The sequence below is a fragment of the Drosophila yakuba genome, unplaced genomic scaffold (assembly GCF_016746365.2).
Source record: "Drosophila yakuba strain Tai18E2 unplaced genomic scaffold, Prin_Dyak_Tai18E2_2.1 Segkk52_quiver_pilon_scaf, whole genome shotgun sequence".
NCBI lineage: Eukaryota > Metazoa > Arthropoda > Insecta > Diptera > Drosophilidae > Drosophila > Drosophila yakuba.
In genome coordinates, this window is record NW_025048819.1 from 5,307 (window position 1) to 72,436 (window position 67,130).

General features: G+C 36.6%; 14 non-coding genes and 1 pseudogene across 14 annotated transcripts; all 15 read right to left on the bottom strand.

The window, feature by feature from the left end:
- Nucleotides 1-1,543: 1,543 nt before the first annotated feature.
- Nucleotides 1,544-5,504, bottom strand: LOC120322312. The gene has a single exon (XR_005562088.1). It is a non-coding gene; the product is annotated as a large subunit ribosomal RNA (ribosomal RNA).
- A 387-nt stretch (nt 5,505-5,891) lies between these two features.
- Nucleotides 5,892-6,070, bottom strand: LOC120322305. Its single transcript, XR_005562081.1, has one exon. It is a non-coding gene; the product is annotated as a 5.8S ribosomal RNA (ribosomal RNA).
- Nucleotides 6,071-6,889: 819 nt separating this feature from the next.
- Nucleotides 6,890-8,884, bottom strand: LOC120322307. Its single transcript, XR_005562083.1, has one exon. It is a non-coding gene; the product is annotated as a small subunit ribosomal RNA (ribosomal RNA).
- A 4,122-nt stretch (nt 8,885-13,006) lies between these two features.
- Nucleotides 13,007-16,967, bottom strand: LOC120322313. Its single transcript, XR_005562089.1, has one exon. It is a non-coding gene; the product is annotated as a large subunit ribosomal RNA (ribosomal RNA).
- Nucleotides 16,968-17,354: 387 nt separating this feature from the next.
- Nucleotides 17,355-17,533, bottom strand: LOC120322316. Its single transcript, XR_005562092.1, has one exon. It is a non-coding gene; the product is annotated as a 5.8S ribosomal RNA (ribosomal RNA).
- An 819-nt stretch (nt 17,534-18,352) lies between these two features.
- Nucleotides 18,353-20,347, bottom strand: LOC120322308. Its single transcript, XR_005562084.1, has one exon. It is a non-coding gene; the product is annotated as a small subunit ribosomal RNA (ribosomal RNA).
- A 4,125-nt stretch (nt 20,348-24,472) lies between these two features.
- LOC120322314 lies at nt 24,473-28,433 on the bottom strand. Its single transcript, XR_005562090.1, has one exon. It is a non-coding gene; the product is annotated as a large subunit ribosomal RNA (ribosomal RNA).
- A 387-nt stretch (nt 28,434-28,820) lies between these two features.
- On the bottom strand, nt 28,821-28,999 carry LOC120322318. Its single transcript, XR_005562093.1, has one exon. It is a non-coding gene; the product is annotated as a 5.8S ribosomal RNA (ribosomal RNA).
- An 819-nt stretch (nt 29,000-29,818) lies between these two features.
- LOC120322309 lies at nt 29,819-31,813 on the bottom strand. Its single transcript, XR_005562085.1, has one exon. It is a non-coding gene; the product is annotated as a small subunit ribosomal RNA (ribosomal RNA).
- Nucleotides 31,814-35,938: 4,125 nt separating this feature from the next.
- On the bottom strand, nt 35,939-39,898 carry LOC120322315. Its single transcript, XR_005562091.1, has one exon. It is a non-coding gene; the product is annotated as a large subunit ribosomal RNA (ribosomal RNA).
- Nucleotides 39,899-40,285: 387 nt separating this feature from the next.
- LOC120322319 lies at nt 40,286-40,464 on the bottom strand. Its single transcript, XR_005562094.1, has one exon. It is a non-coding gene; the product is annotated as a 5.8S ribosomal RNA (ribosomal RNA).
- An 819-nt stretch (nt 40,465-41,283) lies between these two features.
- LOC120322310 lies at nt 41,284-43,278 on the bottom strand. The gene has a single exon (XR_005562086.1). It is a non-coding gene; the product is annotated as a small subunit ribosomal RNA (ribosomal RNA).
- Nucleotides 43,279-47,884: 4,606 nt separating this feature from the next.
- On the bottom strand, nt 47,885-57,338 carry LOC120322317 (annotated as a pseudogene).
- A 387-nt stretch (nt 57,339-57,725) lies between these two features.
- LOC120322320 lies at nt 57,726-57,904 on the bottom strand. The gene has a single exon (XR_005562095.1). It is a non-coding gene; the product is annotated as a 5.8S ribosomal RNA (ribosomal RNA).
- Nucleotides 57,905-58,723: 819 nt separating this feature from the next.
- Nucleotides 58,724-60,718, bottom strand: LOC120322311. Its single transcript, XR_005562087.1, has one exon. It is a non-coding gene; the product is annotated as a small subunit ribosomal RNA (ribosomal RNA).
- Nucleotides 60,719-67,130: the final 6,412 nt, after the last annotated feature.

Genomic DNA, 67,130 nt, shown 5'->3' on the forward strand with positions numbered 1-67,130 from the left:
TCCTATAATTCTAAGAGAATATAGGAATATTTGATCATTTTTTCATTTATACATACGATAAATATTTATTTCCATATGATTAATATTTAATTTCCATATAATATTGTCGAAATCATATAAATACATAAATTTCGAACAATACGAGAGGCAACCACTGCCTACCCTATGGTCGGCAACCACTGCCTACCTATAGTAATATGGTATAGTATAGTAGTACTATAACCTTTCACATGTATGGGTTTTTTTTATATCATACTAATAGAAAATAGAAATATTCCATCATTTTTTCCTTTATATGTATATATAATTATATTAATTTATATATACTTATATATTTTTTCCTGTATTCATATAATATATATATTTTTTTAAATATGTATATTATTTAATTTAATATACCATTATATTGTCTGTATTCATATGATAAATATTTATTATTTTCATATGTTTTATATTTAATATACCTATAGTATTGGGTTTTTTTTCTAATACTATAAGAATATACGAATATTTCATATATTCCTTTAGTCATAATAAAGTTATAATTTCTATTATAAGAGAAGGACACCACCACTTTCATTAGCGTCACTAAATTGATGACAAGCTATTTGGCAACCTGATAGAATTTTGTAAAGTCTTTATTTCTATCATTAGTAGATAGTAGATAGATGGGGACAATTTCATTAGCGTCACTAAATCGATGACGAGCCATTTGGCAACCTGATAGAATTTTGTAAAGTCTTTATTTCTATCATTAGTAGATAGTAGATAGATGGGGACAATTTCATTAGCGTCACTAAATCGATGACGAGCCATTTGGCAACCTGATAGAATTTTATAAAGTCTTTATTTCTATCATTAGTAGATAGTAGATAGATGGGGACAATTTCATTAGCGTCACTAAATCGATGACGAGCCATTTGGCAACCTGATAGAATTTTGTAAAGTCTTTATTTCTATCATTAGTAGATAGTAGATAGATGGGGACAATTTCATTAGCGTCACTAAATCGATGACGAGCCATTTGGCAACCTGATAGAATTTTGTAAAGTCTTTATTTCTATCATTAGTAGATAGTAGATAGATGGGGACAATTTCATTAGCGTCACTAAATCGATGACGAGCCATTTGGCAACCTGATAGAATTTTGTAAAGTCTTTATTTCTATCATTAGTAGATAGTAGATAGATGGGGACAATTTCATTAGCGTCACTAAATCGATGACGAGCCATTTGGCAACCTGATAGAATTTTGTAAAGTCTTTATTTCTATCATTAGTAGATAGTAGATAGATGGGGACAATTTCATTAGCGTCACTAAATCGATGACAAGCTATTTGGCAACCAGATAGAATTTTTTAGTCTTTCTTTCTATCATATGATATATAATATTATATATCGCGCGTCCAGTCGGTCGGTCGGTCAGTCAGTCGTCAGTCGCGTCCAGTCGGGGTGGTCGGCTCTCGAGGGCACTGGCGCTTGCGCGCTAACCCTCAAAAACCAACAAACAAGTACCACACGAGTACTCAATGGTCTTATTTATTTCGAATCATCAAGCAAAGGATAAGCTTCAGTGGATCGCAGTATGGCAGCTGCTCAACCACTTACAACACCTTGCCTGTTACAAAAGTCGTTTACAATTGATTCTAGGCTTTGTCATTGTATTAAATAATGCTTTTATATGTAACTAGCGCGGCATCAGGTGATCGAAGATCCTCCCAATTTACTATGTTACAAATTACATTGGCATCACATCCATTGTCGTTTATAAAGTAAATTATAAACTTTAAATGGTTTAGAAGCCATACAATGCAAATTGCCCCTTATTTATCATTGCAGTCCAGCACGGATACGACCTTAGAGGCGTTCAGGCATAATCCAACGGACGTAGCGTCATACCACTGTTCGCTCGAACAAGTATTGTGCCATTGGTCCGTACCTGCGGTTCCTCTCGTACTACGCAGGAATGCTGTCGCAACAACGTTTTGTCATTAGTAGGGTAAAACTAACCTGTCTCACGACGGTCTAAACCCAGCTCACGTTCCCTTGCATGGGTGAACAATCCAACGCTTGGTGAATTTTGCTTCACAATGATAGGAAGAGCCGACATCGAAGGATCAAAAAGCGACGTCGCTATGAACGCTTGGCCGCCACAAGCCAGTTATCCCTATGGTAACTTTTCTGACACCTCTTGTTAAAAACTCTTTAAACCAAAAGGATCGATAGGCCGAGCTTTTGCTGTCCCTGTGTGTACTGAACACCGAGATCAAGTCAGCATTTGCCCTTTTGCTCTATGTGTGGTTTCTGTCCGCACTGAGCTGGCCTTGGGACACCTCCGTTATTATTTGAGAGATGTACCGCCCCAGTCAAACTCCCTACCTGGCAATGTCCTTGAATTGGATCATACCTGAGTAATTGGAGTTATACCAAATTTTCAAATCAAAAATACATAAATGCATCGTTTTATTAAAGAATTTGTTTGCGATTATATAACAAACTCGTGATACTTTGATCAAGAAGCTTGCATCAAAACCCAATACCATAAGATATAATAAATATATCCGTATAATGGCTAGGAAATGATACACGTTCCATTTAATCAAGTAAGTAAGGAAACAATAAGAGTAGTGGTATTTCATTGACGATACCAAACCGAGGTCTAATATCTCCCACTTATTCTACACCTCTTATGTCTCCTTACACTGCCAGATTAGAGTCAAGCTCAAAAGGGTCTTCTTTCCCCGCTAATTATTCCAAGCCCGTTCCCTTGGCTGTGGTTTCGCTAGATAGTAGATAGGGACAGTAGGAATCTCGTTAATCCATTCATGCGCGTCACTAATTAGATGACGAGGCATTTGGCTACCTTAAGAGAGTCATAGTTACTCCCGCCGTTGACCCGCGCTTACTTGAATTTCTTCACTTTGACATTCAGAGCACTGGGCAGAAATCACATTGTGTCAACACCCGCTAGGGCCATCACAATGCTTTGTTTTAATTAGACAGTCGGATTCCCCAAGTCCGTGCCAGTTCTGAATTGATTGTTAATTGATAATCGTTATAATTAATAAGAACTAATTGGTTTAACCCAAATAGTATTCTTAAAAATTTTAGCAAGAAAGTTCCACAATTGGCTACGTAACTAAACTATCCGGGGAACAAGAAACTAACATAAATGCTAGAAACTCTATTTACCCAGAACGAGCACATAAACCATGTTATTGTTTCCCAATCAAGCCCGACTATCTCAATCTTCAGAGCCAATCCTTATCCCGAAGTTACGGATCTAATTTGCCGACTTCCCTTACCTACATTATTCTATCGACTAGAGACTCTTCACCTTGGAGACCAGCTGCGGATATTGGTACGGCCTGTTGAGAAGTTTGCGTGTCCCCACCATAAATTTTCAAGGTCCGAGGAGAAAATATCGACACAACAGTATATGTCATGCTCTTCTAGCCCATCTACCATATCTCTCTGCGAAAGACTTCCATGGTAGTACGGCTATAAAACAGAAAAGAAAACTCTTCCGATATCTCTCGACGGCTTCTTTATGGTCGTTCCTGTTGCCAGGATGAGCACGAGGCCCATATTTAATAACAAACGGATACTCAACAGGTTACGGAATTGGAACCGTATTCCCTTTCGTTCAAAATTATTCAAGTGTATTATAATTCGCTTTTTTATGTAGTTTGGCATTTTTGTTTTACTTGAAAATTTTCGGCTTTCGCCTTGAACTTAGGACCGACTAACTCGTGATCAACCACTGTTCACACGAAACCCTTCTCCACTTCAGTCCTCCAAGGTCTCATTCGATTATTTGCTACTACCACCAAGATCTGTACCAATGGCAGCTCCATGCAGGCTTACGCCAAACACTTCTACGCATACCATTGTACCTTCCTACTCACTAAAGTTTCAAAATTTATATCACAAGTAATATAAATCATCTACTTTAGCGGTAATGTATAGGTATACAACTTAAGCGCCATCCATTTTAAGGGCTAGTTGCTTCGGCAGGTGAGTTGTTACACACTCCTTAGCGGATTTCGACTTCCATGATCACCGTCCTGCTGTTTTAAGCAACCAACGCCTTTCATGGTATCTGCATGAGTTGTTAATTTGGGCACCGTAACATTACGTTTGGTTCATCCCACAGCGCCAGTTCTGCTTACCAAAAGTGGCCCACTGGGCACATTATATCATAACCTTGAACTTCATATCAAGAAAGTTAAGGTTCTTACCCATTTAAAGTTTGAGAATAGGTTAAGATCGTTTCGACCCTAAGGCCTCTAATCATTCGCTTTACCAGATAAGATTATTTTATATAATATTAAAATGCACCAGCTATCCTGAGGGAAACTTCGGAAGGAACCAGCTACTAGATGGTTCGATTGGTCTTTCGCCCCTATACTCAATTCTGACAATCGATTTGCACGTCAGAACTGTTTCGGTCTTCCATCAGGGTTTCCCCTGACTTCAACCTGATCAAGTATAGTTCACCATCTTTCGGGTCACAGCATATATGCTCAAGGTACGTTCCAGTTAGAGGCATAAATAATATAAATATACATTATACATAACTATATAGAACGCCCCGGGATTGTGTTAATTAGCTATAAATAGTTAAAAAACTAATCCCATTAGTAGTCAAGTTAATTACGCTATTAGGTTTATATCCCAATAACTTGCACATATGTTAGACTCCTTGGTCCGTGTTTCAAGACGGGTCCCGAAGGTATCCTGAATCTTTCGCATTGTTAATCATACAAGTGCATATAATAAACATAAAAATCAATGATAATTATGCCATTATATAATTCCGAAAAATTAACGCACTGTAATCATATAAATCTATCAGCACTTTATCAAATTAATAACATTTATTCTGTTTTAAAATGCAAGCACTTTAATTTGAATAAACTATAAGTTATATTTTATGATAAATTTGGGATATGCTAATAGATTACAATGTCCTTATATGGAAAAAATGCACACTATCCTTATAATATTATTTAAATATTACAATTTTAATGATGAATTTTCCATAACGGATATTCAGGTTCATCGGGCTTAACCTCTAAGCAGTTTCACGTACTGTTTAACTCTCTATTCAGAGTTCTTTTCAACTTTCCCTCACGGTACTTGTTTACTATCGGTCTCATGGTTATATTTAGTTTTAGATGGAGTTTACCACCCACTTAGTGCTGCACTATCAAGCAACACGACTCTTTGGAAACATCATCTAGTAATCATTAACGTTATACGGGCCTGGCACCCTCTGTGGGTAAATGGCCTCATTTAAGAAGGACTTAAATCGTTAATTTCTCATACTAGAATATTGACGCTCCATACACTGCATCTCACATTTGCCATATAGACAAAGTGACTTAGTGCTGAACTGTTTTCTTTTCGCTCGCCGCTACTAAGAAAATCCTTGTTAGTTTCTTTTCCTCCCCTAATTAATATGCTTAAATTCAGGGGGTAGTCCCATATGAGTTGAGGTTGTATATAACTTTTTATTGCCATTAATTCTTAATATATAATGATAAAACATTTTAATAAATTCGTTGTAATATATCCATTATTTCTTGTAGCATAGTATTATCCATTAACGAACCAACGAAGAATAATAATATAACCAAGTTTTTTTCTATTTTCGAATCATTAATAAGAGACAATCCTAGATGAAAAATAATTCAATTTTTTATGCTAGACATTTCTCAGTATTATTTGATTGAAAAAGAAAATATTTCTCTTCGTTTTTCACATCCAAATGTGAGGATAATGTTTTTCATATATAGTTTTTAATATTATGAATAAAATTATTATTTTATCCAATAATATACCATATGCTTATAAAAATTTATAAACAACTTAATTAGCATAGTCTTACAACCCTCAACCATATGTAGTCCAAGCAGCACTATAAAATTAATTAAAGTACATAACAGCATGGACTGCGATATGCGTTCAAAATGTCGATGTTCATGTGTCCTGCAGTTCACACGATGACGCACAGTTTGCTGCGTTCTTCATCGACCCATGAGCCGAGTGATCCACCGCTTAGAGTTTTATAATTTATTTCTATATATTGTCAATAATTTTTTTATTGAAAGAAATTAAAAATACACCATTTTACTGGCATATATCAATTCCTTCAATAAATGTATTTTTATACCTAAAATAAATGCTGCGAAATGTCTTAGTTTCATATAAGCATTATGTATCATGTAATTATATTTTATTTGTAATTAACCAATATGGGCGATACATACTGCAATTTATATAAAACATTAACCTGATGGATGCCAGGTACAACATTGTATATTTTAGGTTGTTGCATTAGCCAATGTATGCTCATAACTTAGATGAACAATACATATTCGCAACGCGTGTATATTATGGTCCATATACACACAATTTTTTTGTTACCATTTTTATTTGATTTCGAATGTTCGAATTATTAGGAAATGCATTGTTTATTTTTATTTGAATGCCGTTTATTTAATTTAATGTTTTGAGCCAACACTACCCACAACATCAAATTTTAATAGAAATGTTAAAATGTGGTCACCAGTCACTTTTAACATACATATGTGGTAAATGTGGTCCCCAATCACATTACCTTTGTGGTTGCCAGCCACATTTATTTATTATATAAATATATCAGAATTTTGTTTGATTCCATTGAGAAATCTATCAATTGAATATTATTGTGTTAGATAATATTCATATATAAACGCATTTGCAAATAATCATAATAAATCATGTGCATTTCTAAAGTAAATCTCATCATTCATATATCATATGCTTTTGTAATTTGGTATTTTGGTAAATTCAATTTATTTGTATTATAACAAATGTTTATTAACGGTAAGGATATTATACAATAATGATCCTTCCGCAGGTTCACCTACGGAAACCTTGTTACGACTTTTACTTCCTCTAAATAATCAAGTTCGGTCAACTTTTGCGAAACAACCGTAACACGCAAGGCGTCACAGTGATCACGTCCGGAGACCTCACTAAATAATTCAATCGGTAGTAGCGACGGGCGGTGTGTACAAAGGGCAGGGACGTAATCAATGCGAGTTAATGACTCACACTTACTGGGAATTCCAAGTTCATGTGAACAGTTTCAGTTCACAATCCCAAGCATGAAAGTGGTTCAGCGGTTTACCCGGACCTCTCGGTCTAGGAAATACACGTTGATACTTTCATTGTAGCGCGCGTGCAGCCCAGGACATCTAAGGGCATCACAGACCTGTTATTGCTCAATCTCATTATTGCTAGACGCAATTTGTCCATTTAAGAAGCTAGTGTCCTTATAATGGGACAAACCAACAGGTACGGCTCCACTTACATAAACACATTCAAACACAATAAACATTTTACTGCCACCATGAATGAAGGCTATATAAGCTTCAGCACCATAATCCTGAAGATATCTATTTAATATATTTGAGTCTCGTTCGTTATCGGAATTAACCAGACAAATCACTCCACGAACTAAGAACGGCCATGCACCACCACCCATAGATTCGAGAAAGAGCTATCAATCTGTCTTACACACTTATGTTCGGACCTGGTAAGTTTTCCCGTGTTGAGTCAAATTAAGCCGCAGGCTCCACTCCTGGTGGTGCCCTTCCGTCAATTCCTTTAAGTTTCAGCTTTGCAACCATACTTCCCCCGGAGCCCAAAAGCTTTGGTTTCCCGGGAAGCGACTGAGAGAGCCATAAAAGTAGCTACACCCAATTGCTAGCTGGCATCGTTTATGGTTAGAACTAGGGCGGTATCTGATCGCCTTCGAACCTCTAACTTTCGTTCTTGATTAATGAAAACATCTTTGGCAAATGCTTTCGCTTAAGTTAGTCTTACGACGGTCCAAGAATTTCACCTCTCGCGTCGTAATACTAATGCCCCCAAACTGCTTCTATTAATCATTACCTCTTGATCTGAAAACCAATGAAAGCAGAACAGAGGTCTTATTTCATTATCCCATGCACAGAATATTCAGGCATTTGAAGCCTGCTTTAAGCACTCTAATTTGTTCAAAGTAATAGTACCGGCCCACAATAACACTCGTTTAAGAGCACTAATGCAGGTTTTTAAATAGGAGGAACATATGAAAAAATACAAGTATTTAATCACATGTAAGAACTCCACCGGTAATACGCTTACATACATAAAGGTATAGTACTAACCACAATTGTAAGTTGTACTACCCGTATGAAGCACAAGTTCAACTACGAACGTTTTAACCGCAACAACTTTAATATACGCTATTGGAGCTGGAATTACCGCGGCTGCTGGCACCAGACTTGCCCTCCAATTGGTCCTTGTTAAAGGATTTAAAGTGTACTCATTCCAATTACAGGGCCTCGGATATGAGTCCTGTATTGTTATTTTTCGTCACTACCTCCCCGAGCTGGGAGTGGGTAATTTACGCGCCTGCTGCCTTCCTTAGATGTGGTAGCCGTTTCTCAGGCTCCCTCTCCGGAATCGAACCCTGATTCCCCGTTACCCGTTGCAACCATGGTAGTCCTAGATACTACCATCAAAAGTTGATAGGGCAGACATTTGAAAGATCTGTCGTCGGTACAAGACCATACGATCTGCATGTTATCTAGAGTTCAACCAATAAAACGATCTTGCGATCGCTTGGTTTTAGCCTAATAAAAGCACATGTCCCATAAGGTTCATGTTTTAATTGCATGTATTAGCTCTAGAATTACCACAGTTATCCAAGTAACTGTTAACGATCTAAGGAACCATAACTGATATAATGAGCCTTTTGCGGTTTCACTTTTAATTCGTGTGTACTTAGACATGCATGGCTTAATCTTTGAGACAAGCATATAACTACTGGCAGGATCAACCAGAATAATGTTTCTTTCTTCATATTTCATTCATATTTTTTGAATTGAAATAAGTAATATAAATATTATAGATTTCCATTTTATATAAATTTCCGTTTTTTATTAAATCTATTTTAAATCGATTACGGCCATTTTTATATAGCATTCGTATTCGTAAATTCCATTAATGTTTTATACCATTATATATATATATATTTCCATAATATTGTATTTATATTATACATATTTCATTCTAAAATATTATTTTGTTTCCAACATACATAAGTATTGTATCCACACATGTACAATTTTTGTTTAACCAATATAAATATTGAGTTAAATCATTTGCATTTTGATGATAAATTTAAAATTTATCTTTTTCCATATAACTCTCTGGTAATATATAACATAAAACCGAGCGCATATGATATTCATATATAAAATTTGGTAATTTTTCCAATATCAATATATTTATTATACCGGGGTAACGATATAATATTTCCTTTTATGGCGTGGTAATAAATTATTAGTTTATTATCTTCATTATTATTAATAAATAATAATGCCTGCCGTCAAAAATTAACGATAATATATGGAAACGATTTGTTATTCTATGTATAATAGAAACTTGACTTTTGTTTCAACGATATTATCTAAGGGCGTATATTCTTATTAACCGCGGAGCCAAGTCCCAAATGTTCATAAGAACCTGAGAAACAAATTTGTACGGAAAATAATATACTATATTTGTAAGTAACCAATATAATGAGATAGGTCGGCAACCAGTGCCTTCCTACCTAATAGTAGTTTTGAAACCCGCTGTCATTAAAAATTAACGATGTTATATGGAAACGATTTGTTATTCTATTAATAATAGAATACTTGACTGTTGTTTCAACGATAACATCTAAGGGCGTATATTTTTATTAACCGCGTAGCCAAGTTCCCAAATGTTCATTAGAACCTGAGAAACAAATTTGTACGGAAAATAATATACTTTATTTGTAAGTAACCAATATAATATATAAAGCGGGAGGTCAGCAACCACTGCTTACCTATAGTAGTTTTTGAACCCGCTGTCCTCAAAACGGGTATTTTCAATTCTGTTTGGTATCCAACATACAGGATATTCTCTTATATATCAAGAGAATACAGTAATATTATATTAATATTTCCTTTATTCATATATAATTAAATATATTTTTCCATTATTCATACGATAAATATTCATTTCCATATGATTAATATTTAATTTCCATATAATATTGTCGAAATCATATAAATATATAAGTTTCGAACAATACGAGAGGTCGGCAACCACTGCCTACCTATAGTAGTTTTTGAACCCTCTGTCGGTACCAGCCTTGTTTACACTACTATAACCTTTCACGTATATGGGCTATTCCTATAATTCTAAGAGAATATAGGAATATTTTATCATTTTTTCATTTATACATACGATAAATATTCATTTCCATATGATTAATATTTAATTTCCATATAATATTGTCGAAATCATATAAATATATAAGTTTCGAACAATACGAGAGGTCGGCAACCACTGCCTACCTATAGTAGTTTTTGAACCCTCTGTCGGTACCAGCCTTGTTTACACTACTATAACCTTTCACGTATATGGCTATTCCTATAATTCTAAGAGAATATAGGAATATTTATCATTTTTTCATTTATACATACGATAAATATTCATTTCCATATGATTAATATTTAATTTCCATATAATATTGTCGAAATCATATAAATATATAAGTTTCGAACAATACGAGAGGTCGGCAACCACTGCCTACCTATAGTAGTTTTTGAACCCTCTGTCGGTACCAGCCTTGTTTACACTACTATAACCTTTCACGTATATGGGCTATTCCTATAATTCTAAGAGAATATAGGAATATTTGATCATTTTTTCATTTATACATACGATAAATATTCATTTCCATATGATTAATATTTAATTTCCATATAATATTGTCGAAATCATATAAATATATAAGTTTCGAACAATACGAGAGGTCGGCAACCACTGCCTACCTATAGTAGTTTTTGAACCCTCTGTCGGTACCAGCCTTGTTTACACTACTATAACCTTTCACGTATATGGGCTATTCCTATAATTCTAAGAGAATATAGGAATATTTTATCATTTTTTCATTTATACATACGATAAATATTCATTTCCATATGATTAATATTTAATTTCCATATAATATTGTCGAAATCATATAAATATATAAGTTTCGAACAATACGAGAGGTCGGCAACCACTGCCTACCTATAGTAGTTTTTGAACCCTCTGTCGGTACCAGCCTTGTTTACACTACTATAACCTTTCACGTATATGGTCTATTCCTATAATTCTAAGAGAATATAGGAATATTTGATCATTTTTTCATTTATACATACGATAAATATTCATTTCCATATGATTAATATTTAATTTCCATATAATATTGTCGAAATCATATAAATACAGAAGTTTCGAACAATACGAGAGGTCGGCAACCACTGCCTACCTATAGTAGTTTTTGAACCCTCTGTCGGTACCAGCCTTGCTTACACTACTATAACCTTTCACGTATATGGGTTATTCCTATAATTCTAAGAGAATATAGGAATATTTGATCATTTTTTCATTTATACATACGATAAATATTTATTTCCATATGATTAATATTTAATTTCCATATAATATTGTCGAAATCATATAAATACATAAATTTCGAACAATACGAGAGGCAACCACTGCCTACCCTATGGTCGGCAACCACTGCCTACCTATAGTAATATGGTATAGTATAGTAGTACTATAACCTTTCACATGTATGGGTTTTTTTTATATCATACTAATAGAAAATAGAAATATTCCATCATTTTTTCCTTTATATGTATATATAATTATATTAATTTATATATACTTATATATTTTTTCCTGTATTCATATAATATATATATTTTTTTAAATATGTATATTATTTAATTTAATATACCATTATATTGTCTGTATTCATATGATAAATATTTATTATTTTCATATGTTTTATATTTAATATACCTATAGTATTGGGTTTTTTTTCTAATACTATAAGAATATACGAATATTTCATATATTCCTTTAGTCATAATAAAGTTATAATTTCTATTATAAGAGAAGGACACCACCACTTTCATTAGCGTCACTAAATTGATGACAAGCTATTTGGCAACCTGATAGAATTTTGTAAAGTCTTTATTTCTATCATTAGTAGATAGTAGATAGATGGGGACAATTTCATTAGCGTCACTAAATCGATGACGAGCCATTTGGCAACCTGATAGAATTTTGTAAAGTCTTTATTTCTATCATTAGTAGATAGTAGATAGATGGGGACAATTTCATTAGCGTCACTAAATCGATGACGAGCCATTTGGCAACCTGATAGAATTTTATAAAGTCTTTATTTCTATCATTAGTAGATAGTAGATAGATGGGGACAATTTCATTAGCGTCACTAAATCGATGACGAGCCATTTGGCAACCTGATAGAATTTTGTAAAGTCTTTATTTCTATCATTAGTAGATAGTAGATAGATGGGGACAATTTCATTAGCGTCACTAAATCGATGACGAGCCATTTGGCAACCTGATAGAATTTTGTAAAGTCTTTATTTCTATCATTAGTAGATAGTAGATAGATGGGGACAATTTCATTAGCGTCACTAAATCGATGACGAGCCATTTGGCAACCTGATAGAATTTTGTAAAGTCTTTATTTCTATCATTAGTAGATAGTAGATAGATGGGGACAATTTCATTAGCGTCACTAAATCGATGACGAGCCATTTGGCAACCTGATAGAATTTTGTAAAGTCTTTATTTCTATCATTAGTAGATAGTAGATAGATGGGGACAATTTCATTAGCGTCACTAAATCGATGACAAGCTATTTGGCAACCAGATAGAATTTTTTAGTCTTTCTTTCTATCATATGATATATAATATTATATATCGCGCGTCCAGTCGGTCGGTCGGTCAGTCAGTCGTCAGTCGCGTCCAGTCGGGGTGGTCGGCTCTCGAGGGCACTGGCGCTTGCGCGCTAACCCTCAAAAACCAACAAACAAGTACCACACGAGTACTCAATGGTCTTATTTATTTCGAATCATCAAGCAAAGGATAAGCTTCAGTGGATCGCAGTATGGCAGCTGCTCAACCACTTACAACACCTTGCCTGTTACAAAAGTCGTTTACAATTGATTCTAGGCTTTGTCATTGTATTAAATAATGCTTTTATATGTAACTAGCGCGGCATCAGGTGATCGAAGATCCTCCCAATTTACTATGTTACAAATTACATTGGCATCACATCCATTGTCGTTTATAAAGTAAATTATAAACTTTAAATGGTTTAGAAGCCATACAATGCAAATTGCCCCTTATTTATCATTGCAGTCCAGCACGGATACGACCTTAGAGGCGTTCAGGCATAATCCAACGGACGTAGCGTCATACCACTGTTCGCTCGAACAAGTATTGTGCCATTGGTCCGTACCTGCGGTTCCTCTCGTACTACGCAGGAATGCTGTCGCAACAACGTTTTGTCATTAGTAGGGTAAAACTAACCTGTCTCACGACGGTCTAAACCCAGCTCACGTTCCCTTGCATGGGTGAACAATCCAACGCTTGGTGAATTTTGCTTCACAATGATAGGAAGAGCCGACATCGAAGGATCAAAAAGCGACGTCGCTATGAACGCTTGGCCGCCACAAGCCAGTTATCCCTATGGTAACTTTTCTGACACCTCTTGTTAAAAACTCTTTAAACCAAAAGGATCGATAGGCCGAGCTTTTGCTGTCCCTGTGTGTACTGAACACCGAGATCAAGTCAGCATTTGCCCTTTTGCTCTATGTGTGGTTTCTGTCCGCACTGAGCTGGCCTTGGGACACCTCCGTTATTATTTGAGAGATGTACCGCCCCAGTCAAACTCCCTACCTGGCAATGTCCTTGAATTGGATCATACCTGAGTAATTGGAGTTATACCAAATTTTCAAATCAAAAATACATAAATGCATCGTTTTATTAAAGAATTTGTTTGCGATTATATAACAAACTCGTGATACTTTGATCAAGAAGCTTGCATCAAAACCCAATACCATAAGATATAATAAATATATCCGTATAATGGCTAGGAAATGATACACGTTCCATTTAATCAAGTAAGTAAGGAAACAATAAGAGTAGTGGTATTTCATTGACGATACCAAACCGAGGTCTAATATCTCCCACTTATTCTACACCTCTTATGTCTCCTTACACTGCCAGATTAGAGTCAAGCTCAAAAGGGTCTTCTTTCCCCGCTAATTATTCCAAGCCCGTTCCCTTGGCTGTGGTTTCGCTAGATAGTAGATAGGGACAGTAGGAATCTCGTTAATCCATTCATGCGCGTCACTAATTAGATGACGAGGCATTTGGCTACCTTAAGAGAGTCATAGTTACTCCCGCCGTTGACCCGCGCTTACTTGAATTTCTTCACTTTGACATTCAGAGCACTGGGCAGAAATCACATTGTGTCAACACCCGCTAGGGCCATCACAATGCTTTGTTTTAATTAGACAGTCGGATTCCCCAAGTCCGTGCCAGTTCTGAATTGATTGTTAATTGATAATCGTTATAATTAATAAGAACTAATTGGTTTAACCCAAATAGTATTCTTAAAAATTTTAGCAAGAAAGTTCCACAATTGGCTACGTAACTAAACTATCCGGGGAACAAGAAACTAACATAAATGCTAGAAACTCTATTTACCCAGAACGAGCACATAAACCATGTTATTGTTTCCCAATCAAGCCCGACTATCTCAATCTTCAGAGCCAATCCTTATCCCGAAGTTACGGATCTAATTTGCCGACTTCCCTTACCTACATTATTCTATCGACTAGAGACTCTTCACCTTGGAGACCAGCTGCGGATATTGGTACGGCCTGTTGAGAAGTTTGCGTGTCCCCACCATAAATTTTCAAGGTCCGAGGAGAAAATATCGACACAACAGTATATGTCATGCTCTTCTAGCCCATCTACCATATCTCTCTGCGAAAGACTTCCATGGTAGTACGGCTATAAAACAGAAAAGAAAACTCTTCCGATATCTCTCGACGGCTTCTTTATGGTCGTTCCTGTTGCCAGGATGAGCACGAGGCCCATATTTAATAACAAACGGATACTCAACAGGTTACGGAATTGGAACCGTATTCCCTTTCGTTCAAAATTATTCAAGTGTATTATAATTCGCTTTTTTATGTAGTTTGGCATTTTTGTTTTACTTGAAAATTTTCGGCTTTCGCCTTGAACTTAGGACCGACTAACTCGTGATCAACCACTGTTCACACGAAACCCTTCTCCACTTCAGTCCTCCAAGGTCTCATTCGATTATTTGCTACTACCACCAAGATCTGTACCAATGGCAGCTCCATGCAGGCTTACGCCAAACACTTCTACGCATACCATTGTACCTTCCTACTCACTAAAGTTTCAAAATTTATATCACAAGTAATATAAATCATCTACTTTAGCGGTAATGTATAGGTATACAACTTAAGCGCCATCCATTTTAAGGGCTAGTTGCTTCGGCAGGTGAGTTGTTACACACTCCTTAGCGGATTTCGACTTCCATGATCACCGTCCTGCTGTTTTAAGCAACCAACGCCTTTCATGGTATCTGCATGAGTTGTTAATTTGGGCACCGTAACATTACGTTTGGTTCATCCCACAGCGCCAGTTCTGCTTACCAAAAGTGGCCCACTGGGCACATTATATCATAACCTTGAACTTCATATCAAGAAAGTTAAGGTTCTTACCCATTTAAAGTTTGAGAATAGGTTAAGATCGTTTCGACCCTAAGGCCTCTAATCATTCGCTTTACCAGATAAGATTATTTTATATAATATTAAAATGCACCAGCTATCCTGAGGGAAACTTCGGAAGGAACCAGCTACTAGATGGTTCGATTGGTCTTTCGCCCCTATACTCAATTCTGACAATCGATTTGCACGTCAGAACTGTTTCGGTCTTCCATCAGGGTTTCCCCTGACTTCAACCTGATCAAGTATAGTTCACCATCTTTCGGGTCACAGCATATATGCTCAAGGTACGTTCCAGTTAGAGGCATAAATAATATAAATATACATTATACATAACTATATAGAACGCCCCGGGATTGTGTTAATTAGCTATAAATAGTTAAAAAACTAATCCCATTAGTAGTCAAGTTAATTACGCTATTAGGTTTATATCCCAATAACTTGCACATATGTTAGACTCCTTGGTCCGTGTTTCAAGACGGGTCCCGAAGGTATCCTGAATCTTTCGCATTGTTAATCATACAAGTGCATATAATAAACATAAAAATCAATGATAATTATGCCATTATATAATTCCGAAAAATTAACGCACTGTAATCATATAAATCTATCAGCACTTTATCAAATTAATAACATTTATTCTGTTTTAAAATGCAAGCACTTTAATTTGAATAAACTATAAGTTATATTTTATGATAAATTTGGGATATGCTAATAGATTACAATGTCCTTATATGGAAAAAATGCACACTATCCTTATAATATTATTTAAATATTACAATTTTAATGATGAATTTTCCATAACGGATATTCAGGTTCATCGGGCTTAACCTCTAAGCAGTTTCACGTACTGTTTAACTCTCTATTCAGAGTTCTTTTCAACTTTCCCTCACGGTACTTGTTTACTATCGGTCTCATGGTTATATTTAGTTTTAGATGGAGTTTACCACCCACTTAGTGCTGCACTATCAAGCAACACGACTCTTTGGAAACATCATCTAGTAATCATTAACGTTATACGGGCCTGGCACCCTCTGTGGGTAAATGGCCTCATTTAAGAAGGACTTAAATCGTTAATTTCTCATACTAGAATATTGACGCTCCATACACTGCATCTCACATTTGCCATATAGACAAAGTGACTTAGTGCTGAACTGTTTTCTTTTCGCTCGCCGCTACTAAGAAAATCCTTGTTAGTTTCTTTTCCTCCCCTAATTAATATGCTTAAATTCAGGGGGTAGTCCCATATGAGTTGAGGTTGTATATAACTTTTTATTGCCATTAATTCTTAATATATAATGATAAAACATTTTAATAAATTCGTTGTAATATATCCATTATTTCTTGTAGCATAGTATTATCCATTAACGAACCAACGAAGAATAATAATATAACCAAGTTTTTTTCTATTTTCGAATCATTAATAAGAGACAATCCTAGATGAAAAATAATTCAATTTTTTATGCTAGACATTTCTCAGTATTATTTGATTGAAAAAGAAAATATTTCTCTTCGTTTTTCACATCCAAATGTGAGGATAATGTTTTTCATATATAGTTTTTAATATTATGAATAAAATTATTATTTTATCCAATAATATACCATATGCTTATAAAAATTTATAAACAACTTAATTAGCATAGTCTTACAACCCTCAACCATATGTAGTCCAAGCAGCACTATAAAATTAATTAAAGTACATAACAGCATGGACTGCGATATGCGTTCAAAATGTCGATGTTCATGTGTCCTGCAGTTCACACGATGACGCACAGTTTGCTGCGTTCTTCATCGACCCATGAGCCGAGTGATCCACCGCTTAGAGTTTTATAATTTATTTCTATATATTGTCAATAATTTTTTTATTGAAAGAAATTAAAAATACACCATTTTACTGGCATATATCAATTCCTTCAATAAATGTATTTTTATACCTAAAATAAATGCTGCGAAATGTCTTAGTTTCATATAAGCATTATGTATCATGTAATTATATTTTATTTGTAATTAACCAATATGGGCGATACATACTGCAATTTATATAAAACATTAACCTGATGGATGCCAGGTACAACATTGTATATTTTAGGTTGTTGCATTAGCCAATGTATGCTCATAACTTAGATGAACAATACATATTCGCAACGCGTGTATATTATGGTCCATATACACACAATTTTTTTGTTACCATTTTTATTTGATTTCGAATGTTCGAATTATTAGGAAATGCATTGTTTATTTTTATTTGAATGCCGTTTATTTAATTTAATGTTTTGAGCCAACACTACCCACAACATCAAATTTTAATAGAAATGTTAAAATGTGGTCACCAGTCACTTTTAACATACATATGTGGTAAATGTGGTCCCCAATCACATTACCTTTGTGGTTGCCAGCCACATTTATTTATTATATAAATATATCAGAATTTTGTTTGATTCCATTGAGAAATCTATCAATTGAATATTATTGTGTTAGATAATATTCATATATAAACGCATTTGCAAATAATCATAATAAATCATGTGCATTTCTAAAGTAAATCTCATCATTCATATATCATATGCTTTTGTAATTTGGTATTTTGGTAAATTCAATTTATTTGTATTATAACAAATGTTTATTAACGGTAAGGATATTATACAATAATGATCCTTCCGCAGGTTCACCTACGGAAACCTTGTTACGACTTTTACTTCCTCTAAATAATCAAGTTCGGTCAACTTTTGCGAAACAACCGTAACACGCAAGGCGTCACAGTGATCACGTCCGGAGACCTCACTAAATAATTCAATCGGTAGTAGCGACGGGCGGTGTGTACAAAGGGCAGGGACGTAATCAATGCGAGTTAATGACTCACACTTACTGGGAATTCCAAGTTCATGTGAACAGTTTCAGTTCACAATCCCAAGCATGAAAGTGGTTCAGCGGTTTACCCGGACCTCTCGGTCTAGGAAATACACGTTGATACTTTCATTGTAGCGCGCGTGCAGCCCAGGACATCTAAGGGCATCACAGACCTGTTATTGCTCAATCTCATTATTGCTAGACGCAATTTGTCCATTTAAGAAGCTAGTGTCCTTATAATGGGACAAACCAACAGGTACGGCTCCACTTACATAAACACATTCAAACACAATAAACATTTTACTGCCACCATGAATGAAGGCTATATAAGCTTCAGCACCATAATCCTGAAGATATCTATTTAATATATTTGAGTCTCGTTCGTTATCGGAATTAACCAGACAAATCACTCCACGAACTAAGAACGGCCATGCACCACCACCCATAGATTCGAGAAAGAGCTATCAATCTGTCTTACACACTTATGTTCGGACCTGGTAAGTTTTCCCGTGTTGAGTCAAATTAAGCCGCAGGCTCCACTCCTGGTGGTGCCCTTCCGTCAATTCCTTTAAGTTTCAGCTTTGCAACCATACTTCCCCCGGAGCCCAAAAGCTTTGGTTTCCCGGGAAGCGACTGAGAGAGCCATAAAAGTAGCTACACCCAATTGCTAGCTGGCATCGTTTATGGTTAGAACTAGGGCGGTATCTGATCGCCTTCGAACCTCTAACTTTCGTTCTTGATTAATGAAAACATCTTTGGCAAATGCTTTCGCTTAAGTTAGTCTTACGACGGTCCAAGAATTTCACCTCTCGCGTCGTAATACTAATGCCCCCAAACTGCTTCTATTAATCATTACCTCTTGATCTGAAAACCAATGAAAGCAGAACAGAGGTCTTATTTCATTATCCCATGCACAGAATATTCAGGCATTTGAAGCCTGCTTTAAGCACTCTAATTTGTTCAAAGTAATAGTACCGGCCCACAATAACACTCGTTTAAGAGCACTAATGCAGGTTTTTAAATAGGAGGAACATATGAAAAAATACAAGTATTTAATCACATGTAAGAACTCCACCGGTAATACGCTTACATACATAAAGGTATAGTACTAACCACAATTGTAAGTTGTACTACCCGTATGAAGCACAAGTTCAACTACGAACGTTTTAACCGCAACAACTTTAATATACGCTATTGGAGCTGGAATTACCGCGGCTGCTGGCACCAGACTTGCCCTCCAATTGGTCCTTGTTAAAGGATTTAAAGTGTACTCATTCCAATTACAGGGCCTCGGATATGAGTCCTGTATTGTTATTTTTCGTCACTACCTCCCCGAGCTGGGAGTGGGTAATTTACGCGCCTGCTGCCTTCCTTAGATGTGGTAGCCGTTTCTCAGGCTCCCTCTCCGGAATCGAACCCTGATTCCCCGTTACCCGTTGCAACCATGGTAGTCCTAGATACTACCATCAAAAGTTGATAGGGCAGACATTTGAAAGATCTGTCGTCGGTACAAGACCATACGATCTGCATGTTATCTAGAGTTCAACCAATAAAACGATCTTGCGATCGCTTGGTTTTAGCCTAATAAAAGCACATGTCCCATAAGGTTCATGTTTTAATTGCATGTATTAGCTCTAGAATTACCACAGTTATCCAAGTAACTGTTAACGATCTAAGGAACCATAACTGATATAATGAGCCTTTTGCGGTTTCACTTTTAATTCGTGTGTACTTAGACATGCATGGCTTAATCTTTGAGACAAGCATATAACTACTGGCAGGATCAACCAGAATAATGTTTCTTTCTTCATATTTCATTCATATTTTTTGAATTGAAATAAGTAATATAAATATTATAGATTTCCATTTTATATAAATTTCCGTTTTTTATTAAATCTATTTTAAATCGATTACGGCCATTTTTATATAGCATTCGTATTCGTAAATTCCATTAATGTTTTATAACCATTATATATATATATATTTCCATAATATTGTATTTATATTATACATATTTCATTCTAAAATATTATTTTGTTTCCAACATACATAAGTATTGTATCCACACATGTACAATTTTTGTTTAACCAATATAAATATTGAGTTAAATCATTTGCATTTTGATGATAAATTTAAAATTTATCTTTTTCCATATAACTCTCTGGTAATATATAACATAAAACCGAGCGCATATGATATTCATATATAAAATTTGGTAATTTTTCCAATATCAATATATTTATTATACCGGGGTAACGATATAATATTTCCTTTTATGGCGTGGTAATAAATTATTAGTTTATTATCTTCATTATTATTAATAAATAATAATGCCTGCCGTCAAAAATTAACGATAATATATGGAAACGATTTGTTATTCTATGTATAATAGAAACTTGACTTTTGTTTCAACGATATTATCTAAGGGCGTATATTCTTATTAACCGCGGAGCCAAGTCCCAAATGTTCATAAGAACCTGAGAAACAAATTTGTACGGAAAATAATATACTATATTTGTAAGTAACCAATATAATGAGATAGGTCGGCAACCAGTGCCTTCCTACCTAATAGTAGTTTTGAAACCCGCTGTCATTAAAAATTAACGATGTTATATGGAAACGATTTGTTATTCTATTAATAATAGAATACTTGACTGTTGTTTCAACGATAACATCTAAGGGCGTATATTTTTATTAACCGCGTAGCCAAGTTCCCAAATGTTCATTAGAACCTGAGAAACAAATTTGTACGGAAAATAATATACTTTATTTGTAAGTAACCAATATAATATATAAAGCGGGAGGTCAGCAACCACTGCTTACCTATAGTAGTTTTTGAACCCGCTGTCCTCAAAACGGGTATTTTCAATTCTGTTTGGTATCCAACATACAGGATATTCTCTTATATATCAAGAGAATACAGTAATATTATATTAATATTTCCTTTATTCATATATAATTAAATATATTTTTCCATTATTCATACGATAAATATTCATTTCCATATGATTAATATTTAATTTCCATATAATATTGTCGAAATCATATAAATATATAAGTTTCGAACAATACGAGAGGTCGGCAACCACTGCCTACCTATAGTAGTTTTTGAACCCTCTGTCGGTACCAGCCTTGTTTACACTACTATAACCTTTCACGTATATGGGCTATTCCTATAATTCTAAGAGAATATAGGAATATTTTATCATTTTTTCATTTATACATACGATAAATATTCATTTCCATATGATTAATATTTAATTTCCATATAATATTGTCGAAATCATATAAATATATAAGTTTCGAACAATACGAGAGGTCGGCAACCACTGCCTACCTATAGTAGTTTTTGAACCCTCTGTCGGTACCAGCCTTGTTTACACTACTATAACCTTTCACGTATATGGTCTATTCCTATAATTCTAAGAGAATATAGGAATATTTGATCATTTTTTCATTTATACATACGATAAATATTCATTTCCATATGATTAATATTTAATTTCCATATAATATTGTCGAAATCATATAAATATATAAGTTTCGAACAATACGAGAGGTCGGCAACCACTGCCTACCTATAGTAGTTTTTGAACCCTCTGTCGGTACCAGCCTTGTTTACACTACTATAACCTTTCACGTATATGGGCTATTCCTATAATTCTAAGAGAATATAGGAATATTTGATCATTTTTTCATTTATACATACGATAAATATTCATTTCCATATGATTAATATTTAATTTCCATATAATATTGTCGAAATCATATAAATATATAAGTTTCGAACAATACGAGAGGTCGGCAACCACTGCCTACCTATAGTAGTTTTTGAACCCTCTGTCGGTACCAGCCTTGTTTACACTACTATAACCTTTCACGTATATGGGCTATTCCTATAATTCTAAGAGAATATAGGAATATTTTATCATTTTTTCATTTATACATACGATAAATATTCATTTCCATATGATTAATATTTAATTTCCATATAATATTGTCGAAATCATATAAATATATAAGTTTCGAACAATACGAGAGGTCGGCAACCACTGCCTACCTATAGTAGTTTTTGAACCCTCTGTCGGTACCAGCCTTGTTTACACTACTATAACCTTTCACGTATATGGTCTATTCCTATAATTCTAAGAGAATATAGGAATATTTGATCATTTTTTCATTTATACATACGATAAATATTCATTTCCATATGATTAATATTTAATTTCCATATAATATTGTCGAAATCATATAAATACAGAAGTTTCGAACAATACGAGAGGTCGGCAACCACTGCCTACCTATAGTAGTTTTTGAACCCTCTGTCGGTACCAGCCTTGCTTACACTACTATAACCTTTCACGTATATGGGTTATTCCTATAATTCTAAGAGAATATAGGAATATTTGATCATTTTTTCATTTATACATACGATAAATATTTATTTCCATATGATTAATATTTAATTTCCATATAATATTGTCGAAATCATATAAATACATAAATTTCGAACAATACGAGAGGCAACCACTGCCTACCCTATGGTCGGCAACCACTGCCTACCTATAGTAATATGGTATAGTATAGTAGTACTATAACCTTTCACATGTATGGGTTTTTTTTATATCATACTAATAGAAAATAGAAATATTCCATCATTTTTTCCTTTATATGTATATATAATTATATTAATTTATATATACTTATATATTTTTTCCTGTATTCATATAATATATATATTTTTTTAAATATGTATATTATTTAATTTAATATACCATTATATTGTCTGTATTCATATGATAAATATTTATTATTTTCATATGTTTTATATTTAATATACCTATAGTATTGGGTTTTTTTTCTAATACTATAAGAATATACGAATATTTCATATATTCCTTTAGTCATAATAAAGTTATAATTTCTATTATAAGAGAAGGACACCACCACTTTCATTAGCGTCACTAAATTGATGACAAGCTATTTGGCAACCTGATAGAATTTTGTAAAGTCTTTATTTCTATCATTAGTAGATAGTAGATAGATGGGGACAATTTCATTAGCGTCACTAAATCGATGACGAGCCATTTGGCAACCTGATAGAATTTTGTAAAGTCTTTATTTCTATCATTAGTAGATAGTAGATAGATGGGGACAATTTCATTAGCGTCACTAAATCGATGACGAGCCATTTGGCAACCTGATAGAATTTTATAAAGTCTTTATTTCTATCATTAGTAGATAGTAGATAGATGGGGACAATTTCATTAGCGTCACTAAATCGATGACGAGCCATTTGGCAACCTGATAGAATTTTGTAAAGTCTTTATTTCTATCATTAGTAGATAGTAGATAGATGGGGACAATTTCATTAGCGTCACTAAATCGATGACGAGCCATTTGGCAACCTGATAGAATTTTGTAAAGTCTTTATTTCTATCATTAGTAGATAGTAGATAGATGGGGACAATTTCATTAGCGTCACTAAATCGATGACGAGCCATTTGGCAACCTGATAGAATTTTGTAAAGTCTTTATTTCTATCATTAGTAGATAGTAGATAGATGGGGACAATTTCATTAGCGTCACTAAATCGATGACGAGCCATTTGGCAACCTGATAGAATTTTGTAAAGTCTTTATTTCTATCATTAGTAGATAGTAGATAGATGGGGACAATTTCATTAGCGTCACTAAATCGATGACAAGCTATTTGGCAACCAGATAGAATTTTTTAGTCTTTCTTTCTATCATATGATATATAATATTATATATCGCGCGTCCAGTCGGTCGGTCGGTCAGTCAGTCGTCAGTCGCGTCCAGTCGGGGTGGTCGGCTCTCGAGGGCACTGGCGCTTGCGCGCTAACCCTCAAAAACCAACAAACAAGTACCACACGAGTACTCAATGGTCTTATTTATTTCGAATCATCAAGCAAAGGATAAGCTTCAGTGGATCGCAGTATGGCAGCTGCTCAACCACTTACAACACCTTGCCTGTTACAAAAGTCGTTTACAATTGATTCTAGGCTTTGTCATTGTATTAAATAATGCTTTTATATGTAACTAGCGCGGCATCAGGTGATCGAAGATCCTCCCAATTTACTATGTTACAAATTACATTGGCATCACATCCATTGTCGTTTATAAAGTAAATTATAAACTTTAAATGGTTTAGAAGCCATACAATGCAAATTGCCCCTTATTTATCATTGCAGTCCAGCACGGATACGACCTTAGAGGCGTTCAGGCATAATCCAACGGACGTAGCGTCATACCACTGTTCGCTCGAACAAGTATTGTGCCATTGGTCCGTACCTGCGGTTCCTCTCGTACTACGCAGGAATGCTGTCGCAACAACGTTTTGTCATTAGTAGGGTAAAACTAACCTGTCTCACGACGGTCTAAACCCAGCTCACGTTCCCTTGCATGGGTGAACAATCCAACGCTTGGTGAATTTTGCTTCACAATGATAGGAAGAGCCGACATCGAAGGATCAAAAAGCGACGTCGCTATGAACGCTTGGCCGCCACAAGCCAGTTATCCCTATGGTAACTTTTCTGACACCTCTTGTTAAAAACTCTTTAAACCAAAAGGATCGATAGGCCGAGCTTTTGCTGTCCCTGTGTGTACTGAACACCGAGATCAAGTCAGCATTTGCCCTTTTGCTCTATGTGTGGTTTCTGTCCGCACTGAGCTGGCCTTGGGACACCTCCGTTATTATTTGAGAGATGTACCGCCCCAGTCAAACTCCCTACCTGGCAATGTCCTTGAATTGGATCATACCTGAGTAATTGGAGTTATACCAAATTTTCAAATCAAAAATACATAAATGCATCGTTTTATTAAAGAATTTGTTTGCGATTATATAACAAACTCGTGATACTTTGATCAAGAAGCTTGCATCAAAACCCAATACCATAAGATATAATAAATATATCCGTATAATGGCTAGGAAATGATACACGTTCCATTTAATCAAGTAAGTAAGGAAACAATAAGAGTAGTGGTATTTCATTGACGATACCAAACCGAGGTCTAATATCTCCCACTTATTCTACACCTCTTATGTCTCCTTACACTGCCAGATTAGAGTCAAGCTCAAAAGGGTCTTCTTTCCCCGCTAATTATTCCAAGCCCGTTCCCTTGGCTGTGGTTTCGCTAGATAGTAGATAGGGACAGTAGGAATCTCGTTAATCCATTCATGCGCGTCACTAATTAGATGACGAGGCATTTGGCTACCTTAAGAGAGTCATAGTTACTCCCGCCGTTGACCCGCGCTTACTTGAATTTCTTCACTTTGACATTCAGAGCACTGGGCAGAAATCACATTGTGTCAACACCCGCTAGGGCCATCACAATGCTTTGTTTTAATTAGACAGTCGGATTCCCCAAGTCCGTGCCAGTTCTGAATTGATTGTTAATTGATAATCGTTATAATTAATAAGAACTAATTGGTTTAACCCAAATAGTATTCTTAAAAATTTTAGCAAGAAAGTTCCACAATTGGCTACGTAACTAAACTATCCGGGGAACAAGAAACTAACATAAATGCTAGAAACTCTATTTACCCAGAACGAGCACATAAACCATGTTATTGTTTCCCAATCAAGCCCGACTATCTCAATCTTCAGAGCCAATCCTTATCCCGAAGTTACGGATCTAATTTGCCGACTTCCCTTACCTACATTATTCTATCGACTAGAGACTCTTCACCTTGGAGACCAGCTGCGGATATTGGTACGGCCTGTTGAGAAGTTTGCGTGTCCCCACCATAAATTTTCAAGGTCCGAGGAGAAAATATCGACACAACAGTATATGTCATGCTCTTCTAGCCCATCTACCATATCTCTCTGCGAAAGACTTCCATGGTAGTACGGCTATAAAACAGAAAAGAAAACTCTTCCGATATCTCTCGACGGCTTCTTTATGGTCGTTCCTGTTGCCAGGATGAGCACGAGGCCCATATTTAATAACAAACGGATACTCAACAGGTTACGGAATTGGAACCGTATTCCCTTTCGTTCAAAATTATTCAAGTGTATTATAATTCGCTTTTTTATGTAGTTTGGCATTTTTGTTTTACTTGAAAATTTTCGGCTTTCGCCTTGAACTTAGGACCGACTAACTCGTGATCAACCACTGTTCACACGAAACCCTTCTCCACTTCAGTCCTCCAAGGTCTCATTCGATTATTTGCTACTACCACCAAGATCTGTACCAATGGCAGCTCCATGCAGGCTTACGCCAAACACTTCTACGCATACCATTGTACCTTCCTACTCACTAAAGTTTCAAAATTTATATCACAAGTAATATAAATCATCTACTTTAGCGGTAATGTATAGGTATACAACTTAAGCGCCATCCATTTTAAGGGCTAGTTGCTTCGGCAGGTGAGTTGTTACACACTCCTTAGCGGATTTCGACTTCCATGATCACCGTCCTGCTGTTTTAAGCAACCAACGCCTTTCATGGTATCTGCATGAGTTGTTAATTTGGGCACCGTAACATTACGTTTGGTTCATCCCACAGCGCCAGTTCTGCTTACCAAAAGTGGCCCACTGGGCACATTATATCATAACCTTGAACTTCATATCAAGAAAGTTAAGGTTCTTACCCATTTAAAGTTTGAGAATAGGTTAAGATCGTTTCGACCCTAAGGCCTCTAATCATTCGCTTTACCAGATAAGATTATTTTATATAATATTAAAATGCACCAGCTATCCTGAGGGAAACTTCGGAAGGAACCAGCTACTAGATGGTTCGATTGGTCTTTCGCCCCTATACTCAATTCTGACAATCGATTTGCACGTCAGAACTGTTTCGGTCTTCCATCAGGGTTTCCCCTGACTTCAACCTGATCAAGTATAGTTCACCATCTTTCGGGTCACAGCATATATGCTCAAGGTACGTTCCAGTTAGAGGCATAAATAATATAAATATACATTATACATAACTATATAGAACGCCCCGGGATTGTGTTAATTAGCTATAAATAGTTAAAAAACTAATCCCATTAGTAGTCAAGTTAATTACGCTATTAGGTTTATATCCCAATAACTTGCACATATGTTAGACTCCTTGGTCCGTGTTTCAAGACGGGTCCCGAAGGTATCCTGAATCTTTCGCATTGTTAATCATACAAGTGCATATAATAAACATAAAAATCAATGATAATTATGCCATTATATAATTCCGAAAAATTAACGCACTGTAATCATATAAATCTATCAGCACTTTATCAAATTAATAACATTTATTCTGTTTTAAAATGCAAGCACTTTAATTTGAATAAACTATAAGTTATATTTTATGATAAATTTGGGATATGCTAATAGATTACAATGTCCTTATATGGAAAAAATGCACACTATCCTTATAATATTATTTAAATATTACAATTTTAATGATGAATTTTCCATAACGGATATTCAGGTTCATCGGGCTTAACCTCTAAGCAGTTTCACGTACTGTTTAACTCTCTATTCAGAGTTCTTTTCAACTTTCCCTCACGGTACTTGTTTACTATCGGTCTCATGGTTATATTTAGTTTTAGATGGAGTTTACCACCCACTTAGTGCTGCACTATCAAGCAACACGACTCTTTGGAAACATCATCTAGTAATCATTAACGTTATACGGGCCTGGCACCCTCTGTGGGTAAATGGCCTCATTTAAGAAGGACTTAAATCGTTAATTTCTCATACTAGAATATTGACGCTCCATACACTGCATCTCACATTTGCCATATAGACAAAGTGACTTAGTGCTGAACTGTTTTCTTTTCGCTCGCCGCTACTAAGAAAATCCTTGTTAGTTTCTTTTCCTCCCCTAATTAATATGCTTAAATTCAGGGGGTAGTCCCATATGAGTTGAGGTTGTATATAACTTTTTATTGCCATTAATTCTTAATATATAATGATAAAACATTTTAATAAATTCGTTGTAATATATCCATTATTTCTTGTAGCATAGTATTATCCATTAACGAACCAACGAAGAATAATAATATAACCAAGTTTTTTTCTATTTTCGAATCATTAATAAGAGACAATCCTAGATGAAAAATAATTCAATTTTTTATGCTAGACATTTCTCAGTATTATTTGATTGAAAAAGAAAATATTTCTCTTCGTTTTTCACATCCAAATGTGAGGATAATGTTTTTCATATATAGTTTTTAATATTATGAATAAAATTATTATTTTATCCAATAATATACCATATGCTTATAAAAATTTATAAACAACTTAATTAGCATAGTCTTACAACCCTCAACCATATGTAGTCCAAGCAGCACTATAAAATTAATTAAAGTACATAACAGCATGGACTGCGATATGCGTTCAAAATGTCGATGTTCATGTGTCCTGCAGTTCACACGATGACGCACAGTTTGCTGCGTTCTTCATCGACCCATGAGCCGAGTGATCCACCGCTTAGAGTTTTATAATTTATTTCTATATATTGTCAATAATTTTTTTATTGAAAGAAATTAAAAATACACCATTTTACTGGCATATATCAATTCCTTCAATAAATGTATTTTTATACCTAAAATAAATGCTGCGAAATGTCTTAGTTTCATATAAGCATTATGTATCATGTAATTATATTTTATTTGTAATTAACCAATATGGGCGATACATACTGCAATTTATATAAAACATTAACCTGATGGATGCCAGGTACAACATTGTATATTTTAGGTTGTTGCATTAGCCAATGTATGCTCATAACTTAGATGAACAATACATATTCGCAACGCGTGTATATTATGGTCCATATACACACAATTTTTTTGTTACCATTTTTATTTGATTTCGAATGTTCGAATTATTAGGAAATGCATTGTTTATTTTTATTTGAATGCCGTTTATTTAATTTAATGTTTTGAGCCAACACTACCCACAACATCAAATTTTAATAGAAATGTTAAAATGTGGTCACCAGTCACTTTTAACATACATATGTGGTAAATGTGGTCCCCAATCACATTACCTTTGTGGTTGCCAGCCACATTTATTTATTATATAAATATATCAGAATTTTGTTTGATTCCATTGAGAAATCTATCAATTGAATATTATTGTGTTAGATAATATTCATATATAAACGCATTTGCAAATAATCATAATAAATCATGTGCATTTCTAAAGTAAATCTCATCATTCATATATCATATGCTTTTGTAATTTGGTATTTTGGTAAATTCAATTTATTTGTATTATAACAAATGTTTATTAACGGTAAGGATATTATACAATAATGATCCTTCCGCAGGTTCACCTACGGAAACCTTGTTACGACTTTTACTTCCTCTAAATAATCAAGTTCGGTCAACTTTTGCGAAACAACCGTAACACGCAAGGCGTCACAGTGATCACGTCCGGAGACCTCACTAAATAATTCAATCGGTAGTAGCGACGGGCGGTGTGTACAAAGGGCAGGGACGTAATCAATGCGAGTTAATGACTCACACTTACTGGGAATTCCAAGTTCATGTGAACAGTTTCAGTTCACAATCCCAAGCATGAAAGTGGTTCAGCGGTTTACCCGGACCTCTCGGTCTAGGAAATACACGTTGATACTTTCATTGTAGCGCGCGTGCAGCCCAGGACATCTAAGGGCATCACAGACCTGTTATTGCTCAATCTCATTATTGCTAGACGCAATTTGTCCATTTAAGAAGCTAGTGTCCTTATAATGGGACAAACCAACAGGTACGGCTCCACTTACATAAACACATTCAAACACAATAAACATTTTACTGCCACCATGAATGAAGGCTATATAAGCTTCAGCACCATAATCCTGAAGATATCTATTTAATATATTTGAGTCTCGTTCGTTATCGGAATTAACCAGACAAATCACTCCACGAACTAAGAACGGCCATGCACCACCACCCATAGATTCGAGAAAGAGCTATCAATCTGTCTTACACACTTATGTTCGGACCTGGTAAGTTTTCCCGTGTTGAGTCAAATTAAGCCGCAGGCTCCACTCCTGGTGGTGCCCTTCCGTCAATTCCTTTAAGTTTCAGCTTTGCAACCATACTTCCCCCGGAGCCCAAAAGCTTTGGTTTCCCGGGAAGCGACTGAGAGAGCCATAAAAGTAGCTACACCCAATTGCTAGCTGGCATCGTTTATGGTTAGAACTAGGGCGGTATCTGATCGCCTTCGAACCTCTAACTTTCGTTCTTGATTAATGAAAACATCTTTGGCAAATGCTTTCGCTTAAGTTAGTCTTACGACGGTCCAAGAATTTCACCTCTCGCGTCGTAATACTAATGCCCCCAAACTGCTTCTATTAATCATTACCTCTTGATCTGAAAACCAATGAAAGCAGAACAGAGGTCTTATTTCATTATCCCATGCACAGAATATTCAGGCATTTGAAGCCTGCTTTAAGCACTCTAATTTGTTCAAAGTAATAGTACCGGCCCACAATAACACTCGTTTAAGAGCACTAATGCAGGTTTTTAAATAGGAGGAACATATGAAAAAATACAAGTATTTAATCACATGTAAGAACTCCACCGGTAATACGCTTACATACATAAAGGTATAGTACTAACCACAATTGTAAGTTGTACTACCCGTATGAAGCACAAGTTCAACTACGAACGTTTTAACCGCAACAACTTTAATATACGCTATTGGAGCTGGAATTACCGCGGCTGCTGGCACCAGACTTGCCCTCCAATTGGTCCTTGTTAAAGGATTTAAAGTGTACTCATTCCAATTACAGGGCCTCGGATATGAGTCCTGTATTGTTATTTTTCGTCACTACCTCCCCGAGCTGGGAGTGGGTAATTTACGCGCCTGCTGCCTTCCTTAGATGTGGTAGCCGTTTCTCAGGCTCCCTCTCCGGAATCGAACCCTGATTCCCCGTTACCCGTTGCAACCATGGTAGTCCTAGATACTACCATCAAAAGTTGATAGGGCAGACATTTGAAAGATCTGTCGTCGGTACAAGACCATACGATCTGCATGTTATCTAGAGTTCAACCAATAAAACGATCTTGCGATCGCTTGGTTTTAGCCTAATAAAAGCACATGTCCCATAAGGTTCATGTTTTAATTGCATGTATTAGCTCTAGAATTACCACAGTTATCCAAGTAACTGTTAACGATCTAAGGAACCATAACTGATATAATGAGCCTTTTGCGGTTTCACTTTTAATTCGTGTGTACTTAGACATGCATGGCTTAATCTTTGAGACAAGCATATAACTACTGGCAGGATCAACCAGAATAATGTTTCTTTCTTCATATTTCATTCATATTTTTTGAATTGAAATAAGTAATATAAATATTATAGATTTCCATTTTATATAAATTTCCGTTTTTTATTAAATCTATTTTAAATCGATTACGGCCATTTTTATATAGCATTCGTATTCGTAAATTCCATTAATGTTTTATACCATTATATATATATATATTTCCATAATATTGTATTTATATTATACATATTTCATTCTAAAATATTATTTTGTTTCCAACATACATAAGTATTGTATCCACACATGTACAATTTTTGTTTAACCAATATAAATATTGAGTTAAATCATTTGCATTTTGATGATAAATTTAAAATTTATCTTTTTCCATATAACTCTCTGGTAATATATAACATAAAACCGAGCGCATATGATATTCATATATAAAATTTGGTAATTTTTCCAATATCAATATATTTATTATACCGGGGTAACGATATAATATTTCCTTTTATGGCGTGGTAATAAATTATTAGTTTATTATCTTCATTATTATTAATAAATAATAATGCCTGCCGTCAAAAATTAACGATAATATATGGAAACGATTTGTTATTCTATGTATAATAGAAACTTGACTTTTGTTTCAACGATATTATCTAAGGGCGTATATTCTTATTAACCGCGGAGCCAAGTCCCAAATGTTCATAAGAACCTGAGAAACAAATTTGTACGGAAAATAATATACTATATTTGTAAGTAACCAATATAATGAGATAGGTCGGCAACCAGTGCCTTCCTACCTAATAGTAGTTTTGAAACCCGCTGTCATTAAAAATTAACGATGTTATATGGAAACGATTTGTTATTCTATTAATAATAGAATACTTGACTGTTGTTTCAACGATAACATCTAAGGGCGTATATTTTTATTAACCGCGTAGCCAAGTTCCCAAATGTTCATTAGAACCTGAGAAACAAATTTGTACGGAAAATAATATACTTTATTTGTAAGTAACCAATATAATATATAAAGCGGGAGGTCAGCAACCACTGCTTACCTATAGTAGTTTTTGAACCCGCTGTCCTCAAAACGGGTATTTTCAATTCTGTTTGGTATCCAACATACAGGATATTCTCTTATATATCAAGAGAATACAGTAATATTATATTAATATTTCCTTTATTCATATATAATTAAATATATTTTTCCATTATTCATACGATAAATATTCATTTCCATATGATTAATATTTAATTTCCATATAATATTGTCGAAATCATATAAATATATAAGTTTCGAACAATACGAGAGGTCGGCAACCACTGCCTACCTATAGTAGTTTTTGAACCCTCTGTCGGTACCAGCCTTGTTTACACTACTATAACCTTTCACGTATATGGGCTATTCCTATAATTCTAAGAGAATATAGGAATATTTGATCATTTTTTCATTTATACATACGATAAATATTCATTTCCATATGATTAATATTTAATTTCCATATAATATTGTCGAAATCATATAAATATATAAGTTTCGAACAATACGAGAGGTCGGCAACCACTGCCTACCTATAGTAGTTTTTGAACCCTCTGTCGGTACCAGCCTTGTTTACACTACTATAACCTTTCACGTATATGGGCTATTCCTATAATTCTAAGAGAATATAGGAATATTTATCATTTTTTCATTTATACATACGATAAATATTCATTTCCATATGATTAATATTTAATTTCCATATAATATTGTCGAAATCATATAAATATATAAGTTTCGAACAATACGAGAGGTCGGCAACCACTGCCTACCTATAGTAGTTTTTGAACCCTCTGTCGGTACCAGCCTTGTTTACACTACTATAACCTTTCACGTATATGGGCTATTCCTATAATTCTAAGAGAATATAGGAATATTTTATCATTTTTTCATTTATACATACGATAAATATTCATTTCCATATGATTAATATTTAATTTCCATATAATATTGTCGAAATCATATAAATATATAAGTTTCGAACAATACGAGAGGTCGGCAACCACTGCCTACCTATAGTAGTTTTTGAACCCTCTGTCGGTACCAGCCTTGTTTACACTACTATAACCTTTCACGTATATGATAAAATATTCCTATATTCTAAGAGAATATAGGAATATTTTATCATTTTTTCATTTATACATACGATAAATATTCATTTCCATATGATTAATATTTAATTTCCATATAATATTGTCGAAATCATATAAATATATAAGTTTCGAACAATACGAGAGGTCGGCAACCACTGCCTACCTATAGTAGTTTTTGAACCCTCTGTCGGTACCAGCCTTGTTTACACTACTATAACCTTTCACGTATATGGGCTATTCCTATAATTCTAAGAGAATATAGGAATATTTGATCATTTTTTCATTTATACATACGATAAATATTCATTTCCATATGATTAATATTTAATTTCCATATAATATTGTCGAAATCATATAAATACAGAAGTTTCGAACAATACGAGAGGTCGGCAACCACTGCCTACCTATAGTAGTTTTTGAACCCTCTGTCGGTACCAGCCTTGCTTACACTACTATAACCTTTCACGTATATGGGTTATTCCTATAATTCTAAGAGAATATAGGAATATTTGATCATTTTTTCATTTATACATACGATAAATATTTATTTCCATATGATTAATATTTAATTTCCATATAATATTGTCGAAATCATATAAATACATAAATTTCGAACAATACGAGAGGCAACCACTGCCTACCCTATGGTCGGCAACCACTGCCTACCTATAGTAATATGGTATAGTATAGTAGTACTATAACCTTTCACATGTATGGGTTTTTTTTATATCATACTAATAGAAAATAGAAATATTCCATCATTTTTTCCTTTATATGTATATATAATTATATTAATTTATATATACTTATATATTTTTTCCTGTATTCATATAATATATATATTTTTTTAAATATGTATATTATTTAATTTAATATACCATTATATTGTCTGTATTCATATGATAAATATTTATTATTTTCATATGTTTTATATTTAATATACCTATAGTATTGGGTTTTTTTTCTAATACTATAAGAATATACGAATATTTCATATATTCCTTTAGTCATAATAAAGTTATAATTTCTATTATAAGAGAAGGACACCACCACTTTCATTAGCGTCACTAAATTGATGACAAGCTATTTGGCAACCTGATAGAATTTTGTAAAGTCTTTATTTCTATCATTAGTAGATAGTAGATAGATGGGGACAATTTCATTAGCGTCACTAAATCGATGACGAGCCATTTGGCAACCTGATAGAATTTTGTAAAGTCTTTATTTCTATCATTAGTAGATAGTAGATAGATGGGGACAATTTCATTAGCGTCACTAAATCGATGACGAGCCATTTGGCAACCTGATAGAATTTTATAAAGTCTTTATTTCTATCATTAGTAGATAGTAGATAGATGGGGACAATTTCATTAGCGTCACTAAATCGATGACGAGCCATTTGGCAACCTGATAGAATTTTGTAAAGTCTTTATTTCTATCATTAGTAGATAGTAGATAGATGGGGACAATTTCATTAGCGTCACTAAATCGATGACGAGCCATTTGGCAACCTGATAGAATTTTGTAAAGTCTTTATTTCTATCATTAGTAGATAGTAGATAGATGGGGACAATTTCATTAGCGTCACTAAATCGATGACGAGCCATTTGGCAACCTGATAGAATTTTGTAAAGTCTTTATTTCTATCATTAGTAGATAGTAGATAGATGGGGACAATTTCATTAGCGTCACTAAATCGATGACGAGCCATTTGGCAACCTGATAGAATTTTGTAAAGTCTTTATTTCTATCATTAGTAGATAGTAGATAGATGGGGACAATTTCATTAGCGTCACTAAATCGATGACAAGCTATTTGGCAACCAGATAGAATTTTTTAGTCTTTCTTTCTATCATATGATATATAATATTATATATCGCGCGTCCAGTCGGTCGGTCGGTCAGTCAGTCGTCAGTCGCGTCCAGTCGGGGTGGTCGGCTCTCGAGGGCACTGGCGCTTGCGCGCTAACCCTCAAAAACCAACAAACAAGTACCACACGAGTACTCAATGGTCTTATTTATTTCGAATCATCAAGCAAAGGATAAGCTTCAGTGGATCGCAGTATGGCAGCTGCTCAACCACTTACAACACCTTGCCTGTTACAAAAGTCGTTTACAATTGATTCTAGGCTTTGTCATTGTATTAAATAATGCTTTTATATGTAACTAGCGCGGCATCAGGTGATCGAAGATCCTCCCAATTTACTATGTTACAAATTACATTGGCATCACATCCATTGTCGTTTATAAAGTAAATTATAAACTTTAAATGGTTTAGAAGCCATACAATGCAAATTGCCCCTTATTTATCATTGCAGTCCAGCACGGATACGACCTTAGAGGCGTTCAGGCATAATCCAACGGACGTAGCGTCATACCACTGTTCGCTCGAACAAGTATTGTGCCATTGGTCCGTACCTGCGGTTCCTCTCGTACTACGCAGGAATGCTGTCGCAACAACGTTTTGTCATTAGTAGGGTAAAACTAACCTGTCTCACGACGGTCTAAACCCAGCTCACGTTCCCTTGCATGGGTGAACAATCCAACGCTTGGTGAATTTTGCTTCACAATGATAGGAAGAGCCGACATCGAAGGATCAAAAAGCGACGTCGCTATGAACGCTTGGCCGCCACAAGCCAGTTATCCCTATGGTAACTTTTCTGACACCTCTTGTTAAAAACTCTTTAAACCAAAAGGATCGATAGGCCGAGCTTTTGCTGTCCCTGTGTGTACTGAACACCGAGATCAAGTCAGCATTTGCCCTTTTGCTCTATGTGTGGTTTCTGTCCGCACTGAGCTGGCCTTGGGACACCTCCGTTATTATTTGAGAGATGTACCGCCCCAGTCAAACTCCCTACCTGGCAATGTCCTTGAATTGGATCATACCTGAGTAATTGGAGTTATACCAAATTTTCAAATCAAAAATACATAAATGCATCGTTTTATTAAAGAATTTGTTTGCGATTATATAACAAACTCGTGATACTTTGATCAAGAAGCTTGCATCAAAACCCAATACCATAAGATATAATAAATATATCCGTATAATGGCTAGGAAATGATACACGTTCCATTTAATCAAGTAAGTAAGGAAACAATAAGAGTAGTGGTATTTCATTGACGATACCAAACCGAGGTCTAATATCTCCCACTTATTCTACACCTCTTATGTCTCCTTACACTGCCAGATTAGAGTCAAGCTCAAAAGGGTCTTCTTTCCCCGCTAATTATTCCAAGCCCGTTCCCTTGGCTGTGGTTTCGCTAGATAGTAGATAGGGACAGTAGGAATCTCGTTAATCCATTCATGCGCGTCACTAATTAGATGACGAGGCATTTGGCTACCTTAAGAGAGTCATAGTTACTCCCGCCGTTGACCCGCGCTTACTTGAATTTCTTCACTTTGACATTCAGAGCACTGGGCAGAAATCACATTGTGTCAACACCCGCTAGGGCCATCACAATGCTTTGTTTTAATTAGACAGTCGGATTCCCCAAGTCCGTGCCAGTTCTGAATTGATTGTTAATTGATAATCGTTATAATTAATAAGAACTAATTGGTTTAACCCAAATAGTATTCTTAAAAATTTTAGCAAGAAAGTTCCACAATTGGCTACGTAACTAAACTATCCGGGGAACAAGAAACTAACATAAATGCTAGAAACTCTATTTACCCAGAACGAGCACATAAACCATGTTATTGTTTCCCAATCAAGCCCGACTATCTCAATCTTCAGAGCCAATCCTTATCCCGAAGTTACGGATCTAATTTGCCGACTTCCCTTACCTACATTATTCTATCGACTAGAGACTCTTCACCTTGGAGACCAGCTGCGGATATTGGTACGGCCTGTTGAGAAGTTTGCGTGTCCCCACCATAAATTTTCAAGGTCCGAGGAGAAAATATCGACACAACAGTATATGTCATGCTCTTCTAGCCCATCTACCATATCTCTCTGCGAAAGACTTCCATGGTAGTACGGCTATAAAACAGAAAAGAAAACTCTTCCGATATCTCTCGACGGCTTCTTTATGGTCGTTCCTGTTGCCAGGATGAGCACGAGGCCCATATTTAATAACAAACGGATACTCAACAGGTTACGGAATTGGAACCGTATTCCCTTTCGTTCAAAATTATTCAAGTGTATTATAATTCGCTTTTTTATGTAGTTTGGCATTTTTGTTTTACTTGAAAATTTTCGGCTTTCGCCTTGAACTTAGGACCGACTAACTCGTGATCAACCACTGTTCACACGAAACCCTTCTCCACTTCAGTCCTCCAAGGTCTCATTCGATTATTTGCTACTACCACCAAGATCTGTACCAATGGCAGCTCCATGCAGGCTTACGCCAAACACTTCTACGCATACCATTGTACCTTCCTACTCACTAAAGTTTCAAAATTTATATCACAAGTAATATAAATCATCTACTTTAGCGGTAATGTATAGGTATACAACTTAAGCGCCATCCATTTTAAGGGCTAGTTGCTTCGGCAGGTGAGTTGTTACACACTCCTTAGCGGATTTCGACTTCCATGATCACCGTCCTGCTGTTTTAAGCAACCAACGCCTTTCATGGTATCTGCATGAGTTGTTAATTTGGGCACCGTAACATTACGTTTGGTTCATCCCACAGCGCCAGTTCTGCTTACCAAAAGTGGCCCACTGGGCACATTATATCATAACCTTGAACTTCATATCAAGAAAGTTAAGGTTCTTACCCATTTAAAGTTTGAGAATAGGTTAAGATCGTTTCGACCCTAAGGCCTCTAATCATTCGCTTTACCAGATAAGATTATTTTATATAATATTAAAATGCACCAGCTATCCTGAGGGAAACTTCGGAAGGAACCAGCTACTAGATGGTTCGATTGGTCTTTCGCCCCTATACTCAATTCTGACAATCGATTTGCACGTCAGAACTGTTTCGGTCTTCCATCAGGGTTTCCCCTGACTTCAACCTGATCAAGTATAGTTCACCATCTTTCGGGTCACAGCATATATGCTCAAGGTACGTTCCAGTTAGAGGCATAAATAATATAAATATACATTATACATAACTATATAGAACGCCCCGGGATTGTGTTAATTAGCTATAAATAGTTAAAAAACTAATCCCATTAGTAGTCAAGTTAATTACGCTATTAGGTTTATATCCCAATAACTTGCACATATGTTAGACTCCTTGGTCCGTGTTTCAAGACGGGTCCCGAAGGTATCCTGAATCTTTCGCATTGTTAATCATACAAGTGCATATAATAAACATAAAAATCAATGATAATTATGCCATTATATAATTCCGAAAAATTAACGCACTGTAATCATATAAATCTATCAGCACTTTATCAAATTAATAACATTTATTCTGTTTTAAAATGCAAGCACTTTAATTTGAATAAACTATAAGTTATATTTTATGATAAATTTGGGATATGCTAATAGATTACAATGTCCTTATATGGAAAAAATGCACACTATCCTTATAATATTATTTAAATATTACAATTTTAATGATGAATTTTCCATAACGGATATTCAGGTTCATCGGGCTTAACCTCTAAGCAGTTTCACGTACTGTTTAACTCTCTATTCAGAGTTCTTTTCAACTTTCCCTCACGGTACTTGTTTACTATCGGTCTCATGGTTATATTTAGTTTTAGATGGAGTTTACCACCCACTTAGTGCTGCACTATCAAGCAACACGACTCTTTGGAAACATCATCTAGTAATCATTAACGTTATACGGGCCTGGCACCCTCTGTGGGTAAATGGCCTCATTTAAGAAGGACTTAAATCGTTAATTTCTCATACTAGAATATTGACGCTCCATACACTGCATCTCACATTTGCCATATAGACAAAGTGACTTAGTGCTGAACTGTTTTCTTTTCGCTCGCCGCTACTAAGAAAATCCTTGTTAGTTTCTTTTCCTCCCTAATTAATATGCTTAAATTCAGGGGGTAGTCCCATATGAGTTGAGGTTGTATATAACTTTTTATTGCCATTAATTCTTAATATATAATGATAAAACATTTTAATAAATTCGTTGTAATATATCCATTATTTCTTGTAGCATAGTATTATCCATTAACGAACCAACGAAGAATAATAATATAACCAAGTTTTTTTCTATTTTCGAATCATTAATAAGAGACAATCCTAGATGAAAAATAATTCAATTTTTTATGCTAGACATTTCTCAGTATTATTTGATTGAAAAAGAAAATATTTCTCTTCGTTTTTCACATCCAAATGTGAGGATAATGTTTTTCATATATAGTTTTTAATATTATGAATAAAATTATTATTTTATCCAATAATATACCATATGCTTATAAAAATTTATAAACAACTTAATTAGCATAGTCTTACAACCCTCAACCATATGTAGTCCAAGCAGCACTATAAAATTAATTAAAGTACATAACAGCATGGACTGCGATATGCGTTCAAAATGTCGATGTTCATGTGTCCTGCAGTTCACACGATGACGCACAGTTTGCTGCGTTCTTCATCGACCCATGAGCCGAGTGATCCACCGCTTAGAGTTTTATAATTTATTTCTATATATTGTCAATAATTTTTTTATTGAAAGAAATTAAAAATACACCATTTTACTGGCATATATCAATTCCTTCAATAAATGTATTTTTATACCTAAAATAAATGCTGCGAAATGTCTTAGTTTCATATAAGCATTATGTATCATGTAATTATATTTTATTTGTAATTAACCAATATGGGCGATACATACTGCAATTTATATAAAACATTAACCTGATGGATGCCAGGTACAACATTGTATATTTTAGGTTGTTGCATTAGCCAATGTATGCTCATAACTTAGATGAACAATACATATTCGCAACGCGTGTATATTATGGTCCATATACACACAATTTTTTTGTTACCATTTTTATTTGATTTCGAATGTTCGAATTATTAGGAAATGCATTGTTTATTTTTATTTGAATGCCGTTTATTTAATTTAATGTTTTGAGCCAACACTACCCACAACATCAAATTTTAATAGAAATGTTAAAATGTGGTCACCAGTCACTTTTAACATACATATGTGGTAAATGTGGTCCCCAATCACATTACCTTTGTGGTTGCCAGCCACATTTATTTATTATATAAATATATCAGAATTTTGTTTGATTCCATTGAGAAATCTATCAATTGAATATTATTGTGTTAGATAATATTCATATATAAACGCATTTGCAAATAATCATAATAAATCATGTGCATTTCTAAAGTAAATCTCATCATTCATATATCATATGCTTTTGTAATTTGGTATTTTGGTAAATTCAATTTATTTGTATTATAACAAATGTTTATTAACGGTAAGGATATTATACAATAATGATCCTTCCGCAGGTTCACCTACGGAAACCTTGTTACGACTTTTACTTCCTCTAAATAATCAAGTTCGGTCAACTTTTGCGAAACAACCGTAACACGCAAGGCGTCACAGTGATCACGTCCGGAGACCTCACTAAATAATTCAATCGGTAGTAGCGACGGGCGGTGTGTACAAAGGGCAGGGACGTAATCAATGCGAGTTAATGACTCACACTTACTGGGAATTCCAAGTTCATGTGAACAGTTTCAGTTCACAATCCCAAGCATGAAAGTGGTTCAGCGGTTTACCCGGACCTCTCGGTCTAGGAAATACACGTTGATACTTTCATTGTAGCGCGCGTGCAGCCCAGGACATCTAAGGGCATCACAGACCTGTTATTGCTCAATCTCATTATTGCTAGACGCAATTTGTCCATTTAAGAAGCTAGTGTCCTTATAATGGGACAAACCAACAGGTACGGCTCCACTTACATAAACACATTCAAACACAATAAACATTTTACTGCCACCATGAATGAAGGCTATATAAGCTTCAGCACCATAATCCTGAAGATATCTATTTAATATATTTGAGTCTCGTTCGTTATCGGAATTAACCAGACAAATCACTCCACGAACTAAGAACGGCCATGCACCACCACCCATAGATTCGAGAAAGAGCTATCAATCTGTCTTACACACTTATGTTCGGACCTGGTAAGTTTTCCCGTGTTGAGTCAAATTAAGCCGCAGGCTCCACTCCTGGTGGTGCCCTTCCGTCAATTCCTTTAAGTTTCAGCTTTGCAACCATACTTCCCCCGGAGCCCAAAAGCTTTGGTTTCCCGGGAAGCGACTGAGAGAGCCATAAAAGTAGCTACACCCAATTGCTAGCTGGCATCGTTTATGGTTAGAACTAGGGCGGTATCTGATCGCCTTCGAACCTCTAACTTTCGTTCTTGATTAATGAAAACATCTTTGGCAAATGCTTTCGCTTAAGTTAGTCTTACGACGGTCCAAGAATTTCACCTCTCGCGTCGTAATACTAATGCCCCCAAACTGCTTCTATTAATCATTACCTCTTGATCTGAAAACCAATGAAAGCAGAACAGAGGTCTTATTTCATTATCCCATGCACAGAATATTCAGGCATTTGAAGCCTGCTTTAAGCACTCTAATTTGTTCAAAGTAATAGTACCGGCCCACAATAACACTCGTTTAAGAGCACTAATGCAGGTTTTTAAATAGGAGGAACATATGAAAAAATACAAGTATTTAATCACATGTAAGAACTCCACCGGTAATACGCTTACATACATAAAGGTATAGTACTAACCACAATTGTAAGTTGTACTACCCGTATGAAGCACAAGTTCAACTACGAACGTTTTAACCGCAACAACTTTAATATACGCTATTGGAGCTGGAATTACCGCGGCTGCTGGCACCAGACTTGCCCTCCAATTGGTCCTTGTTAAAGGATTTAAAGTGTACTCATTCCAATTACAGGGCCTCGGATATGAGTCCTGTATTGTTATTTTTCGTCACTACCTCCCCGAGCTGGGAGTGGGTAATTTACGCGCCTGCTGCCTTCCTTAGATGTGGTAGCCGTTTCTCAGGCTCCCTCTCCGGAATCGAACCCTGATTCCCCGTTACCCGTTGCAACCATGGTAGTCCTAGATACTACCATCAAAAGTTGATAGGGCAGACATTTGAAAGATCTGTCGTCGGTACAAGACCATACGATCTGCATGTTATCTAGAGTTCAACCAATAAAACGATCTTGCGATCGCTTGGTTTTAGCCTAATAAAAGCACATGTCCCATAAGGTTCATGTTTTAATTGCATGTATTAGCTCTAGAATTACCACAGTTATCCAAGTAACTGTTAACGATCTAAGGAACCATAACTGATATAATGAGCCTTTTGCGGTTTCACTTTTAATTCGTGTGTACTTAGACATGCATGGCTTAATCTTTGAGACAAGCATATAACTACTGGCAGGATCAACCAGAATAATGTTTCTTTCTTCATATTTCATTCATATTTTTTGAATTGAAATAAGTAATATAAATATTATAGATTTCCATTTTATATAAATTTCCGTTTTTTATTAAATCTATTTTAAATCGATTACGGCCATTTTTATATAGCATTCGTATTCGTAAATTCCATTAATGTTTTATACCATTATATATATATATATTTCCATAATATTGTATTTATATTATACATATTTCATTCTAAAATATTATTTTGTTTCCAACATACATAAGTATTGTATCCACACATGTACAATTTTTGTTTAACCAATATAAATATTGAGTTAAATCATTTGCATTTTGATGATAAATTTAAAATTTATCTTTTTCCATATAACTCTCTGGTAATATATAACATAAAACCGAGCGCATATGATATTCATATATAAAATTTGGTAATTTTTCCAATATCAATATATTTATTATACCGGGGTAACGATATAATATTTCCTTTTATGGCGTGGTAATAAATTATTAGTTTATTATCTTCATTATTATTAATAAATAATAATGCCTGCCGTCAAAAATTAACGATAATATATGGAAACGATTTGTTATTCTATGTATAATAGAAACTTGACTTTTGTTTCAACGATATTATCTAAGGGCGTATATTCTTATTAACCGCGGAGCCAAGTCCCAAATGTTCATAAGAACCTGAGAAACAAATTTGTACGGAAAATAATATACTATATTTGTAAGTAACCAATATAATGAGATAGGTCGGCAACCAGTGCCTTCCTACCTAATAGTAGTTTTGAAACCCGCTGTCATTAAAAATTAACGATGTTATATGGAAACGATTTGTTATTCTATTAATAATAGAATACTTGACTGTTGTTTCAACGATAACATCTAAGGGCGTATATTTTTATTAACCGCGTAGCCAAGTTCCCAAATGTTCATTAGAACCTGAGAAACAAATTTGTACGGAAAATAATATACTTTATTTGTAAGTAACCAATATAATATATAAAGCGGGAGGTCAGCAACCACTGCTTACCTATAGTAGTTTTTGAACCCGCTGTCCTCAAAACGGGTATTTTCAATTCTGTTTGGTATCCAACATACAGGATATTCTCTTATATATCAAGAGAATACAGTAATATTATATTAATATTTCCTTTATTCATATATAATTAAATATATTTTTCCATTATTCATACGATAAATATTCATTTCCATATGATTAATATTTAATTTCCATATAATATTGTCGAAATCATATAAATATATAAGTTTCGAACAATACGAGAGGTCGGCAACCACTGCCTACCTATAGTAGTTTTTGAACCCTCTGTCGGTACCAGCCTTGTTTACACTACTATAACCTTTCACGTATATGGGCTATTCCTATAATTCTAAGAGAATATAGGAATATTTGATCATTTTTTCATTTATACATACGATAAATATTCATTTCCATATGATTAATATTTAATTTCCATATAATATTGTCGAAATCATATAAATATATAAGTTTCGAACAATACGAGAGGTCGGCAACCACTGCCTACCTATAGTAGTTTTTGAACCCTCTGTCGGTACCAGCCTTGTTTACACTACTATAACCTTTCACGTATATGGGCTATTCCTATAATTCTAAGAGAATATAGGAATATTTTATCATTTTTTCATTTATACATACGATAAATATTCATTTCCATATGATTAATATTTAATTTCCATATAATATTGTCGAAATCATATAAATATATAAGTTTCGAACAATACGAGAGGTCGGCAACCACTGCCTACCTATAGTAGTTTTTGAACCCTCTGTCGGTACCAGCCTTGTTTACACTACTATAACCTTTCACGTATATGGGCTATTCCTATAATTCTAAGAGAATATAGGAATATTTTATCATTTTTTCATTTATACATACGATAAATATTCATTTCCATATGATTAATATTTAATTTCCATATAATATTGTCGAAATCATATAAATATATAAGTTTCGAACAATACGAGAGGTCGGCAACCACTGCCTACCTATAGTAGTTTTTGAACCCTCTGTCGGTACCAGCCTTGTTTACACTACTATAACCTTTCACGTATATGGTCTATTCCTATAATTCTAAGAGAATATAGGAATATTTGATCATTTTTTCATTTATACATACGATAAATATTCATTTCCATATGATTAATATTTAATTTCCATATAATATTGTCGAAATCATATAAATATATAAGTTTCGAACAATACGAGAGGTCGGCAACCACTGCCTACCTATAGTAGTTTTTGAACCCTCTGTCGGTACCAGCCTTGTTTACACTACTATAACCTTTCACGTATATGGGCTATTCCTATAATTCTAAGAGAATATAGGAATATTTGATCATTTTTTCATTTATACATACGATAAATATTCATTTCCATATGATTAATATTTAATTTCCATATAATATTGTCGAAATCATATAAATATATAAGTTTCGAACAATACGAGAGGTCGGCAACCACTGCCTACCTATAGTAGTTTTTGAACCCTCTGTCGGTACCAGCCTTGTTTACACTACTATAACCTTTCACGTATATGGGCTATTCCTATAATTCTAAGAGAATATAGGAATATTTTATCATTTTTTCATTTATACATACGATAAATATTCATTTCCATATGATTAATATTTAATTTCCATATAATATTGTCGAAATCATATAAATATATAAGTTTCGAACAATACGAGAGGTCGGCAACCACTGCCTACCTATAGTAGTTTTTGAACCCTCTGTCGGTACCAGCCTTGTTTACACTACTATAACCTTTCACGTATATGGTCTATTCCTATAATTCTAAGAGAATATAGGAATATTTGATCATTTTTTCATTTATACATACGATAAATATTCATTTCCATATGATTAATATTTAATTTCCATATAATATTGTCGAAATCATATAAATACAGAAGTTTCGAACAATACGAGAGGTCGGCAACCACTGCCTACCTATAGTAGTTTTTGAACCCTCTGTCGGTACCAGCCTTGCTTACACTACTATAACCTTTCACGTATATGGGTTATTCCTATAATTCTAAGAGAATATAGGAATATTTGATCATTTTTTCATTTATACATACGATAAATATTTATTTCCATATGATTAATATTTAATTTCCATATAATATTGTCGAAATCATATAAATACATAAATTTCGAACAATACGAGAGGCAACCACTGCCTACCCTATGGTCGGCAACCACTGCCTACCTATAGTAATATGGTATAGTATAGTAGTACTATAACCTTTCACATGTATGGGTTTTTTTTATATCATACTAATAGAAAATAGAAATATTCCATCATTTTTTCCTTTATATGTATATATAATTATATTAATTTATATATACTTATATATTTTTTCCTGTATTCATATAATATATATATTTTTTTAAATATGTATATTATTTAATTTAATATACCATTATATTGTCTGTATTCATATGATAAATATTTATTATTTTCATATGTTTTATATTTAATATACCTATAGTATTGGGTTTTTTTTCTAATACTATAAGAATATACGAATATTTCATATATTCCTTTAGTCATAATAAAGTTATAATTTCTATTATAAGAGAAGGACACCACCACTTTCATTAGCGTCACTAAATTGATGACAAGCTATTTGGCAACCTGATAGAATTTTGTAAAGTCTTTATTTCTATCATTAGTAGATAGTAGATAGATGGGGACAATTTCATTAGCGTCACTAAATCGATGACGAGCCATTTGGCAACCTGATAGAATTTTGTAAAGTCTTTATTTCTATCATTAGTAGATAGTAGATAGATGGGGACAATTTCATTAGCGTCACTAAATCGATGACGAGCCATTTGGCAACCTGATAGAATTTTATAAAGTCTTTATTTCTATCATTAGTAGATAGTAGATAGATGGGGACAATTTCATTAGCGTCACTAAATCGATGACGAGCCATTTGGCAACCTGATAGAATTTTGTAAAGTCTTTATTTCTATCATTAGTAGATAGTAGATAGATGGGGACAATTTCATTAGCGTCACTAAATCGATGACGAGCCATTTGGCAACCTGATAGAATTTTGTAAAGTCTTTATTTCTATCATTAGTAGATAGTAGATAGATGGGGACAATTTCATTAGCGTCACTAAATCGATGACGAGCCATTTGGCAACCTGATAGAATTTTGTAAAGTCTTTATTTCTATCATTAGTAGATAGTAGATAGATGGGGACAATTTCATTAGCGTCACTAAATCGATGACGAGCCATTTGGCAACCTGATAGAATTTTGTAAAGTCTTTATTTCTATCATTAGTAGATAGTAGATAGATGGGGACAATTTCATTAGCGTCACTAAATCGATGACAAGCTATTTGGCAACCAGATAGAATTTTTTAGTCTTTCTTTCTATCATATGATATATAATATTATATATCGCGCGTCCAGTCGGTCGGTCGGTCAGTCAGTCGTCAGTCGCGTCCAGTCGGGGTGGTCGGCTCTCGAGGGCACTGGCGCTTGCGCGCTAACCCTCAAAAACCAACAAACAAGTACCACACGAGTACTCAATGGTCTTATTTATTTCGAATCATCAAGCAAAGGATAAGCTTCAGTGGATCGCAGTATGGCAGCTGCTCAACCACTTACAACACCTTGCCTGTTACAAAAGTCGTTTACAATTGATTCTAGGCTTTGTCATTGTATTAAATAATGCTTTTATATGTAACTAGCGCGGCATCAGGTGATCGAAGATCCTCCCAATTTACTATGTTACAAATTACATTGGCATCACATCCATTGTCGTTTATAAAGTAAATTATAAACTTTAAATGGTTTAGAAGCCATACAATGCAAATTGCCCCTTATTTATCATTGCAGTCCAGCACGGATACGACCTTAGAGGCGTTCAGGCATAATCCAACGGACGTAGCGTCATACCACTGTTCGCTCGAACAAGTATTGTGCCATTGGTCCGTACCTGCGGTTCCTCTCGTACTACGCAGGAATGCTGTCGCAACAACGTTTTGTCATTAGTAGGGTAAAACTAACCTGTCTCACGACGGTCTAAACCCAGCTCACGTTCCCTTGCATGGGTGAACAATCCAACGCTTGGTGAATTTTGCTTCACAATGATAGGAAGAGCCGACATCGAAGGATCAAAAAGCGACGTCGCTATGAACGCTTGGCCGCCACAAGCCAGTTATCCCTATGGTAACTTTTCTGACACCTCTTGTTAAAAACTCTTTAAACCAAAAGGATCGATAGGCCGAGCTTTTGCTGTCCCTGTGTGTACTGAACACCGAGATCAAGTCAGCATTTGCCCTTTTGCTCTATGTGTGGTTTCTGTCCGCACTGAGCTGGCCTTGGGACACCTCCGTTATTATTTGAGAGATGTACCGCCCCAGTCAAACTCCCTACCTGGCAATGTCCTTGAATTGGATCATACCTGAGTAATTGGAGTTATACCAAATTTTCAAATCAAAAATACATAAATGCATCGTTTTATTAAAGAATTTGTTTGCGATTATATAACAAACTCGTGATACTTTGATCAAGAAGCTTGCATCAAAACCCAATACCATAAGATATAATAAATATATCCGTATAATGGCTAGGAAATGATACACGTTCCATTTAATCAAGTAAGTAAGGAAACAATAAGAGTAGTGGTATTTCATTGACGATACCAAACCGAGGTCTAATATCTCCCACTTATTCTACACCTCTTATGTCTCCTTACACTGCCAGATTAGAGTCAAGCTCAAAAGGGTCTTCTTTCCCCGCTAATTATTCCAAGCCCGTTCCCTTGGCTGTGGTTTCGCTAGATAGTAGATAGGGACAGTGTGTGATTTCGGATCCCTCCGAACTTGTTTTACGTGGCGTGTTCCACATTGAAGGGATTACAACCACGACATCCAAAGATGCATTAGTCTGGATACGCCAGACAAACGTCCCGGTCTGGAAGCTATAGCTATGTACATAGCGACCACCCCGGTCGCAGATTCGAGTGCTTGCTTGCCGAGCAAGCACTCCCCCTTGCTGAGGAGCGAGATCTACCTAAAATCTCTACTGATCTAAGGGTCACAGCACCCGAGTTTTGCGTAAACCATCGCCGTAACTCAAACGTCGAGCATGAAGGCTCTACCCGCGATATGGGTACCAACCACAGCCACCACGATACTCCCACTAGGGGGCCTACCTCAATGAGCAACCTTGGAGAGCTACTCAACCCGTGGTACCGAAATTAGAGGCTCGGTCGGCCTCACTCCTTTGGCTCCGACAAGCACGGGCGGAGCGACCTATAGCCGTATTAGTCGCCTCCTACGACAAGCAACAGCGGACTGTGGTAGTATTCTCGCCCGCTAACCACACGGCGAAAGGTGTTGGGCTAAAGGCCCCTCCTCCTGCGGAACGCTTCCTCAGCGAACGCTGCCAGCCGTTGGGTCCTCTCTCGATCCTCCAGGATTCCTTCGAACATCCAGTTTTCGCCAACGCGCTGCACTCCAAGTCCATCGAGGTCTCGCAAATCTGCATACAGGGGGCAAGCGCACAATACGTGCATCCAGTCCTCATATGGATCGCCACATGCGCAAGCTGTGGTATCGCTGAGGGCTCTCCCGTGCAAAAATGCATTAAACGACCCGTGCCCAGTAAGCAGGAAAGACGCCTTCATCGAGAAACCAAAATTTGGATCCCGATAAACGAGAGTGACATCTGGGATGAACCTATGCGTCACCCGTCCTGGTTCGCTGTCGTCGTCCCATCTGTTCTGCCAACTCCGCAGCATGCACTCCTCCAAGCGAGTCTTTCTCTGCTCCCAGCTTAGACAAGCGATGTCCTCGCCGTAGAGCCAGTCGTTCTCCTCCAGCGGGTATCCACGTTTTAGCTTGTAATTGACCGCTAATTGCTTAGCAGCCAAGTCAAGCGGGGGGGCTCCACCAAGAACCTGCAGTGCCACGGTGGACACTGTTCGGCAAGCCGAAAGGCATCCAAGCAGGATCAGCCTCTGGCAGGAGGCTAGTCGCCTCTTGGCAGCTACTTGCCCGGCGGTGTCATACCATACCGGGGCACCAAACAGCACACAGGGTGCCATGAGTCCGTCATATATGGTCCGCCTGGCTCGAGGACTGAAGCCCCAGTCGGCTCGAAGCACACGCGCCAATGCTCCAACGACTCCGGTCATCCGCTGACGCAGCGAAGCTATGTGCGTGAGGAATTTCATTCCCTCACTGACCGTGATGCCAAGATACCGACAGGTACGCACATACGGCAAGTTCGCTCCAGCAAACCTTACCGTGGGCGCACGTCTCAAAGTACCTTTGAGCAGCATTATTACCGTCTTGTTGGTCGAGACGGCAACGCCAACTTCCGCTCCCCACGTTTCTACGATGGACATAAGTTGCGCTCCTTTTTCCTCTAACACGACTCGGGAGTTTCCCTCGACGAGAAGAAGCAGATCATCCGCGTATGCACTCAGCAGGCAATACGGCTCGAGGCGCTGAAGCAGTACATCCATTAGCGTGTCCCAAATAAACGGGCCGCTAATTGACCCCTGCGGGCAACCTCTAGTTACCGGCACATCCACAGCACCGGAACTGCTTCGGATCACTGCTCTTCGGCCGGAGAAAAAACTCTGCCACAAGCTCATTTCCCGGCATCCCAAGTCGGCTAGTCGGCGCAGTGCAGCACTCCATTCGACGTTGTCAAATGCTCCTTTGAAGTCCACGAATGTGCCGAGCACATATTGCGCCGGGCTGGCGTCAACACTGCTCTTCACGTGTCTCCAAGCATCCTCCACACATCGTCCTTGGCGAAATCCGAATTGCCATCTGCAGCCTTCCGGAAAAACTTCTCTCGCTCGATTCACCATGATTGCCTCGAGCACCTTACCAAAAACTGGCAGCAAGCATATTCCCCTGTATGAGGAGGGCTCACACTTGTCCTTCTCGGGTCCCTTGAGCAGCGCCACTACTCGTGGACACTTCCACTCGTTGGGAAAGTATCCCGATTGGATGCATCGGGAATACAACGATGCCAGGTGCTGAGGTATGGCGCGCCAGACTGCCTTGCAGATAGCGCCATTGATGCCGTCCAAGCCGGGCGAGCGCTTGCTCTTGAGCCGGGCGATACAGGCTTCAACCTCGTGCGATTCAAGGGCCGGTGGGACTTCCTCCACGATGGCAATCGGTGCATCGGACTCCGCAACTGGGAAAAAGTTGCGGAGGAGCACTCGTGCGCAATCACCCCAATCAGTGATCAACTCGCCATTCACGCGGAGGCACCCAATCTCCGTGCACTTTCTGCGGCCTCGGCATATCTTGTAGACGCGCCCCCATGGGTCATCGGCGTTTTCTCCCACGAAGCGTTTCCAGTCATTCATCTTAGCCCTCCCAATGAGCTTCTTGTAGTTGGCTGAGGCACGCCTCAGCCCGACCACCAAGAGCTCTGCCGCGGCATCATCATCGTGACGCCGTGCATCCTGGAGTCGGCGACGAAGTCTCCGGACTTCGCGTCTCGCAGCGCAGAGGTCGGCAGTCCACCAACGTGCTCTTCTGCTGGGCGGTCGAATCGACTTTCTTCCCAGCGCAATATCGCACACATTATGTACTATACTGCGCAGGGTCGAAACTTGCTGGTCCAACGGCGACTCTGAGAAGTTTTCCGGAAGTTCGGCTGTTCTACTCACCATTTCCTCTTTGAACAATCGCCAACGAGCATTGGAGAAGTTCCAGGACGGCACAGGAGCTATGCTCTCAACTGCGCTCGTGGTACTTGGTTCGGTCACAACAGTAATGATGTTGTGATCGCTCAATTCCCACTCATCCACTCTCCACTCATATGTGGCCCACATAGATGCTGCCTCGTTGACGATTGTCACGTCGATATCACTACGAGCTCTGTAGTTATCGAACGTGTACACCTGTGTTGGCTGGTTTAGGGCGGCGGCTCTTGCCTCCAGCATCCACTCGGACAGCAGCTCACCCCGACTGTAGTTAGCTTGCCCCTCGGCATGTCGAGAGAGTTTGCTAAACCACATGGGGGACACTGCATTCGCGTCGAGGCCCAGGATTGCGGGGGTTCTGCTGGCCTGCAGCAGGACCGCATCCATGTACCGAAGGTACGGTTCCAAAGGTGCATCAAATTGGCAGTATGCTGAGCAAAGGAAGATTGAGCCAAAACTCCCTTTAACGACCAGACATACGCCATAATCCGTGGTGAGGGTCTCCACTGGCATACAGATGGCATCCTGAAGATCCACTAGGATGGCTGCCTTCCCTCGCCGGTCGGTGAAGATCCTCATTCCTTCAGGCAGCACATCCATCCCCTCGCCGCTGAGATACGGCTCCTGCACCAGTGCGAACATTGAGCCCGATCTCCTGAGTCGGACTCCGAGCTCGATGGTCGCAGCTCGGCCTCGGCCACAGTTCGCTTGGATGAGGCTAAACATTAATGTCTAGCTTGCACCCTTGCTAGCACCGCGCCGTATATCGGGCATACGTCCGAGAGCATGTAATGCCCCGAGGGTTGCCCTCTGTGACGGCAGTTTCGGCAGTCCACCGGGTTCTGGCACTTAGCCGCGGTGTGGCCTTGTTGCCCGCACTGGCGGCATACATTCGTCTTCTGGCGGCATTCGCTGACCTTGTGGTCGAAACCCACACACCTGTGGCAGGCATATGTCCGGACCTGCGATCGGCATCGGAAAGAAAACCACTTGATGTAGACACGGCCTACATCCAGTTTCGCCATCGCCTTGTCGCTGACCTCTAGCGTCACGTTAACGGTGGCGCCGTCAGTCACCGACCACGCCTTGGTGACCAGGTGCACCGACCTCTTGAACTCCGAGGCCGTCATCTCGCCGTCGAAGTTATTCTCGTGGAGCTCCTGCATGAACTCCTCGGGGCCGATTGCTGTGTCGACGTCGTAGACGACGACTTTCGGCTTCTCGGCCGCGTTTCGCGCCACATTCAGCCCTACTTCGGCGAATTTTTTAGAGCTCACAAGCTTCTGCAGCTCTCCAACTGAAGGAGTCCGGATAACTGCTCCACCACCTCGGCGGAGCTCACGCACCTCATGCACCCTGACTCCGAGGGAGGGTGCGACCATCGTGCGCACCTTTTCGGCTATCGCCTTCCCCGATAGCGCTGGGTCATCGCACTTCACCACTGCTGACCACGTCTCGCGAACCTTCGTGGTCCGCGGGGCCGCAATGGGTGCAGCCTGAGGCATCTGGGGAAAACGCGAACTGGCGGATGTCGGCATAGACGGCGGCGGTGGGGGCGGCATAGCCAACCGCGTCTCCAATTCTCCACATCGGAGCATCAATGCCATCACCAGCTCATCGTAGCGGCTGATAGCAAACGAGAGCTCATCAGTGTCAACTCCTCCTAGGCTGCGAAAACTGCTTCTCACCATTCGCTGCGTGGCCGACAGCTCTGCCATCATAGCTGCTTGCCCAGCACGGGCGGCAGCGGAGGCAACTGTGGCAGTGGCAACAGCAGGTGTAGCGACAGGGGCAGCAACAGGAGCAGCAGCAGGGGCAGCAGCAGGGGCAGCAGCAGGGGCAGCAGCAGGGGCAGCAGCAGGGGCAGCAGCAGGGGCAGCAGCAGGGGCAGCAGCAGGGGCAGCAGCAGTGGCAGCAGCAGGGGCAGCAGCAGTGGCAGCAGTAGTGGCAGCAGGGACCATCCGGGGGTCCTCCAGCGACGAAGGCGCCTCATCCAGCGCTCCCACAGGCTCGGGAACACCACGCGAGGCCACAGCAACGAGCTTGGCCTGCGTAGCTGCCGAGCTCTTAGAAGCCTGGTGGCTTCTGCGCCTGCCTCGTCCCGGCTTCCGCGACGCGCTGCTGGCGCTCGCGGCACTAGCGGCACTCGCGCTGCTGTCGCTCTCCATAGGACTTACCACGATTGTGGCTCCTCCTTCTGGCAACTCCGGAAATTGCGCGCTCACTGTCACAAGTTGGTTGCTTTGGTGCACGAGCTCCACCTATTGGCAGATTTGCGTAACCAAAGTACCAGTCTGGCAGCACCGAACCGTCCCAAGACACAGACCGTAGCAGCGACAACAACCAACAGCTGATTGCTGGTAGCGCGGACACAAACCGACAGGCCCAGCTGTTTAACAGCTGTCCGAAAGCTCGCCTGGAACCACGTGCTGTTCTCAGTGGAAAATTTTGCAATAAATTATTGCGAATTGTTCCGAAATCACAGGCTTTGCGTTCGCGTAAATAATGTCACTATTTCCGCGGAGCACTCAACCACCGATTAATTCACTTTCCGAACTTTGTTTTACAAAGAAAACTTAGCTTTTCGCAATCTGAACACGAGCGTACCGAAAACACGTCCGTCGTTAATCCATTCATGCGCGTCACTAATTAGATGACGAGGCATTTGGCTACCTTAAGAGAGTCATAGTTACTCCCGCCGTTGACCCGCGCTTACTTGAATTTCTTCACTTTGACATTCAGAGCACTGGGCAGAAATCACATTGTGTCAACACCCGCTAGGGCCATCACAATGCTTTGTTTTAATTAGACAGTCGGATTCCCCAAGTCCGTGCCAGTTCTGAATTGATTGTTAATTGATAATCGTTATAATTAATAAGAACTAATTGGTTTAACCCAAATAGTATTCTTAAAAATTTTAGCAAGAAAGTTCCACAATTGGCTACGTAACTAAACTATCCGGGGAACAAGAAACTAACATAAATGCTAGAAACTCTATTTACCCAGAACGAGCACATAAACCATGTTATTGTTTCCCAATCAAGCCCGACTATCTCAATCTTCAGAGCCAATCCTTATCCCGAAGTTACGGATCTAATTTGCCGACTTCCCTTACCTACATTATTCTATCGACTAGAGACTCTTCACCTTGGAGACCAGCTGCGGATATTGGTACGGCCTGTTGAGAAGTTTGCGTGTCCCCACCATAAATTTTCAAGGTCCGAGGAGAAAATATCGACACAACAGTATATGTCATGCTCTTCTAGCCCATCTACCATATCTCTCTGCGAAAGACTTCCATGGTAGTACGGCTATAAAACAGAAAAGAAAACTCTTCCGATATCTCTCGACGGCTTCTTTATGGTCGTTCCTGTTGCCAGGATGAGCACGAGGCCCATATTTAATAACAAACGGATACTCAACAGGTTACGGAATTGGAACCGTATTCCCTTTCGTTCAAAATTATTCAAGTGTATTATAATTCGCTTTTTTATGTAGTTTGGCATTTTTGTTTTACTTGAAAATTTTCGGCTTTCGCCTTGAACTTAGGACCGACTAACTCGTGATCAACCACTGTTCACACGAAACCCTTCTCCACTTCAGTCCTCCAAGGTCTCATTCGATTATTTGCTACTACCACCAAGATCTGTACCAATGGCAGCTCCATGCAGGCTTACGCCAAACACTTCTACGCATACCATTGTACCTTCCTACTCACTAAAGTTTCAAAATTTATATCACAAGTAATATAAATCATCTACTTTAGCGGTAATGTATAGGTATACAACTTAAGCGCCATCCATTTTAAGGGCTAGTTGCTTCGGCAGGTGAGTTGTTACACACTCCTTAGCGGATTTCGACTTCCATGATCACCGTCCTGCTGTTTTAAGCAACCAACGCCTTTCATGGTATCTGCATGAGTTGTTAATTTGGGCACCGTAACATTACGTTTGGTTCATCCCACAGCGCCAGTTCTGCTTACCAAAAGTGGCCCACTGGGCACATTATATCATAACCTTGAACTTCATATCAAGAAAGTTAAGGTTCTTACCCATTTAAAGTTTGAGAATAGGTTAAGATCGTTTCGACCCTAAGGCCTCTAATCATTCGCTTTACCAGATAAGATTATTTTATATAATATTAAAATGCACCAGCTATCCTGAGGGAAACTTCGGAAGGAACCAGCTACTAGATGGTTCGATTGGTCTTTCGCCCCTATACTCAATTCTGACAATCGATTTGCACGTCAGAACTGTTTCGGTCTTCCATCAGGGTTTCCCCTGACTTCAACCTGATCAAGTATAGTTCACCATCTTTCGGGTCACAGCATATATGCTCAAGGTACGTTCCAGTTAGAGGCATAAATAATATAAATATACATTATACATAACTATATAGAACGCCCCGGGATTGTGTTAATTAGCTATAAATAGTTAAAAAACTAATCCCATTAGTAGTCAAGTTAATTACGCTATTAGGTTTATATCCCAATAACTTGCACATATGTTAGACTCCTTGGTCCGTGTTTCAAGACGGGTCCCGAAGGTATCCTGAATCTTTCGCATTGTTAATCATACAAGTGCATATAATAAACATAAAAATCAATGATAATTATGCCATTATATAATTCCGAAAAATTAACGCACTGTAATCATATAAATCTATCAGCACTTTATCAAATTAATAACATTTATTCTGTTTTAAAATGCAAGCACTTTAATTTGAATAAACTATAAGTTATATTTTATGATAAATTTGGGATATGCTAATAGATTACAATGTCCTTATATGGAAAAAATGCACACTATCCTTATAATATTATTTAAATATTACAATTTTAATGATGAATTTTCCATAACGGATATTCAGGTTCATCGGGCTTAACCTCTAAGCAGTTTCACGTACTGTTTAACTCTCTATTCAGAGTTCTTTTCAACTTTCCCTCACGGTACTTGTTTACTATCGGTCTCATGGTTATATTTAGTTTTAGATGGAGTTTACCACCCACTTAGTGCTGCACTATCAAGCAACACGACTCTTTGGAAACATCATCTAGTAATCATTAACGTTATACGGGCCTGGCACCCTCTGTGGGTAAATGGCCTCATTTAAGAAGGACTTAAATCGTTAATTTCTCATACTAGAATATTGACGCTCCATACACTGCATCTCACATTTGCCATATAGACAAAGTGACTTAGTGCTGAACTGTTTTCTTTTCGCTCGCCGCTACTAAGAAAATCCTTGTTAGTTTCTTTTCCTCCCCTAATTAATATGCTTAAATTCAGGGGGTAGTCCCATATGAGTTGAGGTTGTATATAACTTTTTATTGCCATTAATTCTTAATATATAATGATAAAACATTTTAATAAATTCGTTGTAATATATCCATTATTTCTTGTAGCATAGTATTATCCATTAACGAACCAACGAAGAATAATAATATAACCAAGTTTTTTTCTATTTTCGAATCATTAATAAGAGACAATCCTAGATGAAAAATAATTCAATTTTTTATGCTAGACATTTCTCAGTATTATTTGATTGAAAAAGAAAATATTTCTCTTCGTTTTTCACATCCAAATGTGAGGATAATGTTTTTCATATATAGTTTTTAATATTATGAATAAAATTATTATTTTATCCAATAATATACCATATGCTTATAAAAATTTATAAACAACTTAATTAGCATAGTCTTACAACCCTCAACCATATGTAGTCCAAGCAGCACTATAAAATTAATTAAAGTACATAACAGCATGGACTGCGATATGCGTTCAAAATGTCGATGTTCATGTGTCCTGCAGTTCACACGATGACGCACAGTTTGCTGCGTTCTTCATCGACCCATGAGCCGAGTGATCCACCGCTTAGAGTTTTATAATTTATTTCTATATATTGTCAATAATTTTTTTATTGAAAGAAATTAAAAATACACCATTTTACTGGCATATATCAATTCCTTCAATAAATGTATTTTTATACCTAAAATAAATGCTGCGAAATGTCTTAGTTTCATATAAGCATTATGTATCATGTAATTATATTTTATTTGTAATTAACCAATATGGGCGATACATACTGCAATTTATATAAAACATTAACCTGATGGATGCCAGGTACAACATTGTATATTTTAGGTTGTTGCATTAGCCAATGTATGCTCATAACTTAGATGAACAATACATATTCGCAACGCGTGTATATTATGGTCCATATACACACAATTTTTTTGTTACCATTTTTATTTGATTTCGAATGTTCGAATTATTAGGAAATGCATTGTTTATTTTTATTTGAATGCCGTTTATTTAATTTAATGTTTTGAGCCAACACTACCCACAACATCAAATTTTAATAGAAATGTTAAAATGTGGTCACCAGTCACTTTTAACATACATATGTGGTAAATGTGGTCCCCAATCACATTACCTTTGTGGTTGCCAGCCACATTTATTTATTATATAAATATATCAGAATTTTGTTTGATTCCATTGAGAAATCTATCAATTGAATATTATTGTGTTAGATAATATTCATATATAAACGCATTTGCAAATAATCATAATAAATCATGTGCATTTCTAAAGTAAATCTCATCATTCATATATCATATGCTTTTGTAATTTGGTATTTTGGTAAATTCAATTTATTTGTATTATAACAAATGTTTATTAACGGTAAGGATATTATACAATAATGATCCTTCCGCAGGTTCACCTACGGAAACCTTGTTACGACTTTTACTTCCTCTAAATAATCAAGTTCGGTCAACTTTTGCGAAACAACCGTAACACGCAAGGCGTCACAGTGATCACGTCCGGAGACCTCACTAAATAATTCAATCGGTAGTAGCGACGGGCGGTGTGTACAAAGGGCAGGGACGTAATCAATGCGAGTTAATGACTCACACTTACTGGGAATTCCAAGTTCATGTGAACAGTTTCAGTTCACAATCCCAAGCATGAAAGTGGTTCAGCGGTTTACCCGGACCTCTCGGTCTAGGAAATACACGTTGATACTTTCATTGTAGCGCGCGTGCAGCCCAGGACATCTAAGGGCATCACAGACCTGTTATTGCTCAATCTCATTATTGCTAGACGCAATTTGTCCATTTAAGAAGCTAGTGTCCTTATAATGGGACAAACCAACAGGTACGGCTCCACTTACATAAACACATTCAAACACAATAAACATTTTACTGCCACCATGAATGAAGGCTATATAAGCTTCAGCACCATAATCCTGAAGATATCTATTTAATATATTTGAGTCTCGTTCGTTATCGGAATTAACCAGACAAATCACTCCACGAACTAAGAACGGCCATGCACCACCACCCATAGATTCGAGAAAGAGCTATCAATCTGTCTTACACACTTATGTTCGGACCTGGTAAGTTTTCCCGTGTTGAGTCAAATTAAGCCGCAGGCTCCACTCCTGGTGGTGCCCTTCCGTCAATTCCTTTAAGTTTCAGCTTTGCAACCATACTTCCCCCGGAGCCCAAAAGCTTTGGTTTCCCGGGAAGCGACTGAGAGAGCCATAAAAGTAGCTACACCCAATTGCTAGCTGGCATCGTTTATGGTTAGAACTAGGGCGGTATCTGATCGCCTTCGAACCTCTAACTTTCGTTCTTGATTAATGAAAACATCTTTGGCAAATGCTTTCGCTTAAGTTAGTCTTACGACGGTCCAAGAATTTCACCTCTCGCGTCGTAATACTAATGCCCCCAAACTGCTTCTATTAATCATTACCTCTTGATCTGAAAACCAATGAAAGCAGAACAGAGGTCTTATTTCATTATCCCATGCACAGAATATTCAGGCATTTGAAGCCTGCTTTAAGCACTCTAATTTGTTCAAAGTAATAGTACCGGCCCACAATAACACTCGTTTAAGAGCACTAATGCAGGTTTTTAAATAGGAGGAACATATGAAAAAATACAAGTATTTAATCACATGTAAGAACTCCACCGGTAATACGCTTACATACATAAAGGTATAGTACTAACCACAATTGTAAGTTGTACTACCCGTATGAAGCACAAGTTCAACTACGAACGTTTTAACCGCAACAACTTTAATATACGCTATTGGAGCTGGAATTACCGCGGCTGCTGGCACCAGACTTGCCCTCCAATTGGTCCTTGTTAAAGGATTTAAAGTGTACTCATTCCAATTACAGGGCCTCGGATATGAGTCCTGTATTGTTATTTTTCGTCACTACCTCCCCGAGCTGGGAGTGGGTAATTTACGCGCCTGCTGCCTTCCTTAGATGTGGTAGCCGTTTCTCAGGCTCCCTCTCCGGAATCGAACCCTGATTCCCCGTTACCCGTTGCAACCATGGTAGTCCTAGATACTACCATCAAAAGTTGATAGGGCAGACATTTGAAAGATCTGTCGTCGGTACAAGACCATACGATCTGCATGTTATCTAGAGTTCAACCAATAAAACGATCTTGCGATCGCTTGGTTTTAGCCTAATAAAAGCACATGTCCCATAAGGTTCATGTTTTAATTGCATGTATTAGCTCTAGAATTACCACAGTTATCCAAGTAACTGTTAACGATCTAAGGAACCATAACTGATATAATGAGCCTTTTGCGGTTTCACTTTTAATTCGTGTGTACTTAGACATGCATGGCTTAATCTTTGAGACAAGCATATAACTACTGGCAGGATCAACCAGAATAATGTTTCTTTCTTCATATTTCATTCATATTTTTTGAATTGAAATAAGTAATATAAATATTATAGATTTCCATTTTATATAAATTTCCGTTTTTTATTAAATCTATTTTAAATCGATTACGGCCATTTTTATATAGCATTCGTATTCGTAAATTCCATTAATGTTTTATACCATTATATATATATATATTTCCATAATATTGTATTTATATTATACATATTTCATTCTAAAATATTATTTTGTTTCCAACATACATAAGTATTGTATCCACACATGTACAATTTTTGTTTAACCAATATAAATATTGAGTTAAATCATTTGCATTTTGATGATAAATTTAAAATTTATCTTTTTCCATATAACTCTCTGGTAATATATAACATAAAACCGAGCGCATATGATATTCATATATAAAATTTGGTAATTTTTCCAATATCAATATATTTATTATACCGGGGTAACGATATAATATTTCCTTTTATGGCGTGGTAATAAATTATTAGTTTATTATCTTCATTATTATTAATAAATAATAATGCCTGCCGTCAAAAATTAACGATAATATATGGAAACGATTTGTTATTCTATGTATAATAGAAACTTGACTTTTGTTTCAACGATATTATCTAAGGGCGTATATTCTTATTAACCGCGGAGCCAAGTCCCAAATGTTCATAAGAACCTGAGAAACAAATTTGTACGGAAAATAATATACTATATTTGTAAGTAACCAATATAATGAGATAGGTCGGCAACCAGTGCCTTCCTACCTAATAGTAGTTTTGAAACCCGCTGTCATTAAAAATTAACGATGTTATATGGAAACGATTTGTTATTCTATTAATAATAGAATACTTGACTGTTGTTTCAACGATAACATCTAAGGGCGTATATTTTTATTAACCGCGTAGCCAAGTTCCCAAATGTTCATTAGAACCTGAGAAACAAATTTGTACGGAAAATAATATACTTTATTTGTAAGTAACCAATATAATATATAAAGCGGGAGGTCAGCAACCACTGCTTACCTATAGTAGTTTTTGAACCCGCTGTCCTCAAAACGGGTATTTTCAATTCTGTTTGGTATCCAACATACAGGATATTCTCTTATATATCAAGAGAATACAGTAATATTATATTAATATTTCCTTTATTCATATATAATTAAATATATTTTTCCATTATTCATACGATAAATATTCATTTCCATATGATTAATATTTAATTTCCATATAATATTGTCGAAATCATATAAATATATAAGTTTCGAACAATACGAGAGGTCGGCAACCACTGCCTACCTATAGTAGTTTTTGAACCCTCTGTCGGTACCAGCCTTGTTTACACTACTATAACCTTTCACGTATATGGGCTATTCCTATAATTCTAAGAGAATATAGGAATATTTGATCATTTTTTCATTTATACATACGATAAATATTCATTTCCATATGATTAATATTTAATTTCCATATAATATTGTCGAAATCATATAAATATATAAGTTTCGAACAATACGAGAGGTCGGCAACCACTGCCTACCTATAGTAGTTTTTGAACCCTCTGTCGGTACCAGCCTTGTTTACACTACTATAACCTTTCACGTATATGGCTATTCCTATAATTCTAAGAGAATATAGGAATATTTATCATTTTTTCATTTATACATACGATAAATATTCATTTCCATATGATTAATATTTAATTTCCATATAATATTGTCGAAATCATATAAATATATAAGTTTCGAACAATACGAGAGGTCGGCAACCACTGCCTACCTATAGTAGTTTTTGAACCCTCTGTCGGTACCAGCCTTGTTTACACTACTATAACCTTTCACGTATATGGGCTATTCCTATAATTCTAAGAGAATATAGGAATATTTTATCATTTTTTCATTTATACATACGATAAATATTCATTTCCATATGATTAATATTTAATTTCCATATAATATTGTCGAAATCATATAAATATATAAGTTTCGAACAATACGAGAGGTCGGCAACCACTGCCTACCTATAGTAGTTTTTGAACCCTCTGTCGGTACCAGCCTTGTTTACACTACTATAACCTTTCACGTATATGGTCTATTCCTATAATTCTAAGAGAATATAGGAATATTTGATCATTTTTTCATTTATACATACGATAAATATTCATTTCCATATGATTAATATTTAATTTCCATATAATATTGTCGAAATCATATAAATATATAAGTTTCGAACAATACGAGAGGTCGGCAACCACTGCCTACCTATAGTAGTTTTTGAACCCTCTGTCGGTACCAGCCTTGTTTACACTACTATAACCTTTCACGTATATGGGCTATTCCTATAATTCTAAGAGAATATAGGAATATTTGATCATTTTTTCATTTATACATACGATAAATATTCATTTCCATATGATTAATATTTAATTTCCATATAATATTGTCGAAATCATATAAATATATAAGTTTCGAACAATACGAGAGGTCGGCAACCACTGCCTACCTATAGTAGTTTTTGAACCCTCTGTCGGTACCAGCCTTGTTTACACTACTATAACCTTTCACGTATATGGGCTATTCCTATAATTCTAAGAGAATATAGGAATATTTTATCATTTTTTCATTTATACATACGATAAATATTCATTTCCATATGATTAATATTTAATTTCCATATAATATTGTCGAAATCATATAAATATATAAGTTTCGAACAATACGAGAGGTCGGCAACCACTGCCTACCTATAGTAGTTTTTGAACCCTCTGTCGGTACCAGCCTTGTTTACACTACTATAACCTTTCACGTATATGGTCTATTCCTATAATTCTAAGAGAATATAGGAATATTTGATCATTTTTTCATTTATACATACGATAAATATTCATTTCCATATGATTAATATTTAATTTCCATATAATATTGTCGAAATCATATAAATACAGAAGTTTCGAACAATACGAGAGGTCGGCAACCACTGCCTACCTATAGTAGTTTTTGAACCCTCTGTCGGTACCAGCCTTGCTTACACTACTATAACCTTTCACGTATATGGGTTATTCCTATAATTCTAAGAGAATATAGGAATATTTGATCATTTTTTCATTTATACATACGATAAATATTTATTTCCATATGATTAATATTTAATTTCCATATAATATTGTCGAAATCATATAAATACATAAATTTCGAACAATACGAGAGGCAACCACTGCCTACCCTATGGTCGGCAACCACTGCCTACCTATAGTAATATGGTATAGTATAGTAGTACTATAACCTTTCACATGTATGGGTTTTTTTTATATCATACTAATAGAAAATAGAAATATTCCATCATTTTTTCCTTTATATGTATATATAATTATATTAATTTATATATACTTATATATTTTTTCCTGTATTCATATAATATATATATTTTTTTAAATATGTATATTATTTAATTTAATATACCATTATATTGTCTGTATTCATATGATAAATATTTATTATTTTCATATGTTTTATATTTAATATACCTATAGTATTGGGTTTTTTTTCTAATACTATAAGAATATACGAATATTTCATATATTCCTTTAGTCATAATAAAGTTATAATTTCTATTATAAGAGAAGGACACCACCACTTTCATTAGCGTCACTAAATTGATGACAAGCTATTTGGCAACCTGATAGAATTTTGTAAAGTCTTTATTTCTATCATTAGTAGATAGTAGATAGATGGGGACAATTTCATTAGCGTCACTAAATCGATGACGAGCCATTTGGCAACCTGATAGAATTTTGTAAAGTCTTTATTTCTATCATTAGTAGATAGTAGATAGATGGGGACAATTTCATTAGCGTCACTAAATCGATGACGAGCCATTTGGCAACCTGATAGAATTTTATAAAGTCTTTATTTCTATCATTAGTAGATAGTAGATAGATGGGACAATTTCATTAGCGTCACTAAATCGATGACGAGCCATTTGGCAACCTGATAGAATTTTGTAAAGTCTTTATTTCTATCATTAGTAGATAGTAGATAGATGGGGACAATTTCATTAGCGTCACTAAATCGATGACGAGCCATTTGGCAACCTGATAGAATTTTGTAAAGTCTTTATTTCTATCATTAGTAGATAGTAGATAGATGGGGACAATTTCATTAGCGTCACTAAATCGATGACGAGCCATTTGGCAACCTGATAGAATTTTGTAAAGTCTTTATTTCTATCATTAGTAGATAGTAGATAGATGGGGACAATTTCATTAGCGTCACTAAATCGATGACGAGCCATTTGGCAACCTGATAGAATTTTGTAAAGTCTTTATTTCTATCATTAGTAGATAGTAGATAGATGGGGACAATTTCATTAGCGTCACTAAATCGATGACAAGCTATTTGGCAACCAGATAGAATTTTTTAGTCTTTCTTTCTATCATATGATATATAATATTATATATCGCGCGTCCAGTCGGTCGGTCGGTCAGTCAGTCGTCAGTCGCGTCCAGTCGGGGTGGTCGGCTCTCGAGGGCACTGGCGCTTGCGCGCTAACCCTCAAAAACCAACAAACAAGTACCACACGAGTACTCAATGGTCTTATTTATTTCGAATCATCAAGCAAAGGATAAGCTTCAGTGGATCGCAGTATGGCAGCTGCTCAACCACTTACAACACCTTGCCTGTTACAAAAGTCGTTTACAATTGATTCTAGGCTTTGTCATTGTATTAAATAATGCTTTTATATGTAACTAGCGCGGCATCAGGTGATCGAAGATCCTCCCAATTTACTATGTTACAAATTACATTGGCATCACATCCATTGTCGTTTATAAAGTAAATTATAAACTTTAAATGGTTTAGAAGCCATACAATGCAAATTGCCCCTTATTTATCATTGCAGTCCAGCACGGATACGACCTTAGAGGCGTTCAGGCATAATCCAACGGACGTAGCGTCATACCACTGTTCGCTCGAACAAGTATTGTGCCATTGGTCCGTACCTGCGGTTCCTCTCGTACTACGCAGGAATGCTGTCGCAACAACGTTTTGTCATTAGTAGGGTAAAACTAACCTGTCTCACGACGGTCTAAACCCAGCTCACGTTCCCTTGCATGGGTGAACAATCCAACGCTTGGTGAATTTTGCTTCACAATGATAGGAAGAGCCGACATCGAAGGATCAAAAAGCGACGTCGCTATGAACGCTTGGCCGCCACAAGCCAGTTATCCCTATGGTAACTTTTCTGACACCTCTTGTTAAAAACTCTTTAAACCAAAAGGATCGATAGGCCGAGCTTTTGCTGTCCCTGTGTGTACTGAACACCGAGATCAAGTCAGCATTTGCCCTTTTGCTCTATGTGTGGTTTCTGTCCGCACTGAGCTGGCCTTGGGACACCTCCGTTATTATTTGAGAGATGTACCGCCCCAGTCAAACTCCCTACCTGGCAATGTCCTTGAATTGGATCATACCTGAGTAATTGGAGTTATACCAAATTTTCAAATCAAAAATACATAAATGCATCGTTTTATTAAAGAATTTGTTTGCGATTATATAACAAACTCGTGATACTTTGATCAAGAAGCTTGCATCAAAACCCAATACCATAAGATATAATAAATATATCCGTATAATGGCTAGGAAATGATACACGTTCCATTTAATCAAGTAAGTAAGGAAACAATAAGAGTAGTGGTATTTCATTGACGATACCAAACCGAGGTCTAATATCTCCCACTTATTCTACACCTCTTATGTCTCCTTACACTGCCAGATTAGAGTCAAGCTCAAAAGGGTCTTCTTTCCCCGCTAATTATTCCAAGCCCGTTCCCTTGGCTGTGGTTTCGCTAGATAGTAGATAGGGACAGTAGGAATCTCGTTAATCCATTCATGCGCGTCACTAATTAGATGACGAGGCATTTGGCTACCTTAAGAGAGTCATAGTTACTCCCGCCGTTGACCCGCGCTTACTTGAATTTCTTCACTTTGACATTCAGAGCACTGGGCAGAAATCACATTGTGTCAACACCCGCTAGGGCCATCACAATGCTTTGTTTTAATTAGACAGTCGGATTCCCCAAGTCCGTGCCAGTTCTGAATTGATTGTTAATTGATAATCGTTATAATTAATAAGAACTAATTGGTTTAACCCAAATAGTATTCTTAAAAATTTTAGCAAGAAAGTTCCACAATTGGCTACGTAACTAAACTATCCGGGGAACAAGAAACTAACATAAATGCTAGAAACTCTATTTACCCAGAACGAGCACATAAACCATGTTATTGTTTCCCAATCAAGCCCGACTATCTCAATCTTCAGAGCCAATCCTTATCCCGAAGTTACGGATCTAATTTGCCGACTTCCCTTACCTACATTATTCTATCGACTAGAGACTCTTCACCTTGGAGACCAGCTGC